The 72,089-nt window shown below is 46.8% G+C and overlaps 1 protein-coding gene across 1 annotated transcript; it reads right to left on the minus strand.

Moving 5' to 3' along the window:
• Positions 1–29,144: 29,144 nt before the first annotated feature.
• On the minus strand, positions 29,145–39,146 carry LOC144772586 (matrix metalloproteinase-18-like). The gene is made up of 10 exons (XM_078657013.1): positions 38,939–39,146; positions 36,211–36,452; positions 35,968–36,116; positions 34,585–34,710; positions 33,507–33,668; positions 32,257–32,374; positions 32,000–32,133; positions 31,397–31,556; positions 30,443–30,546; positions 29,145–29,769 (listed from the first exon to the last, which is right to left on the minus strand). The coding sequence occupies exons 1-10, from the start codon at positions 39,050–39,052 to the stop codon at positions 29,660–29,662; spliced, it is 1,419 nt and encodes a 472-aa protein (XP_078513139.1). The 5' UTR covers positions 39,053–39,146; the 3' UTR covers positions 29,145–29,659.
• Between the last annotated feature and the right edge of the window lie 32,943 nt (positions 39,147–72,089).

Below are 72,089 nucleotides of genomic sequence, written 5' to 3' on the forward strand. Positions count from 1 at the left end.
TGCTCTGTCTGTCTTTGTAAAAGGTTCTGTCACCCATTGAGCCTTCCTCACACTTAATAAGACTGCTAAAAAGTAAACAAAATATAAACCATGGTGAATGCAATCCCACTTCCGATCTCTTGAAAACGGCTTTTTGGAGCAAAGAAAGATGAGGATGAGGTGATAGAGACAATGCAAGGAGGGGATGTTGGGTTTATTTGTTGTGATTTCCGGGACTTTTGTGCAGAATGATTCTAGGAGGAGCTTGAAATGCCGCTAGGATGCAAAGGCCAGTTTTAGGAGCCTTGTCAATAATAGAGCTGTGCTTATGACTATGAAAACTAAACTTAGACGACCAACCAAGTCTTAAAGCTGCAAATGGGGCAAGATCTAAGGTTGTCTCCATGAACCTATAGCCCTCCTGCCGATCCTGTTGCCAGTGTTTAGTTGCATAGTGAAATGTCAAGCCGTAGCCTCTGGGCATCTTGCATCGTGCAAACAAGTGATGAAGAACTACGGTAATGCTGCACAGCGCACGAACAAAAGGATACACGTCTGTTCAGATATTACATATCACTTTCAGGAAACCCCCAGGATTAAACCCATACATGGCTGACCTGCGTCACTCTGTCGCATTCCACACACTGTACTAATTGCAGTGTTGCCAGAGCCCCCGGTATATGGGAACTCCGTCGAGGCTTGTCACTGGCATCCGGGACACACATCTGCTTTATGATCAGTTTTCTGTCACTCAAGATTTGAAGGCATGGCTCTCCATGAAGCAATCCTGCTTTTGTTCAACTGGTTTAACGTTTCTGTGTATTTAATCCTTTACAAATGCACTATTTGGCTTTTAAACCATGGTGGGTTGAATACCAAACGACTGTCAGTGTCAGATTAGTTAAGTTTTCCGACCGCTACTGCATTACGGGCGGGACCTTCGAAAGGGATGGCTGGTTTCACACTGAGGCTACCGGGTCAGGCAATTAGGGCCTTATTTATGAAGTACTTGCGCTGCCGGTGCGTCACTTTTAAATGGGAAAAAGTGCCGTACCGGCGGCGCAAGGCCTTCCTAAATAAGACCTATAGGGGGCAGATGTACAATAACTGGCGCATCCCTGCATATCAGTAGGGATGCGCAAGTTATTGTGCGCCGCAGCTCCGCCACCCAATGAGGCGCACCATGGGGCAAAAACGGCACAGATGCGTCACGCATCTTTGCCGTAAAAGCGGCGCATTGCTGGAGTTGCGCCGCAAGCGCAACGCAGCTCCAGCAATGCTCTGGGGGGCTCTATCTCCACAATGCTGCGTCAATCCTTACGCCTGCTTCAAGCAGACGCAGGGTTTTGACGCAGCATGGGCCCAAAAGTGACTGAGTGAAATCTTGTAGATTTCACTCAGCCACATTTGGGAGGCGTTCCTGCATCGGAACGCTCCCCCTGTGATGGAACGCCTACTTCTGGCACAGGGCTTTACAACGTGACACATCTGGGAGATGCGTCACATTGTAAATACCTCGCACCATGGCGCATCTTTTGCGCCGTCGCTGCGTCACAAAAGTGACGCAACAGTGGCGTCAAAGAGGCACAAGGGGCTCGTAAATCTGCCCATTAGAGTTTAGTTGAACAGGACAACTGCGGTAAACGCACCCTGTCAACTTCCGCCAAACTCAGCCTTCTGTCATTTAGAGGCGGAGGAACACCCGGGTTTCCTAGTAGGAGTCTCAGCTTGTCATTGTTTTTTTGCAGTTTTATATAGCGCGAACTAGACCGGAAGGCATCGGAGCGCTTTACCGTTTGCCATCCATCCATCCATATGCCACAGGACTGCCAGAGTCACAATGTCGTTAGTCTCCTTTCTATTGAAGGCAAATCTTTTAATGCATGTTTTTCATGGCTGAGCCCGCTGTCCATGGCATAGCAGATCCAGCAGGAAAACCATCAATTGCCGCTTCCTGTAGACAGAAAAGTCTGTTGGACTTGGCCCTTTTTGGCTAATGTTCCCTAAACTTTTTGCTTTCCCCCAGACCTTTTTTATGATAGGGTGTTGCCAACTTAGATGTTTGGGCACTTTGCCACTACTGATCAGTGTCAAAGTGCAAGTGCTCCCTGTATAAAGTGTTATGGTAATTGCTTGTCCATAATTGGTATATTTGTTTTACTAGTAAAGTCCCCAGTAAAGTGCACTATGTGTGCCAGGGTTGGTAATGCAAATGCTACTAGTGGGCCTGCAGCACTAATTGTGCCACCCACACCAGTAGCTTTAAAGAGAGAACTCAGGCCTGCCACTGCAGTGCCTGCGCAGAGTTTGTTAAACTGCTTTGTTGTCCTGACAAGGGCACCCACTTGCCAGGCCTTACCCTTCCCTTTTTATGCACATCAGACACCCCTGTGGTAGGTCCAGGGTACCCCCCCCCTGGGCAGGGTGCGGTGCATGTGAAAGGTAGGACATGTACTGAGGTGTGTACCATGTCCTGGCAGTGAAATACACTCCATTTCGTTTTTCACTGTTGAAAGGCCATCTTGCCAATAGGACAGAATGGGGCTGCTGTGTAATGTTTCCAGTCTGTCTTCCAATAGGCTTAAGATAGAGAGGTGAAGTTTAGTATGCCTGAACTCACAATTTAATAACACATCTGTTTATGAAGGTGGTTTTTGCATTGTGTGTTTAGAAACCACTCTTTTAGAAGTGGCTGTTTTTTGTGTTCTAACATTTCTGTGTGTCTATGCATGGTTGTGGATTGACTGGAGTTAAATGTGATAGGATCTGGGGAATGTCTTGACCCAGGGGAGGAGGTCAGACAGCAACAGGCTGACCCGCATCTGGAGTGTAGGGGGGAGGAGTAGCCCTTAGTGGTGAAGAGGCCTGGGCTGGCGCCATGAAACAATGGTTCCATCTCCTGCTGAGTGATTGAGAGTCCAGACCCCCACTAGTCAAAGTAAGAAGGTTTTACTGGCAGGGAGACACCCAGAACTGGTTTGTCATTGCCCCCCTGAACACAAAGACTTCAAATACTTTTAGGGGTATAACTATGAGAGCTGAAGCCCCTGAAGATTAGAATGGACTGCTCATGACTGAAAAGGATTGAAACTACTTCGTGGTCAAGAGAAACCTCTGCCAAGGAAGAAACAGCTGAAGAGACTGAAGGAAAGGACTGACCCTTGCTGGGTGTTCTGGGGCTGGCCTGCAGTTTGCTGCTTTAACCAAGGAGAGGCTAAAGGGACTTTGCTGTGTGCTGTGTCCCCCTGCTTGAAAAGACTTTGCTGTGTGCTGTGTCCTGAAGTAACTTATCCCCAAGGGCCCGAGGAGAGCTGGCTCCCTGTTGTGGAACCTCAAGAACACAAAGGTTTCCAGGTGTGTCTCAGTGACGCTGTGTGTGTGTGCTTTTTGCAGCCTGAGACCCACTTAAGAATTGGCCTGTGATTGTGGGCACCTGGAGTCCAAGTGAGTCTCAGCGACGCTGTGTGTGTGTGCTTTGTGCAGCCTGAGACCATCGTGAGGATTGCCCCGTGATCGTGTGCACCCGGAACTCAACGAAGTCTCAGCGACGCTGGGTGCATGTGCTTTGTGCAGCCTGAGACTTTGTGAGGATTGCCCTGTGATGGTGCAACCCTGGAGCTCAAGTTAGTCCCAGGGACGCTGTGTGCGTGTGCCCGGTTGCAGCCTGAGATCTTCGTCATTGCCATCGGCCCAGACCCGCAGCCCCAGAGGAGCTGTGCCACTGGTCCGAGCCTGCCTTTTGCAAAGGAGGGACCTCGAACTATCTCTGTCATCGGGGGGCCCTAGTTCCACTGCCCAAATCAAAAAAGTCGCATCGGAAGCCCAAGTCGCAAGGAGAGGCAAGGAGAGAAATATCGCACCCCCCAGGTAACGCTCAGCGAGCATGCATGTGTCGCCGCCTAGGGCAGGGTGCGGGCTTGGAGAGAAACTGTGGGACTTGGCCCTTTTTGGCTCAAGTTTCCTAAACTTGTTGATTTTCCCCTAGACCTTTTTTTCTGACATGTGTTGCCAACTTAGATGTTTTGTACACTTTGCCACTGCTAAACAGTGTCAAAGTGCAAGTGCTTCCTGTGTACAGGGTAATGGTAATTGGTTGTCCATAATTTGTATGTTGCATTACCAGTGAAGTCCCTAGTAAAAACCACTAGGGGTGCCAGGACTAGTAATGCAAAGGCTACGTGTGGGCCTGCAGCACTTATTGTGCTACCCATTTAAGTAGCCTTGAAAAGGGAACTCAGGCCTGCCATTGCGGGTCCCGTGTGCAGTTTGTGAAACTGCCATGTTGTTCTGTCAAGTGCACTCACTTGCCAGACCTTACCCTTCCATTTCTGTGCACCCAAGACACCCCTATGGTAGGTCTAGGGTCCTCCCGGACAGGGTGTAGTGCCTGTGAAAGGTAGGACATGTACTAGGTGTGTGTCATGTCCTGACAGTGAAATAATCACCCTCTCGTTTTTCGTGTTGAAAGGCCATCTTCCCCAATATGTTTTCCAGCCTATCTTCCCAAAGATGGAAAGGTGAACTTTAGTATGCCTGAACTCACAATGCAATAACACATCTTTTTATGAAGATGTTTTTGGAATTATGTGTTTGTAAGCCACTCTCTTAGAAGTGGCTGGGTTTTTGTGCTTTAAACATTTCTGTGTGTCTCTGCCTGGTTGTGGATTGACTGGCTGGATTTGAAAGCGATAGAAACTGGGGAATGTCTTGACCCAGGGGAGGAGGTGAGACAGCACAGGCTGACCTGCATCTGGAGTGTATGGGGAGGAGAAGCCCCTACAGGTGAAGAGGCCTGGGCTAGTGCTATAAAACAATTGTCCCATCTTCTGCTGAGTGATTGAGAATCCAGACCCCACTAATCAAAGGAAGAAGGTGTCACTGGTAGGGAGGAACCCAGAACGAATTGAGCATGGGTCAATACCCACTGTAATACGAAGACTTCAAAGCCATTGAGGGGTTTAACTAGGCGAGCTGAAGCCCCTGAACTTTGGAGAATGGATTGATCAAGTGTGAACAAGACTGGAGCTACTTTGTGGTCAAGAGGACCTTTGCCAAGGAAGAAACAACTGAAGAGACTGATGGATAGGACTGCTCTGGCTGTGTGATCCGGGGCTACCCTGCAGTTTGCTGTTTCAACCACGCAAAGGCTAGAGGGATTTTGCTGTGTGCTGTGTCCCCCTGCTTGAAGTACTTTGTGGTATGCTGTATCCTGAACTAACTGTCTGCAAGGGCCTGAGGTTAGCTGGCTCCCTGTTCGGAAACACAGGAACACAAAAGTTTCCAGAGAAGACTCTCAGAGATGCTGTGTGCATGTGCTCTGTCTAGCCTGAGACCTTTGTAAGTTGTGCCCTGTGATCTTGGGCACGTGTAGTTCCAAACAAGACTCAGCAACACAGTGTGCGTGTGCTTGGTGCAGCATGAGTCCTTCGAGAGGATTGGCCGTGATTGTGCACACCAGAAGGGCAAGTGTGTCTCAGCGATGCTGTGTGCATGTGCTGTTTGCAGCCTGAAACCCTCGGCAGAGGTGCCCTGTGATCAGGGGCACCCGAAGATCAAGTGTGTCTCGAGCGACGCTGTGTCTGTGTGCTTTCTACAGCCTGAGACCTGCGCAAGTTGTGCCCTGTGAATGGGGGCGCTTGAAGATAAAGTGTGTCTCTGCGATGCGGAGTGCGTGTGCTTTCTACCGCTAGAGACCTGCACAAGTTGTGCCCTGTGATCGTGGGCACCAGAAGATCAAGTGTGTCTCAGCGACGTTGCATGCGTGTGTTGTGTGCAGCCTAAGACCCTCATGAGGAGTTGTCTGGTTATCGTGCACCCGGAGTCCAGTGAGTCTCATTGGCTCTGAGTGCAGGTGTAGTGTGCAGCCTGGGATCTTCCCATTGCCCGGAAATTCAGAGAGATTGCATCGGAGGCCCAAGTTGCTGGATGAGGAGAGGAGAGTGGGTTCGCGCCGCCCAGGTAACGTGTGTCAACTCCTGTGGTTTGCATAACGAACTGTTTGATAGATGTGTTACGTCTTGTCTTAGTCCTGCATCACGAACTGTACAAATCGCCAGTTAGCCGTATTACGATGTGCACTATTCTTATGTTGTGAAATACCTTATTGTTGCATAACAAACTGCATGTTATGACATTAAGATTATGTAGGACTGTTTAGTTTAGCTCAATAGTAATAGGCCAGTGGGAGCTTTACCCCGACGCATATATTGGTTTAGTATTTTGTGGTCCCATCGTATATCTTTTTATAAACATATACTTGTTTTTCTATGAAACTTGTGTGGAGTCTATTTGTGGCTTCGTCATTGGGTTGCTGTGTACCTAATTGCAAATACTTTACACATTGGCCTTGAAGATAAGCCTGGCTGCTCGTGCCAAGCTACACAGGGGGTGGAGCTAGGGCTATCCCTAGAGGCGACCTGTCTTTCCCTAACGGGGGCTCGTGGGTCCCTGTTTGGCCTACGGTACCAACCTCAGCCAACCAGGGATCTGGGGATTCTAATAGAAACGCTCTCGGCCTTTTCCATTCTTGCAGCATGAGCCTCCGCTCAAGCTCATATCGGGACACGTACTTGCCGAGTAGTGGCAGTACCGGGGCCGGAGAGTGGAGCTACACTTTGTGTTACACCATACCCGTGTAGGGGGCATATTTTGGCAGTAGCTGACCGCGAGTCAGCACGAGTGGTTTGGAGACCGTCCTGAGCACCGTGATAGGGCCGGAGTACATTATTTTGGTATTACAACTTCCTGAGTGTTGCATTAGGCATTAAATCATTTTGGTATTACGAACTGCCTGATTTGTGCAACACGCATTGCAATATTTCTGCATAATGAACTACCTGATTGTTGTATTACGCATTGCATTATTTCTGCATAACGAACTACCTGATTGTTGTATTACGCATTGCATTATTTCTGCATACGAACTACCTGATTGTTGCATTATGCTAGGCATTACTTTGCATAACGAACTGCCTGATTGTTGCATTACGCATTGCATTATTTTACATAACGACCTACTTGATTGTTGCTCAACAAATTGCATTATTTTGGCATTACGAACTGCCTGATTGTTGCATAACGAACTGCCTTAGGTTTACATTGCAAAGTGCCTGATTCTTGCATTATGAACTGCATAGCATTGCATTTGGACTGCATTGGATTATCTAGAATTGCTCATTAATACTACAAGAACCTGGAAGGGCTGGCTGGCCTAATAACTGGCCAGGTGAAATATTACAAATATGCATATGTTGGATTTGTATCGTGTGTAACCCTGGGCGTAGTGGGCGTAGTGGGGCTTCGAGAACCTACGCGAAGTGGGCAAAAAACTACGCCCACCCACGCACTTCGCGTAGCCCCACTACGCGCCACCCGCCTCCCTCCCGCCCCCCTCCCGCCCTCCCTAAATGCTTAAATTAGCTTTAAAATGAATTATATAAAACCACTTACCTCGTCCGCTGCTTCCCCGGGGCTGCCTCTCGTCATCGCTCCGCCGGCACCGCCGTCTTGGATACTAATGACATGCGCGGCCGCCCACGCATGCGCATTTCTCGCGAGAGTCAAAGATCTGCTGCCTCACAGGGAACCAGTGGCATGCATTGCGGATATGGGTTTGTGGGGTGGGGGTAAGGAGGTATAATTGTAAAAAAAATGAAAAATTCACTTTCTCACTGCTCCACAGGAAGCAGCTAGGCTCCCTTGAGCCAGTCACAAAGCTGCAATACAGCTTTGTGATTGGCGCCACTAAACCAATCACAATGCTGCAATGCAGCATTGTGATTGGTTTGAGGTCTGTGGTTTGAGCTCAGACGGGGACTAGGGGCCTGGGCTTGCTCTCCATGCAGGCAGTGGCAGCTCCTACGCTAAGGCGGAGAAGCGTCACCCCACTGCTGCTGTGCGGCAATAAAAGAAAGGAAAAATAAAATTATAACGCAATGTTATCATCTTTTTCTTCCCTGCTGCGGCAGCATGAGCGCGGGGCAGGGCTGCTCTGCTGACAGAGCAGCGGAGAAGTGGTGGGCACACTAAAGTGCGCATGATGCTGAATATTTGGTTGTTCAGAAGCCATCAAAATTCCCAAGTGCATAATAGAGGCCCCGGCAACAAGTTTGATAATGGTTACAGACAATTTTCTTTTGCACCATTCTAAGCTGGGGAATTGTTGGAGATATACTTATGTTACAAGCAGGATTAAGTAAATTTTCAATTTAGGACACTCCAAAATTTGGTGGAATATAGGGGAAGTGATTTATCCCTGTGTAAAATGCGTTTTCTAAACTGGAGAGAAAAAGAAACCTAGACCTGACTTCCTTGGCATTGTATTCCCCCACACGTCTTGCCTTCACTCCCTTGTTTTGATGAGCTCATTTGTGTTGGCACTATGACTCTGTGCACTTTGCCCCTGCTAAACAGTGGTAAAGTGCTTGTGGTCTCTCCCTTAAACCTAGTAAAATTGGCATACACAGATTTAGTTTACCTATTATTCCCTAGTAAATGGTACCACATGTCTCCAGGACTTGCAAAATAAATGCTACAGTGGCATGCATTGCGGATATGGGTTTGTGGGGTGGGGGTAAGGAGGTATAATTGTAAAAAAAATGAAAAATTCACTTTCTCACTGCTCCACAGGAAGCAGCTAGGCTCCCTTGAGCCAGTCACAAAGCTGCAATACAGCTTTGTGATTGGCTCCACTAAACCAATCACAATGCTGCAATGCAGCATTGTGATTGGTTTGAGGACTGTGGTTTGAGCTCAGACGGGGACTAGGGGCCTGGGCTTGCTCTCCATGCAGGCAGTGGCAGCTCCTACGCTAAGGCGGAGAAGCGTCACCCCACTGCTGCTGTGCGGCAATAAAAGAAAGGAAAAATAAAATTATAACGCAATGTTATCATCTTTTTCTTCCCTGCTGCGGCAGCATGAGCGCGGGGCAGGGCTGCTCTGCTGACAGAGCAGCGGAGAAGTGGTGGGCACACTAAAGTGCGCATGATGCTGAATATTTGGTTGTTCAGAAGCCATCAAAATTCCCAAGTGCATAATAGAGGCCCCGGCAACAAGTTTGATAATGGTTACAGACAATTTTCTTTTGCACCATTCTAAGCTGGGGAATTGTTGGAGATATACTTATGTCGGTGGTTCCGCCCTGGCCTGGATTGCTAATTTTCTTTCTGATCGCACGTTTCAAGTTTTTTCTTCTACATCTATCTCATCAATATTCCCCTCCAATCACGGTGTCCCACAAGGGTCTATCCTCAGCCCTCTTTTTTTTAATTTATATGTAAGACCTCTTGCTTTTTTGGCGGAACAAGCAGGTCTCACTATTTATTCCTATGCCGATGACACGCAAGTCATCTATTCACTCTCCACCAACAAACATCTTCCCTCTTCCTCTCTTCAAGCTGGACTGAAACAGATATCGGCCTGGATGTTTGAGCACAAATTAAAACTGAACGGGGAGAAAACAGAACTGCTCCTGTTTGGGTTGACACCCCGCTCTGGGGCCCACAACATTGGCCGCCGGAGATGGGCCCTCTTCCTACCCCATCAACTAGTGCTCGTAATCTTGGGTTCCTCCTTGACAATCAACTGTCCTTCAGGCAACACGTCGTGAAAGTCTCCACCACCTGTACCACCATCATCAGGTGGTTGAGGAAAATCACGTGGATGCTGCCTGCTGACACCCTGAGAACTGTAGTCCAGGCTCTTGTCACCTCACGCCTGGACTATGGAAACATCTTACTCCTGGGTGCCTGCAAGGAGGTAACTAAGAAGTACCAGGTGGTACAAAACATGGCTGTTCGCCTTATTTGTAACCTACCCGCTAGAACCTCAACCACGTCTCATATGCGTAAACTACATTGGCTGCGAATTGAGAGCAGAGTCAAATTCAAGGCACTATGTCTTATGCATAAGATCATGACTGGAAAAGCTCCACACTACCTATCTGTTCTAGTGCACCAATATCTTCCACCTCGCACACTTAGGTCATCTACCCAGAATAAGTTCAGGATACCGCGTGTCAAGAGAGCTAAAATGGGAGGTCGCTCATTCTCCCTGCTAGCACCTTCTCTTTGGAACTCCCTACCCCTCCCCCTGCGTTCCGAAATGTGCTTCTTGACTTTCCGTAAAGGAATTAAGGCCTGGCTCTTCAATATGTAAACTGCTGTCCTGACGCTCCTCCCACCCTGTATACTGTTCTATTTGCCTTAGCGCCGGGAAACCTCCGGGTAGCTGCACGCTTAATAAATGTAATAATAATAATAATAATAATATGTTACAATCAGGATTAAGTAAATTTTCAATTTAGGACACTCCAAAATTTGGTGGAATATAGGGGAAGTGATTTATCCCTGTGTAAAATGCGTTTTCTAAACTGGAGAGAAAAAGAAACCTAGACCTGACTTCCTTGGCATTGTATTCCCCCACACATCTTGCCTTCACTCCCTTGTTTTGATGAGCTCATTTGTGTTGGCACTATGACTCTGTGCACTTTGCCCCTGCTAAACAGTGGTAAAGTGCTTGTGGTCTCTCCCTTAAACCTAGTAAAATTGGCATACACACATTTAGTTTACCTATTATTCCCTAGTAAATGCTACCACATGTCTCCAGGACTTGCAAAATAAATGCTACTAGTGGGCAGCAGCACGTATTGTTCTATCCACTAAGTTAGCCACTATAAAACATGTCTCTGGCCTACCACTGCAGTCTACAATCCAAGTTTAAACTGCCATTTTGACCTGCCATTTCGACCTGCCAAAGTAAACGTTTTGCCCTGCTTCTTATTTATAAGTCACCCTTAACCTCATGCGTGCGGCGCATTTTCCCGCCGTGCACTGAGTTTTTAAAAAACCCGCGGTTCATGATGAGCTCGTCATGAGCGTCGAAGGGGTTAAGGTAGGCCCAAACATCCCTAGGGCAGGGTGCATGTTATTTAAAAGGTAGGATATGTGTATTTAAGTTTGACATGTTCTGACACTGAAAAACTCCTAAAGTCGTTTTTCACTATTTCCAGGCTGTCTTTCCTGGGTTACCTTATCAAACTTAATAAGTGATACCTTCAGTTTGGGAACAGATATAGAAATGCTTATTCCACTCAAACCAATTGCAATTTAAAATCTTTAATATTAAAGTCAGATTTTAAGTTGCTATTCTAATAATGCTACCTTTAGAAAGAATTGTCTACCTAAACCTAATGTGCCTTTCTGCTAGTGTTCAGGGTCACATGACTGTGAAGGGCTCTCCTGTGATGATTGTTGTATTCATTCTAGACATAGGGACAAAAGGGTTTTGGTTGGGGAGCAGGGTGTTGCTGTCCTCAGCAGGAGGTCCTGAGGGTTTGTAGTCAGACTTCCTGAGCTTCGAAGTGTAGCCTCAGGGCTATGTCCACTCCCTTCCCGACTTCTAAGAGCTGCTTGTCCTACCACTAAAAAATGTAGCTCACACCTAGGCCTGCCTGCCCTTTATTACCCTAGACAGTTCGGAGCAAAACCCATGAAAGAGTGAAAACTGCGGCCATCACAGATTCCCAGGAGAACTCCTGTAAACCTGTGCATGTTCCAAATAAACTCAATACATAGGAGGAAATGTACAGAATTAAATGTAGCCCATGTGATGGTAATGATGTAAGTATTCACAGACTAGTAACTGACAAAGTAAACAGTAAATGTGGGTTCACGGTGTATATGATATCTATGTACATCAGTACCATGTGATACCATCGTGTTTGTTTTAAAGGACTGTGTCCTCAGGGTTATTTAGTAATTGTTATTGTGTATCTGTTGCGTGACAGAATTCTGACTGAGTTCTGTTGTCTGTATATTCAAATGCCAGCCAGTGCTGAGCTCTTGTGAATTTGCCACTGGAATGTTGGTACTGAGGTCAAAAACAATGGCCTCAGCTGGAGTGGGGAGTTGGAAAATAGACGCCTGCACAGCTAAACATGTCAGGGGTATCTTGAAAGGGAATTGAGGCCAGGATGCCATGCCACATTGCAGGAAATCCAGGTGAAATCCTTCATATAGGGAAGCCCCTACTGGACATACACTTGAAAAGTTATTCCATTCATTTCTTGGACTTGGTTTTGGAAAGCCATGTAGTCTGAGTGAGGCTCAGGTTTGCATATAAGTGTCTGTGAATCTAAACTCTCTTCTTAATTAAAGAGGCTTGCAGATGAGAGCAGGACCCTTAATTAAATAGCAAGTTGGATGAACTGGCAGATTCACACTAGTGCAGTACTGAAGAACCTGATTCAGTGAGGCCAAGAAGTTTTCATATCTACTGACTGAAAATGAGCGTAACCTAGGATATACATATAATGCCAGCCGAAGTGGGCTCGATTTTATAGATGTTGAGGTTGTGATCATAAGCAATAAAAAAGACACTAGTTTTTACGAAACAACAAGAACACTAGGTCATGATGAACTAATATAATGGAAAATATTGGATATGTATGTATGTCTTTGGTATCTCTATAGAGTGAGCTTAGCCAAAATGCAGAGGTGCATGGTACATGGTCAAAGACAAGCAAAAACGTTAACTAGTAAGAGGGGAGTAAACTATGTCATGGATGGTTAATGCATTGTTATGTAGTGTTCTTTAAAGAGGTGAGCCTTCAACTCTTTCCTAAATTAAAATAGCATTGGGGTGGTCCTGAGGTAGTGATTCAGACCGTAGTTATATCTAGACTTGATTATGGTAATGTCATATACTTAGCAACAGACCAGGCATCCATCAGGCGCCTGCAGATGGTCAAGAATTCAGTGGCCAGATGGCTGTACCAACTCCCGAAACATGCCTCAGTTTCACAACTGTTTCTTGAATTGCACTGGCTAACAATCTCTAAACTGATCCAATTTAAGGCTCTTTGCTATATGTTTACGGCCAAAGCTAGAACAGGGTCATACTACATCCAAGTTCTAGTGACATCTTACATTCAATCTCATCCCCTGAGGTCTTCCAACTTGGCTCTCTGCACTGTACCGAGATTCCATCTAACCCGGATGGAAGGACATTGTTTTGCAGTGCTTGGTCCAAAATTGTGGAATTCCCTTCCCAAATCCCTCAATGACAGTACCTCTCTTCTTGCGTTCCGCAAAGATTTGGAGACATGGCTGTTCTAAGTAGATAGTTCTTCTGTTTCGTCATGCTAAGTGCCGGAAAACCTTTATGGGTAGCTGTGCGCTTTACAAAACTATAAATAAATGGATTCTTGAATGTTTTCACAGATTTAGGGGAACATAAAAACATAAAAGGAAAAAGCCTGCAGTCTTGTTTTTTTGTTTTTTACACTATATAAACTGCAGTCTGATGGGTCATATCTGCAGGGTTGTCTACAAGCTTATCAGGGATGCTGGTGTTGATAGTTTTGTGGATGGGAGTGGTGTAGTTATATGTGGCAGTTTACATTTTGGTTGCTGAAATTTCCAACTGAGGGGCATCAGAATCATGCATATATGTTCCACTTTTAATGAGGTTTTGATGAGATTTACAAACAATGTTTTTCAAAGCAATATATGTCCAATATGACGAGTGAGCCATTCCACGATGTGATTACGCCATCCTATCCCTTTTGCAAAACTAGTCCTTTGTTTATGTTGTATATGGTTTCAGTTCATGGGAGTGACTGGAGTCTGTAAACAAGGCTTGATAGATGAAAAGCTTCAACAAGCTGACATGGTGGATTGATTTTGAATGTAATCGACCACACTGGTGCCTGGTGTTGCCATATATAAATATATTACACAGTGGGAGTAGCCACTGTGTAAATATAGTTAGGACCTGGTTGTCATAGGAACTTGAATTGCTTATAACTTTGGTGCCATTTGGCTAATCTTCAGACAACTCTCCAAAAGAATTTCATTAACAGTCCCGGACAGACCTGGTTTAGCTGAGTATTCACCCAGGCATGCAACCCTAGCCTTACACTTCTCTCTGTATTTCTACTGCCCTCTTCATTTTAAGCTGAGGACATTCACTTGGCGTTGCACATCCAGCACTCAACTTTTTAAACATGTTAATGCTCCTCAATCTTCCGCCCCAACATCTACTATATTTTTTAAAAACCACTACCTGGCAATTTCTCCTGCTTTCTCGTTTTCTCCTGGGCTCCCCGGTCCGTCACAGCAATGCCGACTGAACGGAGGGAGTCCAGGATGTTTCAGCGTAATGCAGCTACTTTGCGATGACCACCAATTACTGGACTGCACTGGTCTAGCTTAGCACATACATTTGAAATCTGGTGCCGATGTATAGCGGATTCAGAAAAGGGGGTGGTGATGAACAGAGTGTCTGAATTAAGCAGACCACTCTTACCCAGTCCAAAGATCAGGGCTTGATCCATCACCGTTATTTAGCTCACTGCCCCATCCCAGCTCAGAACCTGGCTATATGCAAATTAGTCTGTCCCCGGCCCAGTGCATCATGGGAACAGGGCAGACCAAACTACCAAGCCAATTCTTCACCAGAAAGGAGACAAGCTTCCGGGGACCGGTTTCTGGCATTTCAGCAGTCGTCGGCCCGGCTTGCTTGAATCCTGATGGAGCAGTGAGCAAGGGACTCATGTCTGAGTATACCCTGCCACACCTATAGTGGCCAAAAACGATTCAGAAAAGGGGGTGGTGATGAACAGAGTGTCTGAATTAAGCAGACCACTCTTACCCAGTCCAAAGATCAGGGCTTGATCCATCACCGTTAATTAGCTCACTGCCCCATTGTTCTGCCTGGTTTTTTTCTGATTAGATAGGACCAGCTCATCAGAGCATCACTAACTCAGCCAGAACGTTACCACCTCCCCCTCCCTAGGGCCTATTTACAAGGTTTTCAACATATATCTACCACCTAAGGACAGGGAATTCCTAAGATACATACCCAGACCTCCTATAATGTCAATCAATCGGCGGCCTCGCGGTCCCATTCGAACCCAGACCTCTCTACCCAGACGGCAGTCTCAGAATCGGCGGCCTCGCGGTCCCATTCAAACCCAGACCTCTCTACCCAGACGGCAGTCTCAGAATCGGCGGCCTCGCGGTCCCATTCGAACCCAGACCTCTCTACCCAGACGGCAGTCTCAGAATCGGCGGCCTCGCGGTCCCATTCGAACCCAGACCTCTCTACCCAGACGGCAGTCTCAGAATCGGCGGCCTCGCGGTCCCATTCGAACCCAGACCTCTCTACCCAGGCGGCAGTCTCAGAATCGGCGGCCTCGCGGTCCCATTCGAACCCAGACCTCTCTACCCAGACGGCAGTCTCAGAATCGGCGGCCTCGCGGTCCCATTCGAACCCAGACCTCTCTACCCAGACGGCAGTCTCAGAATCGGCGGCCTCGCGGTCCCATTCGAACCCAGACCTCTCTACCCAGACGGCAGTCTCAGAATCGGCGGCCTCGCGGTCCCATTCGAACCCAGACCTCTCTACCCAGACGGCAGTCTCAGAATCGGCGGCCTCGCGGTCCCATTCGAACCCAGACCTCTCTACCCAGATGGCAGTCTCAGAATCGGCGGCCTCGCGGTCCCATTCGAACCCAGACCTCTCTACCCAGACGGCAGTATCAGAATCGACGGCCTTGCGGTCCCATTCGAACCCAGACCTCTCTACCCAGACGGCAGTATATCCTATGATTACCATTACATAAAGGGATCAGTCTCACTATTCATCAGGGGTATAGTACTACAATATTCTGGATTACACAATAGTTGCCAAATTAGATGATGTACAACCTATCCTTCAATCCAAGAGCTCCTCTCTCCCTTATTCAGTTATCACTTACCTGATCAGGGGTAGCATCTGTTCACAGTAACATCTGACTAGAAGAACAGGTTACCTTTTCATACAAGAATAAGAGGTACACTGGTTCACTATGCAAAGGTTATTATCAAATACAAGTTCTCCTCCACCCCCTTGCTCAGTTACCATTCACCTGGACGGGAGATGCATCCGTTCACCTGACTGCACCTGACCAGAAGAAAGGTTAGCTTCATTAATAATAATAATCTCTGCACAATGGTTCACTAAGAACTGGGGTATCTTTATTACACAACAATAGCAACACATAATAGACACATACACAGATCTGCAGGGTCTCTGTAAAGACCACATCCACATCTTACTAACAGGGACTGTAAATAGACTGCACACCGCTGAAAGGAAAAGGATTAGCAATGCAATAAAACATTACAGTAGGGAATCTAACCTAGGAAATAAAAGCAAGGTTAATGTATATGTGTAAAGCAAACTAGTTTAGAACACCTCACCCTATTAGGAGGACTGTTTCTCTCTCTCTCTCTGGTGGAATCAGGGCTCTCTCTCTCTCCCTCCATCACCACAGCTTCACTCCTCTGGCTCAGCTGCCCCAGCTGGCAACTTCCACTCCTCCATCTGACTGGTAACTGCTTTTATGCATCCGGATACACTGGCAGCTCCAGCTGACAGTTCCAACATTGTTCTAAGATTCATCTGAGTGCTTTCTCCAACTTCAGCAATCATCTGCCTTCTCTCTCTCCATTCACAGAATCCACTGCAACTGACTTGAACGGTCCCAAACACCAACTGACACTCCTCCTCTTCTGCACTTCGCTAATATAGAATGCTCTCCTCTAGTGGAAAGTTCCAGCCAGTAACCTGCCGCCCACCAAATTCCTGTACCACTCCATGCCAAGGACGCGCCCCCAGCTGGCCAGCCTGGTGTTGCGTCTTCAACATAGAGAAAAATACATTCTTTCGATAAGGGCCAGCCTGAGCCGGTTCTCTCCAAGCGAACAACACCTCATAACTAAAACATTACCTTTACCCTGCAAGCATCTCAGTTCTGCAGGGACAGAAAGCAAAATGGAGTCTCTCTAGTTCTGGGCCTTGTAGGCCTGAGAAGGATGAAATAACACCTAGCTCTGTCAGAGTACATACACAAACCATACCAATATGTAATATAAAGGCAAGACAACAGGATCCACCCTCTACTATAGGTAGAATCATGAAAGGACACATAATTATGTCAAAGCCAATAGGCAATAGATGGATTAGAGTCAACAATAAGGGATCTATCATCATTTTAAGCAGCTATCCTCTAGTTTATGCTTCTATGTATGGCAAAAAGGCCTTAAAAGGACCAACACAAGGCAAGAATAGAGATTCAGGATGGTAGCAAGCTTAAAGTCACCATCACTCATAAATAGAGCCCAAAAATCGAGCAGAATACCCATCCCAGCTCAGAACCTGGCTATATGCAAATTAGTCTGTCCCTGGCCCAGTGCATCATGGGAACAGGGCAGACCAAACTACCAAGCCAATTCTTCACCAGAAAGGAGACAAGCTTCCGGGGACCAGTTTCTGGCATTTCAGCCGTCGTCGGCCAGGCTTGCTTGAATCCTGATGGAGCAGTGAGCAAGGGACTCATGTCTGAGTATACCCTGCCACACCTATAGTGGCCAAAAACGATTCAGAAAAGGGGGTGGTGATGAACAGAGTGTCTGAATTAAGCAGACCACTCTTACCCAGTCCAAAGATCAGGGCTTGATCCATCACCGTTATTTAGCTCACTGCCCCATCCCAGCTCAGAACCTGGCTATATGCAAATTAGTCTGTCCCTGGCCCAGTGCATCATGGGAACAGGGCAGACCAAACTACCAAGCCAATTCTTCACCAGAAAGGAGACAAGCTTCCGGGGACCGGTTTCTGGCATTTCAGCCGTCGTCGGCCCGGCTTGCTTGAATCCTGATGGAGCAGTGAGCAAGGGACTCATGTCTGAGTATACCCTGCCACACCTATAGTGGCCAAAAACGATTCAGAAAAGGGGGTGGTGATGAACAGAGTGTCTGAATTAAGCAGACCACTCTTACCCAGTCCAAAGATCAGGGCTTGATCCATCACCGTTATTTAGCTCACTGCCCCATCCCAGCTCAGAACCTGGCTATATGCAAATTAGTCTGTCCCTGGCCCAGTGCATCATGGGAACAGGGCAGACCAAACTACCAAGCCAATTCTTCACCAGAAAGGAGACAAGCTTCCAGGGACCGGTTTCTGGCATTTCAGCCGTCGTCGGCCCGGCTTGCTTGAATCCTGATGGAGCAGTGAGCAAGGGACTCATGTCTGAGTATACCCTGCCACACCTATAGTGGCCAAAAACGATTCAGAAAAGGGGGTGGTGAGAGCAGTGAGCAAGGGACTCATGTCTGAGTATAGCTTGTTTCCTTTCCAGTAAAGAATTGGCTTGGTAGTTTGGTCTGCCCTGTTCCCATGATGCACTGGGCCAGGGCCAGACTAATTTGCATGTAGCCAGGTTCTGAACTGGGATGGTGCAGTGAGCTAAAAAACGGTGATGGATCAAGCCCTGATCTTTTGACTGGGTAGGAGTGTTTTGCTTAATTCAGGTACTCTGTCCATCACCACCCCCTTTATGAATCGTTTTGGCCACCACAAGTGTGGAAGGGTATACTCAGATGTGAGTCCCTTGCTCACTGCACCATCAGGATTCAAGCAAGCCGGGCCGAAGACGGCTGCAATGCCAGAAACCGGTCCCCGGAAGCTTGTTTCCTTTCCAGTAAAGAATTGGCTTGGTAGTTTGGTCTGCCCTGTTCCCATGATGCACTGGGCCAGGGCCAGACTAATTTGCATGTAGCCAGGTTCTGAACTGGGATGGTGCAGTGAGCTAAAAAACGGTGATGGATCAAGACCTGATCTTTTGACTGGGTAGGAGTGTTCTGCTTAATTCAGATACTCTGTCCATCACCACCCCCTTTATGAATCGTTTTGGCCACCACAAGTGTGGAAGGGTATACTCAGATGTGAGTCCCTTGCTCACTGCACCATCAGGATTCAAGCAAGCCGGGCCGAAGACGGCTGCAATGCCAGAAACCGGTCCCCGGAAGCTTGTTTCCTTTCCAGTAAAGAATTGGCTTGGTAGTTTGGTCTGCCCTGTTCCCATGATGCACTGGGCCAGGGCCAGACTAATTTGCATGTAGCCAGGTTCTGAACTGGGATGGTACAGTGAGCTAAAAAACGGTGATGGATCAAGCCCTGATCTTTTGACTGGGTAGGAGTGTTCTGCTTAATTCAGATACTCTGTCCATCACCACCCCCTTTATGAATCGATGTATAGCGGATGCATGCAGCGGGCATGCTGGAGGCAAGCCCATCAGCGCCCTGCACCTCCGTGCCCAGTTGCCTCTCTGTCACCCACTTTTTACTATAGCCATAAAGAATTAACTTAGTCTGAGATTCAAGCACTCAAACTGCATCTCCCATCTCCCTATTACATGTGATTGTTATTTTTCTTTACGCAAATGCAAATTCACCTGCTCACCTGCCACTAACTTGTACAGATCACTTCTTGCTCAGCTTTTGAATCCCAACAATGACTGGTCCTGACAGACCTATGGCTGAGATCCAAACCACTGCAAGGTCAATGAGACAGGTCACTTTAGATGCACTGCAATGCAGTGTTGTGATTGGTTTGAGCGTCGTCCTCGTGGTATGGTGCTCAGATGGGGACTGGGGGCCTGGGCATGTTCTCCAAGCAGGCTGTAATGCAGCCAGGATGTAATGCAGTTCTGCAAACTGTTTGCCTGTCTGTGCCCTGACTTGGTATTTCGCTGTGCCTACTGTGCCTGGCTCCCTGTGATTGTATTTTTTGTGCCTTCTGTGCCCCATAATTGTCACCGTCCCATTATCCTTCCCGCCGCTTTCCCCGTCCCCGTTCCCCGCCGCTGCTCCCCTGCGGCCCGCCCCCTTTTTCCTTTTTTTTAACCCGCCCATTGGCCACCCCGCTCCCGCCTCCCAGCTGCTCCTCCCTCCTACTTGGCCATTTATGGAGGTCGCCGCGCGGTGGTGAGCTGTGACCTTTGCCCCTGCCTGCAGGGCCGGTCGCTCCACACACCGCGCAGCTCCCTCCGTGAGTGCCGGGACCCTTGACCCCCCCGCTGCTGCCTCGCACAGCCGTGTGATCGAATTGCCGTTCTGCAAGCTGTTTGCCTGTCTGTGCCCCTGACTTGGTATTTTGTTGTGCCTACTGTGCCTGTGCCCCTGTGATTATATTTGTTGTGCCTTCTGTGCCCCTGAATTGTCGCGTCCCATTGTCCTTCCCGCCGCTTTACCCGTCCCCGTTCCCCGCCGCTGCTCCCCTGCGGCCCCACCCCCTTTTTCCTTGCTGTAACTCGCCCATTGGCCACCCCGCTCCCGCCTCCAGGCTGCTCCTCCCTCCCACTTGGCCATTTATGGAGGTCGCCGCGCGGTGGTGAGCTGTGACCTTTCCCCCTACCTGCAGGGCCGGTCGCTCCACACAGCGCGCAGCTCCCTCCGTGAGTGCCGGGACCCTTGACCCCTCCGCTGCTGCCTCGCACAGCCGTGTGATCGAATTGCCGTTCTGCAAGCTGTTTGCCTGTCTGTGCCCCTGACTTGGTATTTCGTTGTGCCTACTGTGCCTGTGCCCCTGTGATTGTATTTTTTGTGCCTTCTGTGCCCCTGAATTGTCGCGTCCCATTGTCCTTCCCGCCGCTTTACCCGTCCCCGTTCCCCGCCGCTGCTCCCCTGCGGCCCGCCCCCTTTTCCCTTTCTGTAACCCGCCCATTTGCCACCCCGCTCCCGCCTCCCAGCTGCTCCTCCCTCCCACTTCGCCATTTATGGAGGTCGCCGCACGGGAGCGCAGCGGACGAGCGCAGCGGGAGCGCCGATTGTGCGCCGAAGGCGCGCCAAAGGCAAGCCCGTCTGCGCCCGTTCGCGCCTGGACCGCGCCTAGCACCAGGACCCCTGGCCCCCGAGAACGCCAGCCCACACGATGGACGTACGACCCCACCACCCTCAACGCACTCAACACCGGCCGGATCCCCGGTTGCTACCGAGCCACCCCGCGACGCACCCACGGACCCTTCAACTGCCGATCCTGCAACTTCTCCTGCATCCGGACCTGCACCGCACCCGCCAAGCCGAGCACCCGCAGCAACCACCTGAAGTGCATCCTGCTCAACACCCGCTCCGTCCAGAGACACGGCGTGGAACTCTGGAACCTCCTCAACACAACATCACCAGACATCGCCTTCCTCACGGAAACCTGGATGAACGTCTCCTCAGCTCCGACATCGCCATCGCCATCCCGGACGGGTACAAGATCATCAGGAGGGACCGCGCCAACCAGACCGGAGGAGGCATCGCCATCGTCCACAAGAACACCATCCGCATCACGACCGACTCCAACGACACCTTCGCCGCCGCCGAGCACCTGCACTTACAGATACACACCGACCCAAAGACGACCCTCAGAGGCACCCTCGTCTACAGACCCCCGGGACCACGCACACAATTCAGCGAAGACATCACGGACTTCATCAGCCCGCACGCCCTCCCCTCCGCCGACTACATCCTCCTAGGAGACCTCAACTTCCACCTGGAGAACAACAAGGACCGCAACACCGCCGCCCTGCTGGACAACCTCGCCAACCTCGGACTCAAGCAACTGGTCAACACCCCCACCCACTACGCCGGCCACACGCTTGATCCCGTCTTCTCATCCAGCAAGTACATCACCTTCAGCCACTCCACTGGACTCCACTGGACCGACCACAGCTGCGTCCACTTCAACTTCAGAAGAACCACGACCCACCACCACCCGCAACAGGTTCCTCACAGGAGCTGGAGCAAGATCACCGCCGACCAACTCACCACCTCCCTCAGCCAGAACCCACCCGCCAGCACAACGGACCCCAACGAAGCAGCCCGCAACTTCACGCAGTGGCTGACCGCCTGCGCCGACGACCTGGCACCACTGAAGAACCCTCCCAGCAGACCCAGAAGCAAGAAGGCCTCCTGGTTAATCGACGAACTAAAGGACTACAAGAAGACCTGCCGCACCCTCGAGAAAGCCTGGCTCCTCGACCAGACCACTGACAACATGACCGCCCTCAAACACGCCACACGCAAGCACCACCAGCTTATCCGCACCACCAAGAAGAGATCACTGAAGGAACGTCTGGACAACAACGCCCACGACAGCAAGGAACTCTTCAGCATCGTCAAGGAGTTCTCCAACCCCAGCACCGGCAACAACGACATCACTCCTTCACAAGATCTCTGCGACTCTCTCGCCTCGTTCTTCCACCGCAAGATCGCCGACATCCATAACAGCTTCGGCGCACCATCCACGCACCCAACCGTCGAACCAATGCCCCCCACCGCCACCCTCCGCACCTGGACCACGGTGACCACCGAAGACACCATCCACTCTGGATCTCCCACCGACCCCTGCCCCCACCACGTCTTCAACAAGGACGACTCCACCATCGCACCCCAACTCCGGAACATCATCAACACCTCCTTCAACACCGCCACCTTCCCGGAGAGCTGGAAGCATGCCGAGCTCAGCGCCCTACTGAAGAACCCAACAGCGGACCCCACCGACCTCAAGAACTTCCGCCCCATCTCGCTCCTCCCTTTTCCTGCTAAAGTCATCGAGAAGATCGTCAACAGACAGCTGGCCGCCTTCCTCGAGACGAACGGATCCCTCGACCCCTCGCAGTCCGGTTTCAGAGCCAACCACAGCACCGAGACCGCCCTCATCGCAGCCACCGACGACATCCGAGCCCTGCTCGACAACAGGGAAACAGCGGCACTCATCCTCCTGGACCTCTCTGCAGCGTTCGACACTGTCTGCCACCGCACCCTAGTTCAATGCCTCAGCAACATCGGCATCCAAGAGATGGCACTGGAGTGGATCATCTCGTTCCTCGCCGGAAGAACACAGAGAGTCCGCCTCCCCCCGTTTCGATCCGAGGCCACCGAAGTCATCTGCGGCGTACCACAAAGATCATCACTCAGCCCCACCCTCTTCAACGTCTACATGAGACCTATGAGCCATCGCACGCCAACACAACCTCAACATCATCTACTACGCCGACGACACCCAGCTGATCCTCTCCCTCACCAGAGACCCCGACACCGCCAGAACCAGCCTACATGAAGGGATGAAAGACGTCGCCGAGTGGATGAAGAACAGCCGCCTGAAACTGAACTCAGACAAGACGGAAGTCCTCATCCTGGGACCATCGCCCTCCGCCTGGGACGACTCCTGGTGGACCACGCACACAACCTGGGCTTCATCTTGTACTCCTCCCTCTCGATGACCAGACAAGTCAACGCCGTCTCGTCATCATGTTTCAACACCCTGCGTATGCTTTGAAAGATCTTCCTATGGATCCCGACCGAAACCAGGAAGACGGTCACCCAGGCACTCGTCACCAGCCGACTGGACTACGGATACACCCTCTACGCCGGAACCACAGCCAAGCTACAGAAAAGACTCCAACGCATCCAGAACGCCTCCGCCCGACTCATCCTGGACATCCCCAGACGAAGCCACATCTCCGGCCACCTGAGGGACCTGCACTGGCTCCCCATCAACAAGAGGATCACGTTCAGGCTCCTCACCCATGCACACAAGTCTCTCCACGACCTGGGTCCCAAGTACCTCAACGACCGCCTGACCTTCTACACGCCCACCCGCCAGCTACGATCTACTAGCCTCGCCCTCGCCACCGTACCACGCATCCGAAGAGCCACCGCCAGAGGCAGATGCTTCTCCTACCTGGCGGCCAAGACATGGAACTTCCTCCCCATCCACCTTCGGCTGACCCAGGACCATCTCGCTCCCGCCTCCAGGCTGCTCCTCCCTCCCACTTGGCCATTTATGGAGGTCGCCGCGCGGTGGTGAGCTGTGACCTTTCCCCCTACCTGCAGGGCCGGTCGCTCCACACAGCGCGCAGCTCCCTCCGTGAGTGCCGGGACCCTTGACCCCTCCGCTGCTGCCTCGCACAGCCGTGTGATCGAATTGCCGTTCTGCAAGCTGTTTGCCTGTCTGTGCCCCTGACTTGGTATTTCGTTGTGCCTACTGTGCCTGTGCCCCTGTGATTGTATTTTTTGTGCCTCTGTGCCCCTGAATTGTCGCGTCCCATTGTCCTTCCCGCCGCTTTACCCGTCCCCGTTCCCCGCCGCTGCTCCCCTGCGGCCCCGCCCCCTTTTTCCTTTCTGTAACCCGCCCATTGGCCACCCCGCTCCCGCCTCCCAGCTGCTCCTCCCTCCCACTTCGCCATTTATGGAGGTCGCCGCACGGGAGCGCAGCGGACGAGCGCAGCGGGAGCGCCGATTGTGCGCCGAAGGCGCGCCAAAGGCAAGCCCGTCTGCGCCCGTTCGCGCCTGGACCGCGCCTAGCACCAGGACCCCTGGCCCCCGAGAACGCCAGCCCACACGATGGACGTACGACCCCACCACCCTCAACGCACTCAACACCGGCCGGATCCCCGGTTGCTACCGAGCCACCCCGCGACGCACCCACGGACCCTTCAACTGCCGATCCTGCAACTTCTCCTGCATCCGGACCTGCACCGCACCCGCCAAGCCGAGCACCCGCAGCAACCACCTGAAGTGCATCCTGCTCAACACCCGCTCCGTCCAGAGACACGCCGTGGAACTCTGGAACCTCCTCGACACAACATCACCAGACATCGCCTTCCTCACGGAAACCTGGATGAACGTCTCCTCAGCTCCGACATCGCCATCGCCATCCCGGACGGGTACAAGATCATCAGGAGGGACCGCGCCAACCAGACCGGAGGAGGCATCGCCATCGTCCACAAGAACACCATCCGCATCACGACCGACTCCAACGACACCTTCGCCGCCGCCGAGCACCTGCACTTACAGATACACACCGACCCAAAGACGACCCTCAGAGGCACCCTCGTCTACAGACCCCCGGGACCACGCACACAATTCAGCGAAGACATCACGGACTTCATCAGCCCGCACGCCCTCCCCTCCGCCGACTACATCCTCCTAGGAGACCTCAACTTCCACCTGGAGAACAACAAGGACCGCAACACCGCCGCCCTGCTGGACAACCTCGCCAACCTCGGACTCAAGCAACTGGTCAACACCCCCACCCACTACGCCGGCCACACGCTTGATCCCGTCTTCTCATCCAGCAAGTACATCACCTTCAGCCACTCCACTGGACTCCACTGGACCGACCACAGCTGCGTCCACTTCAACTTCAGAAGAACCACGACCCACCACCACCCGCAACAGGTTCCTCACAGGAGCTGGAGCAAGATCACCGCCGACCAACTCACCACCTCCCTCAGCCAGAACCCACCCGCCAGCACAACGGACCCCAACGAAGCAGCCCGCAACTTCACGCAGTGGCTGACCGCCTGCGCCGACGACCTCGCACCACTGAAGAACCCTCCCAGCAGACCCAGAAGCAAGAAGGCCTCCTGGTTAACCGACGAACTAAAGGACTCCAAGAAGACCTGCCGCACCCTCGAGAAAGCCTGGCTCCTCGACCAGACCACTGACAACATGACCGCCCTCAAACACGCCACACGCAAGCACCACCAGCTTATCCGCACCACCAAGAAGAGATCACTGAAGGAACGTCTGGACAACAGCGCCCACGACAGCAAGGAACTCTTCAGCATCGTCAAGGAGTTCTCCAACCCCAGCACCGGCAACAACGACATCACTCCTTCACAAGATCTTTGCGACTCTCTCGCCTCGTTCTTCCACCGCAAGATCGCCGACATCCATAACAGCTTCGGCGCACCATCCACGCACCCAACCGTCGAACCAATGCCCCCCACCGCCACCCTCCGCACCTGGACCACGGTGACCACCGAAGACACCATCCACTCTGGATCTCCCACCGACCCCTGCCCCCACCACGTCTTCAACAAGGACGACTCCACCATCGCACCCCAACTCCGGAACATCATCAACACCTCCTTCAACACCGCCACCTTCCCGGAGAGCTGGAAGCATGCCGAGCTCAGCGCCCTACTGAAGAACCCAACAGCGGACCCCACCGACCTCAAGAACTTCCGCCCCATCTCGCTCCTCCCTTTTCCTGCTAAAGTCATCGAGAAGATCGTCAACAGACAGCTGGCCGCCTTCCTCGAGACGAACGGATCCCTCGACCCCTCGCAGTCCGGTTTCAGAGCCAACCACAGCACCGAGACCGCCCTCATCGCAGCCACCGACGACATCCGAGCCCTGCTCGACAACAGGGAAACAGCGGCACTCATCCTCCTGGACCTCTCTGCAGCGTTCGACACTGTCTGCCACCGCACCCTAGTTCAATGCCTCAGCAACATCGGCATCCAAGAGATGGCACTGGAGTGGATCATCTCCTTCCTCGCCGGAAGAACACAGAGAGTCCGCCTCCCCCCGTTTCGATCCGAGGCCACCGAAGTAATCTGCGGCGTACCACAAAGATCATCACTCAGCCCCACCCTCTTCAACGTCTACATGAGACCTATGAGCCATCGCACGCCAACACAACCTCAACATCATCTACTACGCCGACGACACCCAGCTGATCCTCTCCCTCACCAGAGACCCCGACACCGCCAGAACCAGCCTACATGAAGGGATGAAAGACGTCGCCGAGTGGATGAAGAACAGCCGCCTGAAACTGAACTCAGACAAGACGGAAGTCCTCATCCTGGGACCATCGCCCTCCGCCTGGGATGACTCCTGGTGGACCACGCACACAACCTGGGCTTTATCTTGTACTCCTCCCTCTCAATGACCAGACAAGTCAACGCCGTCTCGTCATCATGTTTCAACACCCTGCGTATGCTTTGAAAGATCTTCCTATGGATCCCGACCGAAACCAGGAAGACGGTCACCCAGGCACTCGTCACCAGCCGACTGGACTACGGATACACCCTCTACGCCGGAACCACAGCCAAGCTACAGAAAAGACTCCAACGCATCCAGAACGCCTCCGCCCGACTCATCCTGGACATCCCCAGACGAAGCCACATCTCCGGCCACCTGAGGGACCTGCACTGGCTCCCCATCAACAAGAGGATCACGTTCAGGCTCCTCACCCATGCACACAAGTCTCTCCACGACCTGGGTCCCAAGTACCTCAACGACCGCCTGACCTTCTACACGCCCACCCGCCAGCTACGATCTACTAGCCTCGCCCTCGCCACCGTACCACGCATCCGAAGAGCCACCGCCAGAGGCAGATGCTTCTCCTACCTGGCGGCCAAGACATGGAACTTCCTCCCCATCCACCTTCGGCTGACCCAGGACCATCTCGCCTTCAGGAGACAACTCAAGACCTGGCTGTTCGTGCAGTAGTGGCCCCCCTCCCCCAAGTGCCTTGAGACCCTCCCGGGTGAGTAGTGCGCTATACAAGTGTTATGATTGATTGATTGATTGATTGATTGATTAAAGTACGCATGACTTTTTGGCTGGCCAGAGATGGCCGGTCAAAGCATCTTGTGCACTTTAGTGTGTCCACCACTCCTCCTGTGCTCTGTCAGCAGAGCAGCCCCACCCTCATGCTTCTATCTGGCCCTGTTCCACTGGAACAAACTCCCTTTGTTCATTCGCACTTGCCCTAGCCCATCAGATTTTAAAACATGGCTATTTTACCTGCTGCTTTCCCAACTGCCGCGCCAGCGCCGAGATATCCCTTCGGGGATGAGGTGCGTACTATATCAAGATTTATTAACATAACATAACACCTCAGCTCTTTCCTGGAAACTTTGAGAGTGATCCGTCAAGCAGGAACTGAGAAAAAGGGGGGATCCCAAAATGTGTAGAAAATAGACATGGCTAATGAGAAACAAGCAAGTATATCTGCAGTGGCTGTGTGGGTACTGGCATCCTGAGAAACGAGCTCTGAACTTTTTGGCATTTCTTAAACACATGCAGAAATATACTCTCAGTTTACTGGGTTATGGGTAAACCAGAGTAGGTCAAAGCTACATATATTATGCCAAAAGGAAATGTCTTCCATATGCCCATTCAAGCAAAATTATGAATAGACCCGGTGTTTATAATTGTGGGTCCTGACGTTCAATATGGACATCTAAGGCGCTCATATTTTTTTTGTTACTTTGTTATATCAAGGAGAAATACTTTTACTAATTTGAAAATAATTTGCATTGGCTCTGACACCATACATGTTGTCAGTTGTCACTTTTTAACCCAACAGATTTGACTGCAGACAGATGTCTGACCCCTTCAGTAATAGGCATTATGCAGGTGTGCATTTTGAGCCTTCTCAGCGTTAAGCCGCTGTCCCCTTCTATGTATGGAAACATTTCCCCATTCAAGAGACAGAACATCTTAAAGTCTTGAATCCCTGCACCATGCTACCACCTTTGGAAGAGGGATGAAACGACCCACATGCTTTTACCAATGTAAATAGTACTTATAATACATGAAAACATTGGAAGGATACAGAGGGTGACTCATTTGCTGATCCCCTTATTATTCAAGGTTCCCTACTCTAAAGCCTGTTGCCATTTAATTATCCTCTGGAAGTTGGACGAAAATATCCTACCCACAAACTTGGGAAATTATGAATATTATAAATTGCAGTACCGGCCAACCTCCTGAAAGAGGAGCTATCCAGTGATCAAGATACGATACACACTTTATTGACCAAATACATCACGCAGGGCTCGATGATGACGGTCTTTTAGCCACAGAAAAGACTAACGGCTTAGCCCCTTTACTTTTTGCAGTAAAAAGTACTTTCATTGATTGGTTTTGCTCTTTCATTTTTCAAGATGGTTATGGTCCTATTGCAGAGGAGAAGGGGATGGGTTGAATACTTACATTAATCTCAGCCATTGGCAGTAACTCTGGGCTGCATTACAGTTCATTAATTTTGGCCACTGTGTCATTCCAGACAAAATCAGGCTTGGCTCTGATACAATAGGAACAGCACAGCCCAAACTGCAAGATATTTCCCTTTTGATTCGGAAACAAACAATAGCAGACAGTGTGTGGCATATTTGGGCCTGGTGCAGTTTTATTCCTGTAGTACAGTGGCAATGAGAGGGCAAGCCCAATCCACTACCTTGCAACCCATTCACCTTGCCATACCACGGTGTTTAATGTATACCTCTCCCCCTCCATGACACTCCACTATGTTGTGTATAAGTTGATGCTCTATAAATCTACACATGTACATACACGCATAAACAAAAATGTTCAAATAGAAGCTGGATGCTGAAAGTTAACAAAGGATTGATGAAGATAAAAAAAATTAAAGAGCTGTAGATTAACTCAATGTATTTGTTACATAAGCGTTTCCTGTATTGGTACAGTCGGGCCTTGTCTACATATGTGTTGCAGAGCAATGATTAATTGCAAGTGAGACAACGTTGTGTGATAAAATATAAATACTTTATTACATAATAACTTAGAACATTTACACATTTTACAATAAAACTGCATCAGAACTTGTATTACGTAGATGGAGTGGAACATACTTAAACTGAATGGCTATGTATATATAAATCTACAGTCAGCAGCCTTCAAGAAGTCAATACTTCATGTTAAGAGACAGTGATTGTAAGGAGTTACCTAGGTTTAAATATTGGTGGCCATATGTTATTTGAGACATTCAAATTTTCATGGAAAATAATCCTTTTTTTAACAGTTATTGGCTCTGTTTCACAGTTTCTTTTTTAAAGAGAACTTTTAAGATCATTTAAAAAATGTAAACTAGCAAAAGGCACATTTTCACATAGACGTGTATGTGTTTCTGAGTGCACATGTGTATGCATGTATGCATGCAAGTGTGCATGGTGTGTGTGTAGAGGTGGTTGAATGTGTAAGAGCATGTGTGTGGTTAGTGACCAAAGCAATTTGCTGTGACTCGACTCTTCATTTCAGTGCTTTATGCTTCTTGACATCCCAACCAGCTGTTATTCCTCAAGACCCGCATCACTCTCTTAGACTTCATGCTGAATTCAAGCTGGTACTTTCCACTGAAGAAGTAGAGGGATCCTATATTGAAAGATAAAAAATTACATTATATGAGAGACTTGAATATATTACGGACTGGCGCATCAAGCAATCTCTCAATATCATGGGAGTCGTTCAGTTAAGTTCAATTCAGTTCATAAGTTTACTTTCCCTAAGTTCAATTTAGATTAGGTTGTGTTCAAATGGAAAAGCTTAAACCTTCTGTAGGTATCCAAGTACTGACATAGTGCATTAACTACAGAGGGAACATACAGTTTAACAGTAACATTGACTTGAGGATAACAATGAGCACATAGACATGTTTGCCACTTTTCCAGCAGCGTATGTGATCGTCTTTATTTTCACATACTATAGGAAATTGCAAATTCTTGCGCCTAGCTCAGATAAGGAGGTGCCATTTCTGTTAGCCTTCCCGAAATTAAAGGGCGAGTAATTTGTTTGGTGATACACAAGTTAGTTACAGCTTAGATGCTAGTGGTTTTCGCAAACTCAATTTTTCTACTGTGCCAAATGGTTTTGTGTTATTACGGTTTTTGGATAAATTATCTTATAGCAATTCATATTTCCTTAGATCCGGAAAAGCCATATAGCACAATTTCATTTATCGCATGAAAGATTACTCTGTCTACATGATACATGATAATTTACACAAGAAGATGCATAGGGGGAAGTCACATAAGCAGTGAACACTTACCATTTGATAGAAATACAGCGTGGACCTTCTGGCCAATTCCTGGAAAGTCATTTACTGTCTGTTTTGGGAAACCTTGGTCCATGGTACGGCTACTTTCATCATAACTGAACAGAGAAGATGGAAAATCAGAATTTACTAAACAGAATCAATATATTGATACAGAACCATTTCTCGCACAGTGAAATCGCTAGCAGCTCATTATTTGACGTAGAACTCGGTTTGTTCTTTACAGAACATTTGTGGCAAAATGCAGCTCAGTTTCAGATTATTATTACCTTGGTGACCCCCCCCCCGTGGAAGCACATGGTTAACTCTTTCTTTGAAGGCAAAAGTTTGGGGACACCTTCCCCTATATTGAAAGGAGTTTAGAAGGGAAGTTGTCACTTGGAAAAATACACAAGCGAACAATACTAACTAATATGTGATGTGCATTTGCTGGACAATTCACGAGAATCTGTAGTAGAACTCCTGAAAAGCTATAATTGTTGGACATTTCCATGAGCACCAAGCAATCTTTTAATCTCATAAAAGAAGTAAATCTACTCTAAACAGAGAAATTATTGTATAAAGAGTGTATTGATGAATTTTATAGAGATGTGTGTGAGTCTGGTCCGAGAACCTATTCAGATTTGGTCTGTGCTATAAAAATGCACTATTTTTCATAATTCCCTGTTTTGTACATATGTTATTGTACTACTTTTTGGGGGAAGGAGTATATATTAGCAGTTTCGGTCTTGTTTGTGATACTCATTTTCTCACACTACTGCAAATTAGGCTGTCTTTTTGCCTATTATTACCACCCCTTTTACTCTATTCATATTCAGTACTAGAGCAAATGCGTCCTGCAAAACTTTAGAAATATGTTTATTTGTACTGTGAATTGGACAGATTCACATATGCCAGACCGATATGTCTGCCCTACATGTATATAAACACAATTTTATGGGTTCATACCTCCAGTACTTGTTTCCTACAAAGAATAGTGTTTTCCCAGTTTCTTCATTATGAACTGCAGCATCAACTTTCTTTACAGTTTTTGGGAACCCCAGAGTATGGATATTTTTTGGATAGCCCTGCACAACATCGTAGCCGTTAAGTGCCCAGTACTTCAAACCTGTAAAGAAGGGAGAATACAGATAACCATTGCAATATTGGAGATTAAATACTTTACTGCACAAATTGATTATATCAAACACATTAAAGAATTGTTAGGCCAGCCTGCAGGATAAGAGCCCTTAAACTTCCCAAGAAAGCAATAAATGTCATCATGGAATACTTTCCCTATACTGCAGGTCTTATATGGCATAACACAAATATTACATCCATTATATTGATGTAAAAACTCAATTGTAAGATGTCTTGGTAAGAAATGTGAAGTTATCAATAATATTTGTATACCTAACTTGACAATGTGGTGGTAAGCAATGTATTGAATGCAATATTTTTGTAGACCAATACTACCTACTTTCTTATAGTAACATACAATCATCATTCCATATTTTACTAAAGCTGATAACGTCACAAGAGAGAGGAACATAAACGTATATCTGGCCTTACCTTTAAAAATGAGAACTTCATCTTTTTCAGGATTTTCATAGGCAGCGTCAATATCAGAAGGTAGAGATGGCCAGAAAGATTTGATAAAATGAAGTTCAGCCTCTGGGTATTGTGCATGACGGCGCCAGAAGAACCTAATTCAAAAACAATGTCATGGTTGGATGTAAGAAATGTAAACATACATCGGTAGACCACAGACATTATTAGAACTAACAGTTGTTGCTAATTGTGGCGTCTTATCATGAGGTGTGACATACCTTTCTTTGAAGAACAACATTTCTCCACGCAGTGTAACAACAGCATCGAAGATCACTTTTGTATCACAGATTGATGGGGTAGTGGGACCTGTTGGTTGAACTGGATTTATTGATTCTCCTGAAACAGTAAGTTAAACATAAGTGTGAACTAAGTGGTGTACTGTACTTTTTTCATTGTATATTATGAAATGGTATTGTAGCAGTATTAGATCACTAAATTACCACATTAACACAGAGTGTGCATTGCTATTTGCAACCATTCTATAGGGCCATATGGGACTTTGGAAATTTCTTATGATTCTCCTGAAACAGTAAGTTAAACATAAGTGTGAACTAAGTGGTGTACTGTACTTTTTTCATTGTATATTATGAAATGGTATTGTAGCAGTATTAGATCACTAAATTACCACATTAACACAGAGTGTGCATTGCTATTTGCAACCATTCTATAGGGCCATATGGGACTTTGGAAATTTCTTATCTCTCTCTGTAGACACTGGAATGAGTAACAGTGTTATAATCATAGTTAGGAGCATCAGGGAATAAAAAAAAATTAAAAAGCATGTGTGAACTTAACTGCTGCTAATAATAACGACTTCTACACGGTTTAAGCATGAAAATTAGTGTAGCTGCTTCATTCAAATTAACTGTGTGAACCACATCAGAAGAGCATGCATGTAGACCATCTCTGTTTAGTGAACTATTTAACAGCTAACTATACATGCTTATATTTTACTACCTAATAGTCACAACATGTTTATAAATAAGCACAAACCAACATTCATTGGCAATGATAACCGTAGAGGGTAAACTACCAAAATATCATGAGAAAATTATGGTGATACAAACGTATTGGAGACTTAAAATAGAGAGCCAAACATTGTTAATGTAAGTATACATAAGTAAGGACAGGTTTACTCAATTTAACTCCAATAAGTGAACATTGACAATATCTATCTTTGAGGTATGTGATGTTGAGCTAAGAAGAGTAAATCTATACTTTTGTGTACTTATTTCCACAATATTTTGTTTCACAATATTTCCTTCCTCAATATTCTGGCATACAACTATACACCGAAATGTAATTGATAACAAGCATGAAGCATGAAACATGTATACACAATAAGTGCATGAACTGAAAACATTGAACTCTCCTAACATAAGAGAACATTGGCATTTTACAGACTTAATATTGCAAAGGGAACTTGTGAAGGAGAATTTTGAGTCAAAGGAGTCAAGCAGCGACTCACCATAGAGGGACTGGATTCCATTAATATCATCCTGGGGAAGCCTGAACTCGTCAGGGTCGGTGCTGGAGTAGGTTGGGTACATCAGAGCACCAGCGTCATTGGAATGAGAGAGACCGAGAGAGTGACCAAACTCATGAGCAGCCACGAGGAACAGGTTATATCCTAGGAAAGTAAGCCACAGGTCAGGTGATGGAGAAACGTCTTAAAATTTCATTCTCACGGTTACTATATGAGATATACAAACCATACCCCTATGTACCATCATTTTACATTATGTTGATCATGCCAGAAGGGATACAGTTCTCAGAATTATCTAGACAGTAAACTCGATTGTTGTGTAAGTGTTAATGCAGATGATATCCTGGCTTGACTATAAATAAATGTTCACCACCAAGCCTGGCCACAAAAAACAATCAAATAATGTATATAAATGAACTTCATAATTGAGTGTTAATTGAAGTAAGTATATATCCAAGAAGTTCAATATGGTACTCAGCACCTTTCCTAAGTGTGAGCAGGGGCCACTGCTTTGAAAAGGCAGAATCTTGAGTGAGTCATGACACCCCTCCCTTCCGTCAACAAGAGTACTAAACCTCAAACAAACTCTGAGCAGATCTGCAAGAATGGTTTTATGTAAAATGTATTTATACAGCGCATACTTCCCCTGACGAGGGGTTGGCTCTGTAAACGTTATAATCAATGTTATTAATCAGAACCTGAGTAAAGATAATAAAATCTGTAATAGTGAAATAAAACCTGGTAAACAGACTTATAAAAAGATCTGGATATTTTCAACGGCAAGGTGACAGTAATGTGACCATTGTGAGGTGGTTTGCAGTGAATTCTCAAAATAGTTAGGCTGAACTATGATATGAATATAGAATTTGTCTTTTGAAGTAATAAAGGTGTGAATGTAGCTTTATTTGTACAGTTGTGTGGAATGATGAGCATTACTGATCAAAATTATTTGATTTAATTTTAATTGTGGTAATGCTTCATATTGTTCTATTGCAAACAATGAAAATATAGTCTATCAGAGAACATTCTGCAGTGTAGACCATGCTTAGTTTGTACCTACTTTCTGATCCCTTTGTCCACCTTTCATCTTCATCGAAGTGTGCATCTCCACCAATGCCTCTGCCGGGTTCAAAGGCGTGAGCCAACAGTCCATCAGGTCCATCAAAGGGAGAATTATCATGATGATCTGCAGATTTTAAATGATTTTATTGAAATGTGCTAAACATTTACAGAAGTACAAAATACATTTTTATTACAAAACATATCTGATTGGACCTTTTCCAGCCACGCTATGCACTCTATACACATGTTGGGCCTTATTTGTTTTTGAGCACCATATCAAACAAATAACAATACTTTGCTGTGTGCCAGATTGTCAGAAGGCCTCTGTGAAATCAGAAATTTACTCTGATCTTCCACGATTCTAAAAGAATCCCAGAAGGACCGTTAGAAATTACACAAGTAGATTTCCAGGAGTCCAAACATGCAGAATTTCCAACAAGTGGAACAGTCTGCTTGTAGAAATAAAAGCCAAATGGCTATCCAGTCATGTAACTGTTATTTGTCTGCCTAATGAAATATGTTTCTTTATGAAGAAATCCCATCCTCAGATCTGATTTAAATAGGAAGGGGTCCCTCTACATTCTCACTCTGCAAATGCACTTAAATAATATGAATACGTGGTAAATGAGTGATTGTATCTGCTCTGTGAAAAATCCAATAACTTGTGGTCTGTAAAACAACATTCACCTAACCTCTGCTGAATTAATGACCCCCTTATGTTTCTGAGAATATTAAGTATGAATTGTGGACAAAGCCTTGTATGTTAAGCCCCGCTCAGTCCGTAACTCTAGCCCTGCGAACATGTTCTTGACTAGGAGGTAGTGAGAGGGGTCTGAGCAACTTGTGTCTGGAGAGAAGCATGAATCCTTGGGTTGGGGATTTTCCACAATTAGTTCTGTGCGGCAACAGCTGTCAATGGGGCTTACAACTGACATTTTTTAAGGGATGAGCAAAGAATAAACAACTTATTTGTTACAGTATTGTTTACTCTAAAGACCACAGAGATAGCGTGGATATTGATTCACCAAAATCCCAGGGGGTAACAGAAGTTATATCACACACTATTTAACCTCTAATGGAATCATCGCAAGGTTGTCCCTTTTTTTACCTTCCACAACTTAATTGTCTCCCATCTTTTGCTAAAGCACTAAAGGAAGGACATTGACCATGAATTACAGAAAGTAACCATAACCCAACAGCGCTGCCTACTTTTTGTTCCCTGTACTGCATTTATGATTTCTGAGACAAGGGGTATCAAGACTGAGCCATGGCTGAGACCAGTGGTACCAAGGGCAACATAGGGATAGCAGTTGTTTTCCCTGGAAAATCCTAAATGATGTCTACAAATGAGATTGCTTTGGCTCCCAATTGTTTAACCTACCTCCCGCTGCAAAAGAGATCATGATATCTGCGGTGCCCTCGTAGAGCCTGGTGAACTTGAGCGGGGTGACATCAGCCCAGACATTGAGCGCTCGATGAATGGCTGCATCCACATCAGCCTGTGCCATGTCAGGAGTGTAGTTTAGGATCCTTGGAAAGAAAGCAAAGGAGATATTAGCACAGCCAGTACTGTGGAATATGTAGCATAGTTCCTACTTCTTGAATGGCTTTATTGCAACTGTACCTGTAAGTTATGTCTGTAGTTTTCCAAACAGGGCGGCCTGGGGTGATACTGTAGCGTGCGACGTCGCTCACTCCACACCTGGGCTTCTCCATCACTTCCAAGGTCTCAGAGTCCAGCCTTCCAGTCACTTCCAGCCCAAAGAATTGCTGCATTTCACGGAGCTTTTCTGAGAAAGGACTGCCATTATTCCTGGTAATTTGCTTCTTCTCAGTGTCGAGATCATAGAATCTTTTCAGATATGCCTGGAAAAATAAATAAACCACGTGATTAAAACTCCCACCCATGACATTGTGTCCCAATTGTAAAATGACACAAACTGAGACAGTCTGTTATGGCTGCATTTTAAACCCCAGGAGTATGAGGAAGACAGAAAACTAAGTGCAAGATTGTGCTGTTTAGCACAAAATTAATATACAATTTGAATACCTGTGAGCCTGCGATTTCTATATAAAAATCTTGTTCACATAGACCTAACTACATTGTTGTGTGACCTCACTGCTAATCTGTAATAAGAACATGGTCTTACTATTCTAAAAAACCATCAAACTGACAACCCGCAAATCACTCTTCAGTCTTTGCCTTCAAACAGTTACTGTTAAATGATGAGGGACAACATGCCACGCATGCGTGAATGTAGGGTCCTATTGACCGTGTTTGGACTGGAAAAATGCTACTGGCCTCAGTGGAACGTTCATCGATAGGTTGTACTGCCACAACAATACATAATCAAGATATAATACACGGGAGCCTGTAATACCAATATAAAAAACACGTCTCTAATTCCATTACTACAGTTGAGTTGTCATACTTATAGTCACCTGTGATAATGAAATGACATAGCTGCTCAATTGTAATCACTTATTAAATTTGGTGTCATAATCAGTAGCGGCTCCTCCGCTATGGCAGAGAAGCGCCCCCCCCCAAATCTGGCAGCCATGGTTTATTATCATTTTATTGTGTGTCCCGGAGGCTTGGGGGCGGGGTCAGGAGAACAACAGGCACCCCTGCGGAGTAGTATGCACTGTTATCAGTGCACATGATGGTTTGGTCGACCGCCTCAGGCCGGACAAACCGTCATGCGCACCTCGCATGTTCTCCACGCAAGCTGCATTACACATTATTACATAGCAAGTCACATTAGAATTCTCTGACCTCATAAAAACAATTGGGCTGGTGGTGTTATATTGTCAGAGAACTCGTCTCTGACCAGCAACATACAGGTGCTTGGTACTGTTATAGGGAATTTATGCAGTGTATAGTTACTGCCTAAGGAAAAAGTAGACAGTTCAGTATACCACACTAACTTCTAAATATGGGTACACCGTACATTAAAATATAATTGATGTGCGTGTGAATAAATAACCAACAAAAAAAATCACTATTGGCTATTCATTGTGCTCTTCTCTGTAGACCCATATAATTCAAGAAGTTATATATTTTTTTTTACACAATAAAAAATTACGGAAATAAAAAAAATGCAGTTATTGTGCACTAAATAAAAATGGAACCAATGTTAAGTTTCTTGAAACTAATGGCTCATCAGGAATGGTATCCACATGCCTCAGATATATACATATTGTATTGTTAACCTCCAAGAAATGTAATCCAAACTTGCTAAAGGAGCAGTTTGAAATGTCCTGAATAAAGAAGGGGCAATGACAGCGACCCTCTCTCCTGTCAAATTTGGTGAGGGTTCATAAGATTCTAGGGGGCATATTAGCAAGGGCCATATGGCCGCTTTAGCGGCACTTTTTGCCGCTAAAGCGGCACTTTTTGCCGCCAAAGCGGCGATATTTTTATTGCCCTATTACGAAGCTGTCGCTAACAGCAGTTAGCGACAGCTTTTAGGCGAAAGCAGCCGGTTTGGGACCCGCTTTGCATGCCAGCGATATTTATCGCTAATGACATGCAAAGTGGGAGTACCCAAACTGTTAGCGACTGAAAGCAGTCACTAACACAGCTATAGCCTATTAGCAAGGCAGGCATAGAGATCAAAAAAATCACACTAAGCGTGATTATTGCTATAATCTAACGCCTGCTAAAAACATGACTTACCTGTTTCTCCAATGGGAGGTAGATCTTCAGGTTAAGTCCTCATTGGCGTTAATGCGTGAATATATCTGGATTTCCAGCGATATTCACGCATTTCGCAACTATCGCTGGTTTTTTTAGCACAATGGAGAAAAACGTTGCTAGTAGCAGGTTTTCTCCGCTAACATATCCAGTGATAGGCAGCAATAAAAAAATGCGATAAGTGCATTTAGCTATAAATATCGCTATTTCTTGCTAAGATGCCCCCAGTTTTGTTGTTTAACTGCTAGTTCTTAGGTGCTTTGCTATCAATGGTGCAGATAGTACAGTGGCGCCAAGACCCTGAGAAGCCGCCCGCCCCGCTCCCCCGCCCCCGCCTGCAGCCTTATTCTGCTTGTATTCCACCACCTTAATAGGAACATGGGGGTTACTTTCCTAGTTTGCATTAAGAACCATGGATAGCATCCTTGCTCCCCCAATGCTTGCACTGAGGCCTCGGCAGAAGGGGGGTGGGAGGGGGGCGTTGCAGGTACTTGTAGGCAGACCAGATACCTATTTTTAGAGCAGCAGGTGCAGTAGCACCAGGGCCTCGATGAATGACGCCACCGCTACGCGCCAAATAGACCTTTCGCTACCCACAGGGTAAAGGACCCCATTTCAGCCCCTTGAAACGCACTGAACGGGATAAAGCGCTCACCTCAGCACGCTGAATATCGCTCTCTTCGGACTCGGAGCCGGAGTCGGACGCTGCGGGGAAGGCGCGGGAGCCGGCTGCGCAGAGCAGCAGCAGCAGACACGGAAGGCTCTGCATGCTTGGAGTCGCTTCTGACAGGCGTCGAGCAGTCAGTCAGCTGTCTTGTGGAGCAGTCTCGCTGATCCCTACTTCTTGGAGTCTGGCCTCTCCTGTATTTATACGGATCCGCCGTACCTGCCTGACTCATCTGTCAGCGGCCCCTGACTCACAGACGGCCACTTCCGCTAATTACGCTACGGCCCAGGATAAACACAAACAGTTTTTCCCCTCATCGTTTTGGTCGGACGAGCGACACAACCTGCGCGCGTGTAGTAACATCCCCTCAGCCCATCCCCACTTTTTTTTTTATTTTTTTTTACATTTTGCAACTTTTTGTCCCTTTTATTCCAGGAAATGGCGTGTTTCGTTTCCTAACTGCAGATGCCACCGATGCAAAAAATGAAGTGGTGTAACCACTGCTCTTCCCCACAATAAAAAAACAATTCGAGTATTGTTTGGCACATAGGGAGCTCGTTATGCAGGGCATTTCCCCAATGTCTATCCGTGATAAACCTGACAGAGCAGTCTGTGTCTGATTATCGCCCTCATAAACCGCACTCCCCAGGACCAGTGCGCGAGGGACAAGTGTGATATGTTTCTGCCATGACTCCGCATTTCAATGTTTTACTGAGATCAGTGGAGAGACTTGTAGAATGTTCTGCAAAGTTAGAAACCGTTTTGAGGCGGCACACTACTAAAACAATAACATGAAATATGTTTATATGCAAAACTTGCTACAACAGTAATAGGCCATCATCATGAGGGGCCTGAAATTCACCATGGGGGAGGCTCCGGCCATATTAGGAATCACAATTGCTGCAGTGATACTGCTTAATTTGTGCAGGTGGTTTTCAAGAGCACCAGTTAAGGTCACATTCATTTATGGTCAGCATGGGGAGATGAACTAATTTGCACAAAATCACGGGATGTTGTGCCAGCAAGGAGACTGCAGCCTGGTCCTCCCCCCCCCCCCAAAAAAAAGGCAGCAGCCGTGGCCATTATGCCACATCACATCCTCTCCCCTTTTTCCTGGTTCTGTTTTAACCTGTTCTAGCGCGAGAAATGGGCTGGTGGAAGCTAGCCTGGCTGATGAGGGCTGTTAGCCCGAAACCGGTCCCAGGATGCTTGTTTCAGGTCCAGGGAAGACATGGCTTGGCAGTTCGGGCTGGACTGTTCCCATGAGGCACAGTGTCAAGACTGTTTCGGTTCAAAAGCTTTATTCGATTTGTGACACAAACCATACAAGCAGAACACATACATATGTAACAAACATTACTAAAAAGGCATCGAGGACATGACAATTAAAAACGATCAGAAGAGAACCATTGAATACATAGTAGGAGGGGGTTCTAAAAAACATGATATGACCAAAGTTGAATATATACTGTACAAAAAGCTGTTTATCCAAGAAAACTAAATTCATTTAAAAACATGGAGCATACATTATACATATGATATGTTGCACATAAATAAATGAATACATAGATATACAGACAGGAAACCAAGGTAAAAATGGAACACAATCCAAAATATCATAAAACTATGGTTATCCTGGCAGCTGTACATTTAATAAAATATACAGACAGGGAGCCATAGTAAAACAGGACACAGTCCGAAATATCATAAAACTATGGCTTTCCTGGCAGCTGTACATTTTAATATATATATGTCGCTACGAAGAAGCAAATATCCATATTCTCTAGGGAGCTGAGTAGATGAAGAGCATTCCTCGTAGAACGAACATTGTATTTTAAAAAGATGGGTTTTAAATATGTTACCCTAAAGAAATGATAAAATTTGCAGAACAATAAGAAATGGCAACAGCTCTGGCGAGAGACATTATCACAAGGGCATGCTAGATCAGATCTAGAGTTCAATATGGGAAATGCAACAAGATGGTGAACAATTCCCAGTCGTAAGCGAGTTAAAACAAACCGGTGAGAGTTACGAGTGACACCAGAAAGGTAGGGTTGGAAACCAGTAGGTAAATTGTAGTCCCGGTAGGTCATCACAGATTGCAGCTTTCCAGACACCTTTGCACGACCTTCTTTTTTATAACTTAGGAACCTTTGTTTAATGTCTTTTTTAGGGATTGATACCACGGATTTAGGGTCAAGAAAAATGTCAAACTGAAAGAGGAGATAAAACCAATGATGTATATACTTAAGCCAGAGTATACGTTTAAAGTGATCCAGCCTGAGGCAATCAAGAATAATCTCCTGGGTAAATTCGGTTTCAGGCTTGGCCCAAATTGAGCGCCAAAGCAGCAAGGGGCGTAGTGCTGCCAGATGCGAAATAAATTCTATTCCTACTTCTTCACGGATCAGTTCCACTGATGCTGAAGGTGGTACACATAACAGTTTTCTGAGGAATTTATTTTTGTCTCTCTGCGCGTTTGGACCAACACAATGACCCCAGACCCCCGCACCATAGAGGGCTGAGGACACACATTTTACGTTATAAATATTCATCATATCTTTGATACTCCTCACCCCAAGTTTACACGAGAATCTAAAAATGCTATTAGTGGATCTCTTCATTTTTAAGCTGATGTTTTCAAACTCGGGTTGCCATGACCCATTATTAGCAAAAGGGATTCCTAAATAACAAAAGGTTTTTACTAGTGACATTTTGTCCTTATCAATAAAAAAGCTGGAATTGGATTTCTTAGCTTTCAACCCACAGGACATTACAAAGGTTTTAGTTATATTTACTAGTAGCTTCCTACTGTCTATGAACATCATAAATCTATCAATGAGGCGCTGTAGACCAATCTGAGTACGGGATAATAGCACAGCGTCATCCGTGTACAATAAAATTGGCACCGGTTTACCTCCAATCAAAGGTGCATCAGCAGAGGTCTGGCACAGTATAAAATCAATTTGGTTAATAAAAAGAGAAAATAAAAGGGGGGCCAAAACACAACCCTGACGGATGCCTCTTGAAACTTTGAAGAAAGGGGTACATTCGCCTAGGAATCCATAGCGCACCTTACATGACAGTCTCTCATACAGCCTGGCCAAAAAATGTACAATCTCCTTTGGTGCTCCTGCCTCTGTCAGGACCTGCCATAATATACGGTGGTCAACCAAGTCAAACGCACTACTCAGGTCCGCAAAACATAAAAACAGGTTCCCTTCTTTAACTTTTGTGTATTTGTTGATTAAAAGATCTAAATTTACACATTGTTCTAGTGTCCCCATACCTTTTCTAAAACCATATTGGACCCTAGTTAAGATTTCCTTTTCATTTGCCCAGGTTTCCTGCCTCTTCAGCATAATTCGACTCATCACCTTTACTGAGGCATCCAATAATGAGATGGGGCGATAATTACCTGCCTCCGATTTACTGCCTTTCTTAAATATGGGGATGATGACCGACTGGCCCCAAGATGGTGGTGGACATCCCTCAGCTGCGGCCTTAAAGACCCTTACCAAGATGGGTGCCCACAGATTCATTTCAGATTTAAGAAGGTCTATAGGCACTCCATCGGGGCCAGGGGCCTTTCCTCCTTTACTATCGGACAGGTCTTCATAGACCTCCTCCAGATTAATTCCCAATGATAAGGGCAACCAGGCTGAGACCTCATGGGCCGGAGTTTCTAAGGGCTTCCCTTCCGGGTTAAAAATGTTAGAAAAATGTTCAATCCATGCGTTACATGCTACAGAAGATGTCAATTCCGGAATCCCCTCAGTGTTTAAAAAGGGGCTATTTATAGTCTCCCAATAAAGTTTACTGTTTTGGGTTTCCGCTGCTCGACAAAGATTATCCCAGACTTCTTCTTGCAGGGCCTTTTTCCTGTTAGAGAGGGCCTCCTTGTATTTGACACGCATAATTTTGATATTATTAAGGTCGCGTGGTTTAAGGCACAGTGCCTTTTTAAGTTCACGTAGGGACAGGGTACAAGGTTTATCAAACCATCCCTACCTAGCTACTCTAGTTTTAGACTGCTTCTTGGTAAAGGCAACTTCTATGGTTGTGTTAATCATGGTGTAACTTGACATTCATACATTTTTCCACGACCTCCTTAAGTTTTTTCGCAGGGTCAATTCCGGCCCATTTGATTCTTGGGCCGTTCGGTCTCGTGGGGACTATATCAGTGGAACAGGATTCTTTATTGGATGACTTAAATCCCCAGCCCAGTAGAGTTAAAAGGATACTATTATGGTCACTAAGGGATTCTTCCCTGACCCTCAGGTTGGTAAATTCACTGGTATTTGACAGCAGAATATGATCGATGTTAGTATTAGCATGCCTGCCTGTAAATGTAGGGCAAGTATGATTGAACTTATTTCTATTACAGCTAAGCAGGTCTAGGTCGAATTTGGCTATCATGTTATTTAAAAGACTACCATAGTTACAGTGTGGAAAATGAAGAGATTCCACTCTGTCTACCACCCCATTATTGCCCAACTCTCTCCTAAAACCGCATGGGTTACCTGGTGCTAAAGGGCATGGCTGGATGTTAAAATCGCCAGCCCACAGGATGACTGCCACTCTACGGGAGGATGCCAATACACTTTTGAGAACGGATTCCAGGGGAAATAAAATGTTTCCCCTAGAAGCGTCAAAGGTGTTATTATAAAAGTTAACAAGAATTAGATCTCTATATTTACTGGCCTCTAACCGTAACACCTGGCTATGTGGTTCAATAAAGGAGTAACTTTTTATATTAAAGTTAGTCAACTTATTAGAAATTAACATCAGTAGACCGCCCTTAGCTCTACCTGAAGGGGAATTAGATGCGGTAAGGCAGTAAGATGTATAGCCCTCTACGTAAATTGGTTCTTGGCACCACGTTTCCTGAAGACAAATAATGTCATAACCGGCCCCTATAAATTCCTCCCAAAAAGGGGTATTCAATTTACCTGTAATACCTGCTATATTCCAGGTAACAAAATTAAGCCCCGCCAATGCGGCTACTGTATGAGTAGCCCCATCTTGTTGTGGTGGCGGTATGTCAGGGGCAGGCTGCTTATCACCTATAGAAACTTCAGATGGCTCCTGATGAGGCACTGAGAGAGCTACATCTATGTCAAGAATTCTGCTTGGAGTATGGGTACCAGCTAAATTTATAATAGAATTAGGATCAGTGAGTAAATCTGGGTTTATACGGATTTCTTGGTGGGTAGCTAAGAAACTGCCTATCATCCCATCTGTCCCCTGACCCCCCTGGGTAAGGTTATCCCTGTCAGGAGTGGCCAATGGTCAATCGACCATTTCCAGGCAGTCAAATCTGTTACTAACGGGGATGCCCCGCCACCCCCCGCAGTAAAATGGTCACTATTAGGGCGCCATGGCCGCTGACCCCACTCTCTACTCCTATTCTTCTGTGGGTACCAGGAACCTATGTTGTTCCACATGCGCTCGGATGGTTGCGCCCAGTTTGGAACTGACGAATGTTGGCGCTCGGGAGGTTGCACCCAGTTAGGAGCTAACGGGAGCTGACGCTCAGGGGGTTGCACCCAGTTTGGCACTGTCGAGTGCTGCTGCTCGAGTGGTTGCACCCAATTAGGGACTATCGGGTGCTGGCGCTCAAGTGGTGGTTGGGCCCAGATTGGAACTATTGGGAGCGAATGCTCAGGTGGTTGCGCCCAGTTTGGTATTGTCGGGTGCTGACGCTCAGGAGGGTGTACCCAGTTAGGAGCTAACATGTTCTGGTGGCTACGTTCATAAGGGTAGAAGGAGGAGAGGTGATGTGCATCAATCCCCCCCTTCTTGGTCAAAGCAGGCCAGGAACAAATGTAATCCACCATGTCTGGATCATCACAGGTCACTATAATACAGTCTCCCTGTATATTTTTTGGTTCGTCTCCAATCCACAGGACTCGACGTACTGCTGTGATTCGACTATTATGGGGAGGGTGGAGGGACCTATTCATTGTGAGCCACTGTGAGACCTTGTTCCATAGGGACCAAGATGGCTCCTCTTTATTTGTGGATAGCTCGGGGACCCCAGTAAGAATGATGGTATAAGGGGACACTTCTGGTGATAAGTGAACTGGGCGCTTGGACCTAAGACCCCTCTTTCCCTCATCTGGTCGAGTCAATGGTGGATGCTGGGGCAAAAGTGGAGTGATGGGCCTTTTATTAGAAGGTTGAGTCAGACCCTTGTTGGGGCAGACTGGGTGGACTGAGCAACAGTGGGCTGAGAAGTAAGAGTGGACTGAGCAACGGTGGGCTGAGAAGAAAGGGTAGCCGTGGTTTCAGTCATACACAAACTCCCAAGGGGGGTTGAAGAAGAAGATGTTTCTGGCTTTTTATACTTAGTTGAATTGGGCTGTGTTTTTGATGACGTAGAACACGTAACTCCACTATCCAAGTGTGCCCCTAGAGCTCCTGATCTAGAAGAGATCGTTATACCCACCCCAGATTTTGCTTGGGCCAAGCTAAGCTGAGTCGATGGCTTCTGAGTGAGAATGGCAAGTTGTTTTTCTATCGACATAATGCTTAGTTCTACGGGTTTCAAAGCATGGTGAAGTAAATCTCTAATATTTGCTAAAAGCTGGGAATTGGAGTCACTTAAGGTACAGACACCCCCCTACATTTGCCGTAGGTGCTGAATTAGCTATAGGTTCCAATGAGTTAATAGATAGCGGGTAGGGATCGTTCGGGGCGCCCTGTGGTGGAATGATGGTTGCCCCATTCTTGTTGGTAATAACAGGTTGGTGGTTCGTAGGATTGCCTTTCTTTAGGTCTGTGACCTGTTTTGGAACCGCACCTTCCTTCGCCCCAATTGACTGAGTCTCGGGGCATTGATCTTGAGATAACAGTAACTGAAGGTCTGGGGAATTCTCAAGGTTTCCCGTAGAGTCAAAGTCAGAGGTGATGTTAGTAGCTGACAGGTCGACCGTTTTCGGGATAGAATGGACCTCAGCTATGGCGTTTGGTTGTAGTAGCACCGGGATCGATGTAGTCAACTGAAGTGGCGATTGTACTGATGCAAGCGGGCCCAGGGAGGATCTCCTAGCGATAGCCAAATCCTGTGACACCCTCCGCTCCAATAAAGAAATGCTTAAATTAATGGCCTCGTTAGTACGTGTAATGAATTGATCAAGAGGCCCAGTAAGCAGAGCAGTTTTCATGGCCGTCTTACTTCTGGATCCCCTGGTCATGATGGAAAAGAATGGTTATCTTCTAATCTAGTAGTATCGCAAAAATTGAGAACAAACAAAAGTACCTTAGGTAGAAAACGTGAAGACCAGATCGCAAGGCCAAGGGGGGTGGCCCAGCCCGGCCTCGCTCGGTCTAGAACGGGCTAAAACGGGCCCGCCCTTGGCCCGGGCTTCGCCCGGCGTCCCGCTTGCGTCCCGCAAGACGTTCCTTCCCCTGATTTTGTAGGTGGGAGGGCGGCTGTGGGCGGGGCACGCAGGGGGCGCTGACCGGATGTTGGTTGGTCACGCAGGGACTCCTGGAAGAGCGAGTCCCTGCCGCGCGACTCCCCTGCAGCCTCTCAGCGCCTCGGGTGAGCAGCAAGCACGGAGCAAACAGGCAGCGTTGGTGGGCAGTCCTCCCACGTAGCGGCTCCGCGAAGCGGGAGCGGCAAGAAGTGGCGCCGGTACAGGTACGGGGCAAAACAGGCAAGATGTCCTCACAGCGTCCAGAGATTGTACCGAGGGTCACGCAGGTGAGCTGCTCCGGGGTCCTTTTCACCTGTTTGCCGGTTGTGGGCGGGGCACGCAGGGGGCGCTGACCGGATGTTGGTTGGTCACGCAGGGACTCCTGGAAGAGCGAGTCCCTGCCGCGCAACTCCCCTGCAGCCTCTCAGCGCCTCAGGTGAGCAGCAAGCACGGAGCAAACAGGCCGCGTTGGTGGGCAGTCCTCCCACGTAGCGGCTCCCGCGAAGCGGGAGCGGCAAGAAGTGGCGCCGGTGCAGGTACGGGGCAAAACAGGCAAGATGTCCTCACAGCGTCCAGAGATTGTACCGAGGGTCACGCAGGTGGGCTGCTCCGGGGTCCTTTTCACCTTTTTGCCGGCTGTGGGCGGGGCACGCAGGGGGCGCTGACCGGATGTTGGTTGGTCACGCAGGGACTCCTGGAAGAGCGAGTCCCTGCCGCGCGACTCCCCTGCAGCCTCTCAGCGCCTCAGGTGAACAGCAAGCACGGAGCAAACAGGCAGCGTTGGTGGGCAGTCCTCCCACGTAGCGGCTCCCGTGAAGCGGGAGCGGCAAGAAGTGGCGCCAGTGCAGGTACGGGGCAAAACAGACAAGATGTCCTCACAGAGTCCAGAGATTGTACCGAGGGTCACGACTGTCAAGACTGATTTGCATATAGCTGTGTCTGAACTGGGGTGGTGAAGTGAGCTAAAGAACGATGATGGATTCTACCCAGACCAGTGACTGTGGGTTAGTGTCGGAAAAGTTTTAGTGCTCCGTCCATCATCTCCTTGTGTTTGCTCTTGACAAGTGCACTGACACTTTTATTTATTATTTTATTTTTTTACAAATTAACCTTTGTCCCTACGCGACCTTTGTTGCCAGATGCGGTAACACTGCATTTTTAACCTGGACACTTCTGAGTTCAACATCCCAGTGTTTTGTTTTCGGTTAAAAACAAAAAATGCTTCCGTTTTTTTTTTTTTCTGAAACACAAGTGATATGTCTACTGGATTGTCATGCCGCAGTGCCGCGGTGGACTAGTTCATAAAGCACATTTCAGTGAAACGTCCCAGCTGACATTTTAAGTGAACTCTAAATTCGGCAGGTGGGTTGTCGCAGAAATGGCTGAAGTGAAACCTCCACAGCTTTAGTGGGTTTGGCAACCAGCCCACCAGAACCATCGTAGCCTTCTTTGAATCCGAGACTAACAAGCAGAGGAGCTGTTCTTCAATAATCCCATGTTCTCCCAGGACATGTCTTCCCTCCAGACCTGAGGAAGCCAGCTTCCTTGTGTACCTAGTGGGGCGCTCTGCCTGCTGCTAATCCTCAAATTTGGGGATTAATTGTCGCTGAACAATGATCTCTGGACCAGATTCGTAATCATAATTTCTTTTGTAGGCTGAATCATTTTGTTGAGGCTTCCTCTTATATTGTCTTGCTGCTACTAATAAAAAGTGTTCAACTCGATAAAATCTCCAAGTATGAAGTCAACTGAAGTGCTTTTGCCCTATCCCAATGCAAACCCCATTGGAATTTCCTAAATGTTTACGGAATTTTCCAGCTTTTCCAAAAGCTATTTGTTTAGTTCTATTTACCTTCTAATAACTGTTGGCCCCTTTAATTTACATTAAAAACTATTTTTTGCTTTGCTTATTTTTTTCCCGATTATTTTTTGTGCTAATCAATGCAGTCTGACTACTTTTATAAATCTGTTTTTTTACTTTACTTTTTTGTACTCATCTAAGGATGTTACTTTTGGAATTGCTGATTCTTGCTTCAATTTAGTTCCTCGCAATAAGGATGTTCTGACATTATAAATGTTACTAAAGATTTATAACTTAAGGACATTTTGGCTTTCCTCTGTTGGGAATTCCTGACAAGTAGTCTCTTAGGAGCCTATATAAATCCTGCTTCAATGTCCCTAGGCAATCGATTAGCTTCTCCTTACTACTGGGATTTCTTACAGGGATCGATTATACAAAGCCACAGATCTGACACACCCCACTAGGCAAACAAAATGAGTCATGGAAGAAGCAGTGCTAGACAAGCAAAGGATTTTTTGTTGAAACAGGATGTCAATGACAAGAATGCAATGGTTTGATAGAAGGTAAATAAAGAGAACTGATTCTATGGAAGGTTTTTGAATTAATCAAAGGGAGCAGCACGCCCACAACCCAACTATCAGACAGAAGGAAAGGCCGGAGGGTTGCACTGGAGCAGGTGGAAGCTCAAATTAAGCCTAAATATAAAACCCAATGGGGGTTTGGGTCAAGATTGCAAAAGGTTGAAAGTCAAGAGATGGTTCATCTGGTAAGCACAAGGAAACAGCACATAGGGGCATCTTTGGACTCAGCTGAAAAGAAGCAACTGTGCTGCTGGAGTGAGTGAGAGAAGAGCAGGATGTGGGGTTGCCAGGTTGAATGCAGAACACCGTGCAGCGTTATAGAGGATTCTAATGTGTCTGTGGACGGAATGTGGTAAAAAATAGCTAAAGGAGGGAGAGAGCAGAGGAGCTGTAGGGCATTGAACAGACATTGCAGGTTCTTGTAGGTAGTGGTCTCAAGGAGAATGGTTTGCATCCTTAATGCCACTTTGCCAATAGGAAACTTTTGGTGTTATTGCATCCCCTGTTCCTTAATGGCACAGGGTTCACAGTGCCAGCACATTACAAATTCAAATGCTGAAATGGAGGCTGGCATTCCCTTCTTGAACAATGATGTGCATTGTCAATTCTGTCCCGATTCATTTTAAAGAGTTGGGCACTGTGTGCTTTGTTGATCACAGTCTTCAGCCAGGATAGCTTGACTCCAGTGGCCTAGTGAGCACGGGAACCACGTCTGGGCATACCCTTACCACATAGGGTGAACAGCAAAACAAGTCCCGTGCTCACTAGGCCACTGGAGTCAAGCTATCCTGGCTGAAGACGGCTGATAGCCAGAAACCGGTACTAGGATGCTTGATTCCGGTCCAGGGAAGACATGGCTTGGCAGTTCGGGCTGGACTGTTCCCATGAGGCACAGGGTCCAGACTGATTTGCATATGGCCATGTCTGAACTGGGGTGGCTTGGTGAGCAAAATAACAATGGATTAAACCCAGATCTGTGACTGGGGGTGAGTGTTTTGCCATTGTGCAACATTCCGTCCATCATCTTGTGTGTTTTGCTGAAACTTTCAAAAGCTACATAAGATGATGCACCAACACAACATAGGTCAATGGATGAGTTACTGCATGCAGCGCCTTGAGACCCTAGCGGGTGAGTAGCGTGCTTTATAAATACTCTTGATTGATTTATTGATTGATTCACTGTTGGCGAATTGCGAATACGATGTGGTGTCGTGTGCGAGGTCTGGTAAAATTGTGAAGCCACTAAAGTCTAATAATACTAGTAAGAGAAAACATAACATTAATAACCTCTGACAGTTAGATATGAGTCCAAAAAAGGGAGGTGATTAATCATGTATAATAGAACCAACCTACGGTCCAATGTGCAGACACAGGTCTCCCTCTACTGTTAGCGGGTGCTGTATACTCAGCCAACGTGGAGTTTCAAAGGCACAGGCGATGTGAAAGAAATTTGTCATTGAGAGATGGTGTCCTTCCGGTTAAGAAGGAACTCCCTGAAAAGGTGTTTTGATCCTACTCCTCTGCAGACGAATTTTAAATGTTATCTACGTTTTCAGGCTGTATGTTGATATGGGTCTTAGAGACACCCTTTTAATGTATTCTAGGTATGGACTCTGAGGGTGCGTTTATCCCGTTTTGTGTTAATTGGATGAATATTCCAGTTCCCACCTAGCTCGTTCAGGGTCGTATTTCTCATCTCCTATATCCCAAGAGAGGTGCAACACTTCTCTTCAAAACTGAGACATCTGGGGCTTTCCATGGCTGCTGAATGTGACTCATCCAGTCAGCCTGAAGCTAAACTACTGAAAAGCAGGCTTCCTGCTCATAAAAAAGCCTGCCAGCTGGCTTGTAAGAAAACGTTTGCTGCCTGGCAAAAAAATAATGCTCACATAGAAAAGGCACAAGAAATGCCTTTTCCTCCCAGTATTGACGTATTAGGGGTGTTGGGCTCTTATTGCCCAGCCAAATTGGGGTTCGGTTAATAGTGTAAACTAGAAAAATACCCTAGCTGTCCTCTTTCGATGGTGAGTACCTAGAAAAAAGTGGGGTGCAGGAACTTAATTTTCTAGGCCCTTGTGTTTTATTCACAATATTTTTTCTAAATAATTTCTGCATGTACTGTAACATATAACGTCATTAAAGGGCCACTTTTTGCATTTTCTGTATCCATGGACATATAAAACAGAATTATGTTGAATCATCCAAACGTAGCAAACATATAACGTGTTGTACTGAAACAAATGATACGAAAATAATAAAAAGACAAATATGTAAGAAAAAATAATAGTGTTTTGTATACAAAATTATGAAACAAAACCTGGATAAATACTCATAGTACTAGTCAGCTATTCTTGAACTGAAAAAACAGAGGGGGATATTCTCAAGAACGTGTGATAATTATCGCAACATTAGCTTAACGCAACTTCCCTCATCGCAGTCTATCGTGGGAAAATAAAGCTGTGTTAACATTGTATTCTCAACACGGTGGTACCATGCGATAGTCACACAATAACGCATCAAATGAGACCATTAAAATTAACGCGATGCCTGAAAAATGCGAAACACAAATGCGAAAAAAGCGGTGATGTCCCAAACTGTGATGCAAAAATCTGCGATAATCAGCAACAGACCTGCAATTACCTCGCGTCATGCGGGAAAATGCACCATAAAAGCAGAGAAAAAAAACTGTGAGATGACAATGTACAAGTACAACCTCACATCCGTGATGTAGTACAAATGTCCACTTTCCCTCATCAAATAGGCATCTCCTCACAAACAGTCACAATGTACATTGTCATGCAGTCTGTATGTAAACTTCGCCAATGCGTAAACATACATGGGACACACTGTGAAACTGCATCTCACCTTTACATTGCAGAGGGACAATCAACACCTGCAGAGCAGACCCTACATCACGTCTGTGATGATGGAGAAGACCCCCAGGACAACGACTACGATGAACTCCAACGGTTCATGGACAACCTCTGCATCCCACCTCCAGTAGCAGGGCAGCCCAGCACCATCGAGGGGAGCTCACCCCCTTCACAGACCACACAACAGGAAGCACCCACCACCATGTCTGGCTACCAACACTTCACCGAAGAACACAAGGTGTTCCAACGCCATGTGTTAAACCGCCAGAAGGAGCTGGCTGAACAGGTGCGGGTTGGGTTCGACCTCATGGCAGCCAAACTAGATGCCATAGGTGAGTGTCTAAGTCCCATCAGGGACCACTTACACTCCCTAGCGGACACCCACAGTCCACCCATGCCCTCCAACAATCCATGCCTGGCGTCGCTGGAGTCATGACTCGGAGACAACAACAACTGTCTAGTCAGAGTGGCTACAGCGATGTCATCAGTGAATTGGGAAACATAAGGAGGGTCATGGAGAACACGGAACGGATGCAGGTGCAAAGAATGGCTACCACGGCTGCCCATGAGAAAGCTGTAGATGGGATCTTCCATGCCCTGCAGATCCTCTTCATGGGTGTGATGCCACAAGACATTGCGCAGATGAATGCTGCTGCTACTTCTACATCCACATCTCTGGCCCCTGATGTGTCAGTGTCACACAGTGCTGTAGACCAAACAGCACCACCCACATGTGAGGCACATGAAACGTCAGAAGACGAAGATGAGGATGAATCTGCCTTAGTGGCAAGAAGGAAGCAGTAGCACTCATCTCGGCCACATGGCTTGTTTCTGCATGCTTCTGCCCTCTGCATCATGCCCTGGAAAAACGCCTTCCACTGTCCCCGATACACTCTGCGACACTAACCTTGGACCTCGACATGGACTGCCATATTTTGTTTGCTTAACAATGACACAGCACCAGCCTGCGGATTGGACTCTTCCCCTTCTGAGTAACTTGTCAATCCCTAAAGGACTCTGGCTGGCCTTCCACGGGACAACATTGTAAAGTGTTGTCTGCATGGCCCAGTACTAAGACAGCTTCAACACTCCACTGAACGTGAATAATACATACTAATACACACACACGTGTCATGTCTATGATTAATCAAGTATGAAAGCATGGACGAATGTAGGGGCAGTGATTCCCCCTTAAGTCCATGTTGCACATGTTGTGGGACTTGAGTCACAGGGTGCATCCCTGCATCATGGAGGTACATATCTGACCCCAAAAGAAGCCCTGTTGTCAATTGTAGGTCACAAAGGACAGCCTATATGTAATGATTTGGCACACATGTGAAACTCTGATGAGTGGGATTCCGTACTATCTTTGACACACAGAAATGGCATGTCGAATTTGTGACACTCCAAACAGCTTCTCTGTACAGAGGTGACACACCCACCATCTATTTTCATTTTTTGAGATTGTTAGCACTACATGTTGCACTTACACTTGTCAGAGTGATGTGCTTGTACAGAGGAGTGACATAGACTCAGGGAATGTGTGTTGGAATGAATTTATTTCCACCTGCTGTGCCTATGGTCATTTTGTACTGTCCCATGATTGCTAAGGACTGTCACAATGTGACGTGCTCATGTGAAGAAGTTGTCAATGATGGTGTTACTAAGGGCTAATCCTGCTGCAGCTGCAGTGGGGTGTGGCCCACAAGCCTCATCTTACTCATCATCATCCGGTGCATCTGGCACTTGTAACCATGGGGAATTTATGAGTACACATATGTTGGGCAACACACAACATGCAACAAATCATCTTGCACACGATGTCTGGGGTGTACAGGAGCCTTCCACCTGTGATGTCCAGGCACCTGAAACGTGACTTCAAAATGCCAAATGTGTGTTCCACAATGCCCTTGGTGCATTTGTGGGCCGCATTGTGCTGCCTCTGGGCCTGTGTGTTCGGGGCTCGGAGGGGTGTCATTATACAAGGGCAAAGTGCATATCCTTGGTCTGCCGTTTTTATTTGAGTCTGCTGCGAACTGAGGACGGAGGGCATTCCTGACCCTTAACTACCACTACCACACTACAACTTGCGGAACCCGCTCCGCGGGTCCCGCTGCGCCCTAGTGACACCTGGGAGCTGGACTGCGAGAGCGTGGACTGGACCAGGGCTGCGAGCGCGCGGTGCAGGACTTCAAGGACCAGAAGTCTCTGCATACCGCGCCCGCCCACCACCACCTGGCCGCTCTCCCTGTCCACCACGCCCCGCTTGAAACTCACCAAAAGGGCTGTGCGAGGAAACCGTCGTGGGACGCCGTTTTTATTTGAGTCTGCTGCGAACTGAGGACGGAGGGCATTCCTGACCCTTAACTACCACTACCACACTACAACTTGCGGAACCCGCTCCGCGGGTCCCTCTGCGCCCTAGTGACACCTGGGAGCTGGACTGCGAGAGCGTGGACTGGACCAGGGCTGCGAGCGCACGGTGCAGGACTTCAAGGACCAGAAGTCTCTGCATACCGCGCCCGCCCACCACCACCTGGCCGCTCTCCCTGTCCACCACGCCCCGCTTGAAACTCACCAAAAGGGCTGTGCGAGGAAACCGTCGTGGGACGCCGTTTTTATTTGAGTCTGCTGCGAACTGAGGACGGAGGGCATTCCTGACCCTTAACTACCACTACCACACTACAACTTGCGGAACCCGCTCCGCGGGTCCCGCTGCGCCCTAGTGACACCTGGGAGCTGGACTGCGAGAGCGTGGACTGGACCAGGGCTGCGAGCGCGCGGTGCAGGACTTCAAGGACCAGAAGTCTCTGCATACCGCGCCCGCCCACCACCACCTGGCCGCTCTCCCTGTCCACCACGCCCCGCTTGAAACTCATCGGCCTATGTAAAGGGAAGCCAGCACCCGCTAGCGGGAGCGTGCGGGAGCGTCCCACAAGGGCGGGACCGTCTGTGGCCGTCCGGGGCCGCTGGAGGCCGGGCTGGGCCACGGTATTGTCATTTGTATTTTAATAATGTATGTCATTTTAATTATTTATTCCTTATAGTTGCCCACCGCCTTGCCCCTGCCAGCTCTGTATCAAGGTACTAAAAAGGGGTAGTTATTATATTCTCTTTCTACTCTTGCTTATTCCACTGTTCGATATGAGTCATTCAGCACCCCCTGGTGTGGGTAGTTTTCCACTAGGCCCTCTTGATAAATTTTTTAAAAAAACAACTAAGGATGTAGATAGGGATCTCCTCCTTGCCGAAAGAAGAGCGGTGCGACGACGCTCAATAGAGCAACTGAAGAGAAGCCAATTGCCCCTCCCATCAGACTCAAATCTTACTCAGGCCACGGATGTCCGAGGGCTGAGCTCGATTGAGGATGATGGTACAGATATTAACCAAACTCCTAGCATATTTAGGTTTCCTACTATTTCGCCGCCATGTGTCAGTGCAACCTGTGGTGATCAGCTACTTTGTATTCCTATTGATCACTCGAGTTTTGTGGATGTAAATATTTTAGATAGCCAACCTAAGCATAGGGGGCCCTGTCCCACGTCCCCCAACCCTTCACTGGTCTGTATTGAACCCAGTGAGAACCCACCACTGAAGGGTGTGGGCGATGCTGCTATCGGGCCTGATGATGCTAAGAGGGTGGTATGTTCCCCACCGAGAAAAAGAAGGAGAAAGGGTGGGGTAAAAAGGAAAGGCCAAAATTGCCGAACTGTAATAACTCCCCCACCAATTGTTATCCCAGAACAACTAATCCCTCATCATGTAGAGTTACCGACACCAGAAATACAAATCCTGCCTATTCCGGACCTAGCTCTTGAAGGACTCAGTGAGGCGTCTCGTGTCTTCATAGAGAAGCTCATTAAGTCTTACATGTTACCTCTGCTGGAGCGGGTTAGGGTTGTGAGTGAAAAATTGGATCGCCTATTGGTGTTCCCTGAGCTAACACAGCCTTCCACCTCTGTTAAGGGTAAGGGTGTTCCCATCAACACCCAAACTGCTAATCCCGTGACAGGTACTATAAATACTAATACCAGTAAACCCCCTAATAGTGTAACCAATGCAGCCACTATTCCAATTAAAGTGTCGGCTGTGGCTGTTAAACCTCCAAGACCAGCCAGCACGGCTAATGCGAACCCCAGGGCAGTTGTTAGTAAACTCCCGCTACAGGGAACTGTGAAACAGATAAAGAAAGGGGTGGGTACACTGGCTCCCCTTATTGGTAATTCCCACAATCCCCCATTAAAAAGGCATAATGTGGACTTGCCGCCGGACTCTATGAACTTTGTTATTGTAATGACGGGTGTGCCACCTGTCTCGGAAGGGGATCGGGAAAACATTGAAAGTTTAAAAAATAAAGTCATCTTTTGGCTAAAGACAAATAGACCCCTTCCTGCACATCTTAATGGGGACATAGTCACGGTCAGAAGATGCCAATGGGTGGGGGTTCGCCCAAAGGATATAGAGGGTGATATAGTTATCATCAACTTTAGGGACAACAGAGTAGTATCTTACATCTCTGATTGGTTTGTAGGGAAACATGAGGGAGGGGTTTCTACCAGGAATCTTAGTTACTTTTATCCTGAGACCCTGATTAATCCAACTGAACGACCCCATGTTTCAAATACCAAAAGCCTCCTCAAATGGTCCAATTTTACTCCTAGCTATCATGGACCACAAATTAACCCTGAGGTACGGTATCGTTCCTACACCCAATCTACTTACAACTGTCCCCCACAGACACCGGGTTGGGCTAAAATTAAACTTCAACCCCCCGGCCCACCAGTTTTATCAAATAACTTTGTCACAAATAATCCTCTGTACCCCACAGTTCCTTTCAACCATGTCTTTTCGCAGGTCCAACAACCCCCCAACTACTATCCAGTTTATCCAAATCTAACTAGTTTTAACCCAAAAGATCATTGGAACATACCGTTGAGGAACCTTTATGATCCCCTATCAGGGTTATCATCAAATGATTGACCAGTATTGTCAATAGGGGATGATGTATCTCATCTGGTTTACATGGGAGGGGGGGTGGTTCCCCTTAATTCATCTAATAATTTTGGAAGTTCTGTTGCGCATCCATGTAACGTTATGAAGGGGGACATGAGTAACCAATTGGAGATGGGTACACTGGATTTGTCTCTAACCCCTTTGCCTTCAATGAATGTTATTACAGTGGGTGCATACCAACCCCCATGTCCTCAAGTTGGGTCTGCTGGGTTGACGATGTTGGGTACAAGCCTGGTTGCCCCTGGGCATGAAGAAACTCCCCCCCTGTCTAATGTTTCCCACGTGTCTGAGAATACCAACCTATGTGAACAAATGTACAATAAGGGTACTGTTATGGGTTGCTGGAATATTGCAGGGCTAGAACCTCGAACATGTATTCCTGATTGGGTAGAGTTTATCTCACTTGGGGATATTTGGTGTTTTCAGGAAACCTGGGCAATTTCTCCAGTGTATCTCCCCGGCTTTTTGAATTTCTATAAACCCGCGACTAAAGGCGTAAGAGGTCGGGCTATGGGTGGCCTAACAACTTGGGTTCGTCAAGCTGCAGGTGTAACTGTCAATGAAATTTTTATTGATTGTTTAGATTTATTGATAGTTAGCATCCGAACAGGCAGTGGGTTGGATATACTGTTGATCAATGTTTATGCTAGGGGTATGACGGGTGGCAGAGTCGCAGACACCCTTGCTTGCTTAGATGAGTTTTTAAGTTCTAATGTAAACTTAGGTCATGTAGTGCTTATGGGTGATCTTAATACCTGCTTTGAACCATTAAGTAATGATGATGGTCTGTTAACAAATGCAGAGGACGAGATCTGGGGGATTCCACAACTTGAATTACCCCCGATAAACAAATGGTCTCAAGCAGCTGTATATATTAAAGGTCTTTGTCTGAACTGGGGGCTCCGAGCACTCAATGGTCGGACTAGCTCGGATAGGATGGGTAATTATACCTTTTTTAATGGTAGACACAGTAGTCGTATTGACTACATTTTAGTTGACATATCAATGTGGCCGGTGGTTCTGGATATGTCTGTTAAACGGCGCCAAGAAAGTGACCATGATCCTTTGGTGGCAGAGTTAAAGGATTTTAGTTTCCTTGGGTTGAATGTACGACACCCTAATCCTGTTCAGGAGGCGGTTGTACTTTCAAATGATATGAGGAGGGTACGATGGCCAAAGGTTTCGGTAGACGTGGAAGCACGTACAAAGATCAGAGCTCTGGTCTCAAACTCCCTGGCAGAAACTGCAAACTGTGGTGTACAGAATTTAGACATTGCAGCTATTCATGCCAGTTTATTTTTGTCCCTAAAATCTTTTTTTGTTAAATATGTTGCAAATAAAGGGAGAGGGAAGGGTAAGAAACCACTAAATTGGTTTAATGAAGCCTGTAAGAAGTCTCACGCAGATCTGTTCAAGGCTCTAAAATCAAAGAACCCTGCCCTAATTAAAGTAAGTAGGAAAGCCTTTAATGAAGCAAAACGTCATGCCAAAGCTGATTGGGATAATGAGCGTTGGACATCGCTAACTGAGGCCTGTGGGAGTAGGAATCTACAGCAGTTCTGGCACCTTCTTAGGTGGGGTAATTCACAGGACGATCGCCCAAGCCCTGCTTCTGTTGAACCACAAAAATGGGTGTCCCATTTTGTGGAACAATTTAGATGCTGCAATACAGCGTATGTTTCCATTAGATGGCCATTATCCTTTGACACTCTTGTATTTACGGCTATGGAAGTTGAAGCAGTTTTGAGAGCTATCCCTAGGGGCAAAGCGCCTGGTCCTGACTGTATCCCTGCGGATATTTTTTGGGAGGACCATGACCTTTGGGTTCCATATCTGGTGCGTTTGGTTAATGCATTGGCAGCGGACGCCAGAGTACCCGATTCCTGGGCTGGTGCTGAAATACTGCCGATCTTTAAGAAAGGTGATCGGTCGGTTCCATCCAACTACCGGCCGATCAGCTTAATAGACGCGGTACAGAAGATTATCACCCGTCTTCTGCTCACTAGGATCCAGGCATGGATAGAGGAGTATGATATCCTCACCCCTCTTCAAGCAGGGTTTCGATCCCATGTGAGCACCTTGGATCAGGCATTCCGTTTTATGCTTTTGCATTGGAAGACAGTTACTTTGGGAAAAGGCAACCTGTACGCGGCCTTCGTGGATCTTAGGTCAGCATTTGACCTGGTCCCGAGGGCAGGTTTATGGAACTCCTTATTGGATATGGGTATGCCCCCTATATTGGTTCGCCTTATAGTGAACCTCCACGCCCAGACCTTTGCGTATGTGCGCTGGGGAAAACCGGGAGAGGTGACGGAAAATTTTCCAGTGGATAAGGGAGTCAGGCAGGGCTGTGTTATGGCCCCTACCTTGTTTTCCCTATATATCAACGGGGTTACCAAATACTTTGATAACTTCTCCACGGATGCTCCAAGCCTGGCGGGCTTGCGAATGCCCCTGCTCATGTTCGCCGACGATACTCTCTTGATTTCACGAACCAGACAGGGTCTGCAAAAGGCACTGACAAGGTTCGAGAGTTTCTGCAGCGAACATGAGCTGGAGGTGAACGTGTCCAAAACCAAATTCATGGTTTTGAGGGGGCACAAGCAAATAAACGCCAGGGTTTCCATGGGGGATATCCCCCTGGAGCAAACCAAGCATTTCACCTACCTGGGAGTTACCTTCAGTGACACGTTGAGCTGGACCCATCAGATTGAGCTCATGACTTTGAAACATCAACAGCTGGGCGGGGCACTGATTAAGGAGCACAAAGGGTCACTTACGAGGCCAATGTCCCCGCTTATAAAGATCTATGGTGGGAAGGTACTATCAGCGGTCCTCTATGGTGCGGAACTCTGGGGTGGCAGTAATCTGATCCCATTAATACATGCCCAAAATAAATTTTTAAGGTTGACTACAGGCTTGCCACAGTCGACCCCTTTAACCCCTCTTCTTTATGATCTTGGGTGCCATTCGGTGGTGGACCAAGCAAGACTTCGTCCTTTGACATTCTGGCGTCGTCTGTGGAAAACACCTGAACTCCACTATTATGCTGAAGCATGCTTGGAGGTTAAAAATAGTCCTGGTGCCACGAATATTGGTTGGTTCAGAGACCTTAAGGCTACTTTATTAGCTTTGGGTCTTGGCTCTCTGTGGTCCTCGCCTGAGTCAGCCATTTTTCCCTCTAAAAGGGATCTTAAAAAATGTTATTGGGATTGGGTGACTCTTAATATGTACCTGAAGTCGAGCCCTAGCAGCCTTACTGGTCTGTTTATTGTCCATAAGGATGCGCCCAAGCTTGAATGGTATTGGGACACTATAACTAAACCCCTGGACCGCAAACTATTCTTTCAATTCAGATGCGGTTCGCTTCCCATTGGGGAGTTCACTAAAAAGTGGGGAACAGAAAGGACGGGGTTCTGTCCTAAGTGTTATGGTTCTGGGGAGAGCCTGAATCACTTTTTGTATGTATGCCCTCTATATTCTGCCCCCAGAGCCAAATGGCTTGGACCGGTCTGCAGACATTTAGGTACCAGAATGGCTGTGGAAGCAACCAGATTGTTAAGAACTAACTTAGACTCCCTTATTGTTGTCGGGGTTGCTAAATTCCTAGGTTGGGCCTGGGTGCTTAGAAGTAGGCATATTAAAGGTACTCAAATGGTGACAGCCTAGTTTTTGGTAACAGCCCGAGCTACGGTTGCATTAGAGCTCCTATCTAAAACTTAGCATATTTGTACAAGAAATTGATTAATTTTAGATGATTTAAATACTCGTTTTAAATTGATCTATGGTTGTATTTAAGTCCTTCTATAAAACTGTTTGTTTATTTGTACAAGAAGCTGATTAGTTATAAATGATTTAATACTTGTTTTAACTGTTCACATGTATGTTTATATTGTATTTTATGTCTTTTATGATGAACTAATCGAATAAAGACTTCTTGAAATTGAATTGCATATCCTTGGTCACCTGTGACAGTGCAGAGAGACATGAGTCAATAGTTGGTTCTGTATGATGTGTTGGCAGGCTCACTGGTTCATTGGTGTGTGATATGTGTGACTTAGTGATTCCTGTTTGACATGTACTGCTTGTAGTAAATGAGCGGCATCAATGTTTATTACGTAGCCCTAGTGCTGCTCCTCCCTCCCCCTGAGCCTATTTAATAGTGTGCGCAGCGTGGTTGCATCACTTGCACTCCTACGGCACACCATTGTCATGCCTGTCTGCGCATGTTCACAAGCCTGACAACGACACTGTGATGTTGTGCATTGAAGGTGTGCGGCCACGTGTGTGTAGGCCTATGGCAAGGATAGGGCAGACACAGATGTAGAGTTCATGGCTGGCTGAACTCGAGATGCATTTGAGGGTAGACCTTTGGCTTATGCTGCGGTAATAGCGACACACCCAACAGTTGGCATGTATGATCCCGGACCGCGAACGGGCTTGCGCTCCTTCATTTATCCCTTCGGCCGAGCCTGCACTCCGGGGGCATGCTATACTACAACATTGTCCATTGCGGGACGGGTGGCGCCGACACTACAACAGAGACACGCGAATTTGTTACTTCCTTGCAAGGCAAAAACGTAACCAATTTTTTGGGCCACGGTTTAGTCTGTGCATTTTATGTGATTGCTTTAAGAGAACTGTTTCTTTTTTTGTAACTCAGTAATTGTATGGTAATGAATTTAAATGTTAACAACATACAACATATAGTTTAAAGAGATATTTTATGAATTGATTTCAATAGTGTAATAAACTATGTTTTTAACTACCTCAAATTAAAATTGCAATGTAATTTTTTTCTGTTGAATGTTACACTGAGTTCATAAATAATGTGTCTCTAATGGATGGATGTATTTAGAGATTTGTAGCATTAGTAACTCCATGATTGCCTAGGGATTTATATTCCATTGCAAATCTTAACCACGCCAAGTGCCCCGGGGTGATCATCCAAACCCCTACGCTGGACTGTCATACGTCAGTCCACTCTGCTTACGCTAAAAGGGGGGTACGACACAGCTACATTTCCCAGGTCTCCCCCACTGCCTTAGCTGACATGGTTGCGTCCGCTGTACACACCAAAATGTAATGGGCCGTCATTCATGCATAATGACCACACAAACACAATTAGATAGTTTGTGGAACTGGCTATGGGCACGTGCGCCCGCACTCTTTTATTACCAGGGTCACATGTCCAGTGACGCCTGTGCAGGATGGCTGTGGGGTTAGTGTAAGCCAGCCCTCAGGGAGTGTTTGGTGCTGGCAACAACTACAACAGTGATTAGACAATCAGAAGTTCAAAGTTCAAACAGCAAGGGTCCATGACTTGAGCTGCACAGAATTAGTAAACGTAAAATGTAAATGTGGCTCCGGTTACGCTGCTGTTGGCACAGGCACACCGCCACAGGACGGTGACTTGTAGTGCACTGAGGTAGGTTCACGTGAGCTGAGTTGATTCTCATCGATGTCGAAGCTGAATGTCGTGGGGTGTTTCGGGAGACAGGGGAAGGTGTTATTCCAGGGCATGATGCAGAGGGCAGAACCAAAAAGAAACATTCAATATGGAGGAGATGAATGCTACAGACTCATTTTTTACACCAAGTCATTATCAGCTATATGATGATGAAGACAACCCCCAGGCCATAGACTCAGACGCCACTAAAGTTCAACCAGACAGTGTCTATGAATTTCGGGGCACAGAGTTAGTGGCAACAGAGCTGAAAGGGGATGCAGTCTGCGATGAGGCCTGTCCAATGGTATAAACTCTGCCATGAATAAATCAATACTCAGTTCCAAATGTGTGACCTACTTACCACAGCGTAGGCCGAAGGCAGTAGTCGTCAAGGGACCACAGACACGTGTCGTTGGAATGGTATGCACAGAGTTGGTCGCACCTCATCGAGGGAGTACAGTGATATCAAACGTCCCATTAACATATGAACTCGGCCATCATGATATCAAGACTCAGTTCCAAATGTGTGACCTACTTGACCGCAGTGTAGGTCGGAGGCAGTGGTCAGCAGGGGCCCACAGCCATGTGTCGCCGGCTTGCGATGGACAGGGTTAGTGGCACCAGAGCAGCTGTTGGTAGTGTTCGATTACCTCCGTAACGATGATCCTTTTTTCCTCGTGACTGAATTGCGTCTTCCTCTTACTCCTCTTCTTCCATACAATGATATGAACTCAGCCTTTAAAAAATCAAGACTCAGTTCCAGATGTGTGATCTACTAGACCGCAGTATAGGCCCGAGGCAGCGGTGGAGTAAGTCAACGAGAAAGGTGTCCTGGGGACCTGTGTCAGGGATGCCAGCGATGGTCTCAGGAGGCTGCCAAGGTAGCGGGCATCAGGCTTGGAGCTTGCACCGGCACATGGTGGGCCCTCTTTGACACATGCCGGTGTCAGCAGGTGAGCAGTTATACCTGGGTGTGCAGGGGCGGACAAGATGGGTCTGGGGACCAGCGGTCTGGGGTGCAGCAGGCGCACATGATCGCAGGCACCACGACATTGGACTTGTGGCGAGGAGAGAGGCGCCTCCCTGGCAGACATGCTGGCCATTCCAGAAGAGAACCACGCCCAGAGCAACAGGCTTTTTATTCACACCCCTACGCTGGCCTTGAGTATGCCAGGCCAGCCCACTCAGCTCATGCTTACAGGGGGAGAGGTAACAAGTTACATTTCCGCGAGCTTCCCCACTGCCTGGGGTAACATGGTTGCATCCACTGTCCACTGCACTCCAAACTCCAGCAGTATATGTCAACATGGACATGTCTGTGGTCTGCATACTAAAGTCTGTCCAGCACATCCATGCCACATTTGGCATTGTGTACATTCTCATTCATGGGTCACTTGCCTCCTTCGCACATGCCTGGTTCCCACCTCTCCCCACATTCTGCTATTGTGTGGCTCAGGTGCCATACCGTTGATGGCTTGTGTACATGGCTAGCCCTGATTACCACAGTAAGTTGTGCTGTCGTGTCTGGTAGGTGGACATGTTGTTTGGCAGGTTGTATGTGAGTCTGTAACATGTGCACTCCCAGAGTTGTTAGTTGCCTGATTGTGGAGTTGAGGTGTGGGGTGTGTTCATTTGATACTTACCAACGAGCAGTGCATTTCCGTAGGTGCCAGCCTCAAAGCTCTGGTTGATGATGGACTGTTGGAAGATTTAGGGATCATGCACACTGCCTGGGTAGTTGGCGACGACATTAGTGAAGAGTCCCCGGTGGTCCACAATTGCCTGCACATTGATGGAATGCTTGTGCTTTCTGTTGCGGTAATTGTGTGCAGTGTTGGCAAGGGGCACAAATAGGACATGTGTGCAGTCAGTTGCCCCCAACACGTGCGAGAAGCCAGCTATGGCGTAGAAGCCTTGCTTGGTCTCTAGCTGTTCCTGCGCAGTGTGGGGGAAGTGAAGGTGCTGGGGTACCAAGCTGATGATGGCATCCAAGACAGGTGTGAGTAACTTTGATAGGGCTGGCTGTGAGACTCCTCCGACTCTTGCGGTTTTTGGTTGGAAGGCACCGGAGGCCAAAAGGTGCCCTGGGGACCTGTGTCTGGGAGGCCAGCGATGGCCTCAGGAGGCTGCCAAGGTCGCAGGCCTCAGGCTTGGAGCTTGCACCGGCACGTGGTGGGCCCTCTTTGACACACGCTGGTGTCGGCAGGTGAGCAGTTAGACCTGGGTGTGCAGGGGCGGACAAAATGGGTCTGGGGACCAGCAGCCTGGGGTGCAGCAGGCACACAGGTTCGCAGGCACCATGGCATTGGACTTGTGGCGGGGTGAGAGGCGCCGCCCTGGCAGACACGCTGGCCATTCCAGAAGTGAACCACACCCAGAGCAACAGGCTTTTTATTCACACCCCTATGCTGGCCTGGGGTACGCCAGGCCAGCCCACTTCGCTCGCGCTTACGGGGGGGACATAACAAGTTACATTTCCGTGATCTTCCCCACTGCCTGGGGTAAAATGGTTGCATCCACTGTCCACTGCACTCCAAACTCCAGCAGTGTATGTCAACATGGATATGTCTGTGGTCTGCATACTGAAGTCTGTCCAGCACTGTCTGGTAGGTGGGCATGTTGTTTGGCAGGTTGTATATGAGTTTGTAACATGTGCACTCCCAGAGTTGTGAGTTGCGTGATTATGGAGTTGAGGTGTTGGGGTGTGTTCATTTGATACTTACCAACGAGTAGTGCACTTCCGTAGGTGCCAGCCTCAAAGCCATGGTTGATGATGGACTGTTGGAAGATGTAGGAATCATGCAGACTCCCTGGGTAGTTGGTGATGACATTCGTGAAAATTCGCCGGTGGTGCACTATTGTCTGCACATTGATGGAATGCTTGTGCTTTCTGTTGCGATAATTGTGTGCAGTGTCGGCAGGGGGCACAAATAGGACATGTGTGCAGGCAATCGCCCACAACACGTGCGAGAAGCCAACTATGGCATAGAAACCTTGCTTGGTCTCTAGCTGTTCCTGCCCAGTGTGGGGGAAGTGAAGGTGCTGGGGTACCAAGCTGATAATGGCATCCACGACAGGTGTGAGTAACTTTGATAGGGCTGGCTGTGAGACTCCTCCAATTGTGGCGGTTGTTGGTTGGAGGGTACCATAGGCCAACAGGTGCAGCACAGCCAGGAGCTGTGTCTGCGGAGGGATGTTGGTTGTCCGCTGTTTTGTTACCGTCAGCCTGTGGGCTATGATGGTCAGGATGCAGAGGATGGTTGTCCTTTTGAGCCTGTAGTGGCCAATGACATTCTCTGGAGTTATGTCTGTGAGGCTGGTGTGTTTTCTGAAGGTCCACTGTCTTTGTCAGCGCTGCCTCTGTGGTAGTCCTGAGGGGGGGGGGGGGTGATGGGGGTCTGATGGGGGCCAGGCCTGGCGGTGGTGGGGTGGGTGTTGTGGCCCTCTTGGGTGTCCGAGCTGCATGATCTGTAGCTCCACGGTATCTGTTGTTCTTCATGTGTGGCTCTGTGCTGGGGTCCCTTTTATGGTGCAGGTTGTCGTCCGACGTTACACCAGGTAATCCATGCTGCTAACGCCCCTTATCGCATGTTTTGGGATCTTATCGCCGATCTGGCTGGTCGTTGAGAATGTTGCGAAGTGGTGTTGTCGCACCTGTGGTGATATTTTTTGCGGCTGCTATCGCAGGAAAACTGGTGATGTCAGCTGTTAGCACCAGAGGTGATTGATCACTGCTATTCTTGGGATTTGTGAACCTCTTGTTAATGATGGCTCTTGGGGGGCTGCAAAATTGACTAGATATAAAGTGGGGTGATCATAGTGTGCAAGTATTCCCACAATAATGTCATTTTCTTGCAAGGTATTTCCCAAGAGATCTCATTGATGCGTTGTGTACCCCCTTGTGGTTTACAGGGTTCGCCATGAGGAGTGATTATTATCTTTTATTCATGCTCTCCTTTCTCTACATTATGGTATTTAACTCTGTATGGTGAATACCTTAACTTTTCCGTTACTTCCCATCTTTGTTCTTGAATATCAGATGTCAAACTCCTTAGAAAACATCATTGATAATGGTGAGAGTCTCACACCAAGTTTATTAATTGAAATTCCACTGAAATGAAGATTGTTTGAGCAAACTTTGGTCTTGTCATACAGTTTAAAAAAATATATAACCCCTATACATTGTTACTCTGTGGTCCACCTCCAAGTAGCGCGACATTAGGTCATGGAGAGAAAGTGGAAAACAGTTATTATCTGAAATATTCTTCAGACTCATTTTCCTTTTTGATCTTGAATATTAGATGTCAAACTCCTTAGAAACAGGGGTGCCACATTTCAGCCAATGGCTTATGGCCTCCTCAGAACCCAAAAAGGTCAAGTACAAAAGATTCACTGATAAACAGGTTCCCTGCACCTCAGTGTAGCTAGCGCACAGTGCTGCGCAGTGAGGAACCCCAAGCAGCCTCAAAACAGACTCTATCATGTATCCCAAAAGTGCTCCTCTTAGTTGCGATGGTATACCCTGTGAAAACCGCGGTCTACCGCCGATCAGCACCGGAGATGTTGCAGCGTCCGCAACGGCCTTGTAGATTTCTGAATTTATTCTCAGCCTAGCCCGAACCATTCCCTATACCCTTAGAAACTGGCTTGTTGTCAAGGGACATTTGTTAACATTTTCTAATGCGCGTTGTAAGGAAAGTAATTGATCATTGACTCTGATGGACATCAAGGTTACCCCAGTGAAATTCCTTGCTGTTTTAATGTATTTTATTTGTTCATGGATTTATGTAGAAGCTGAACCATCAGGTATTCTGATGCTTGCCCATGGAGAAACTTAGAGGAAGAGAAATATAGAGGAATAAAATAGATAGATACATTACAAAATGTAAAATATTATCAGTAATAATCAAAAATAGGAATTATACATTTTGTTCTGAATTTCACAAGTGAAAGTTCTTCTGTCCGGGCTAGTGGGGGTTCTTTCTAGGGAGCAGGGCTACCACATACCTTTATAGTTAGGAGGTCATGTATAAGAAGAAGATGAGTAAAAGATTTTGCTCGCAAATTATGTACAAAGCCCAGTAGAGTGACCCAGCATTAATGTACACTTTTTAACTGAGTCACGATGTGTGATTTGGAGACATACCACGATCTAAAAATGTCTCTAATGTATAAATGTTAACATATGACATTAGCTGTAATATGTTAGGTGGTTGCTTATTTAAGAAGACTTTCATTCAGTGATCATCAGTTAAGTATTAGCTGTCTTTAACCTGAATCATTAATGTTTTAAGAGTCTACAAATAAGTAAATTGACTAAGTTAGGGCCAATAGAACTGTCATAATTTTCATCAGCTTTCAGAAATAACTATGGGCTCAATTCATAAACTGAGACGAATGTCTAACTTTACTACTTGTAAATGTCCTTTGTGAATACCAAAAGTAGTAAAATTTGACTTTCGTCTCAGTTTACCTTTGTGAAGAATCAGGTCCATTGTATTGTTTTTGGCACAGAATGTCATGGATAAGCACCCATTCTCCATAAAATAAATTGAAACAAATTGATGGTTCTAGGGATCGCTTTTGTAAAAATTTCCATTGTAATTAAGAATGCCTCATGGTCAATGCAACTGAAATGACGCAGCTGTTTTTATTACAATTTGGGTAATACGTGTGCCTCCTGTTGGTCAAGTAATAAAAACTAGGCAACATCATCCATCAGCACAGGAATTTCCCTTCACTGATCTGCACAAGAAGTGACTTCACTGGACTGTCCATCATCAATTTGCACAGGAAGTGACATCACTGCATTTCCCATCATCCACCTGCACAGACGGTGATATTACTTCCTGTCTTCTCCCTAAATCAAACAACTCATCAGGGCATCCCATCACATGGCATTAGCAGAAAAGGGTGTACACAGGGTTAAAGAACCACTACGCCGCGGTCAGAACACCGCAGTACCACTACAACGCGGATTTTAGAACGCAAGTCATTACCACGACTTGCGCTGGAGAGCGCTCTAGACTAAGGAATAGTGTGATTTACTATTCCAACACCTTCCCTACTTTACGTAGGCTGGAGTTGAAATAGTAAACCATACTATTCCTAAGTCCAGCACCCTACAGCGCAAGCCGTGGTAACGACTTGCGTTGTAAAAGCTGCGTTGTGATGGTACTGCGGTGTTATGTACCGCTTTCTACCATCATACATCTTGAACAGACAAGGGCATTGCGTATTTAAGCCTGGTAGGGTCAGCAAGGAACTTTGGCCAAAACCCCTTTTCCACTGAAACTTGCAAGGTAAAATGTAAGCAAGTGCCTCACAAAGCACCCAATATTGTCAGTCATCACAATCACACCAAGACCTAAACAACCCAAACACTCACTTTAAGACAGTTCACTCCTCCACTTAGAAGAGAGCATAGATCAAAGACAGGGCTGTGAGTGGAAACTGCAACTCTGTCTTTCACTAGAGGGGGAAAGGCTCTTGAACCTCCCCTGTGTGCGCATTCTGTGATTTTAATAAAAATGTGAACCTTGCAAGGCATTCTGGGTAAGAAAAAAGTGGTGGATTCCTCAAAAGCCACAAAACCGTTGACTTCTTCGGGTTTGTAGTTTTCAGAAGTGTCTGGAGTTCGTAGGTTTTCGTGTGCTTCGGCCTACTCTGGACTCAAATTCCGCAGCTACCCACATCTGGTTTCAGACAGAAATCTCAAGGATCTTGAGGTCTCCATGTTGTATTTTGAGATCTTTCCTGTCACTGGTGATTAGACCACCCACATAAGCTGCTCCATTTTTAGCTTTAAATGTGCATTTTGCATAGTGACTTGTGTATCACATACTCTTATTTATGTGAAACCGCAAATTCAGAGTTGTAGGAATATCCTCTGTTCAGAATCCTGCATACATTTAAAAATGTAGTTTTCCTTCCTCCAGATTTGTATTCATTAAATTTTACCTCATGGACAGGTGCATGGTCGGTACAATAAAAATCACTCTCAGCTGCAGCCTGTATATTGGCTCTGGGAAGCACATGTTTTTGGGCAATCGATAACCATTATATATTGCTGCAATAGGAAGAGACTCACAGACATATCGGTATTATATGTTTTTGCAAATCAGCCATTGGAGCAAAAGATTTTACCTCATGCTGATTTTTCATACATGTTGACCTTTCTGGGCTCACCTATGTTTCATACCTCTTTCTCCAACAAATTGCAAGTAGGTAGAAGATTCAAAAATAGTAAATGTTGAATACTATTCAGAAAATTGCAAAACATGTGGTGAAAGAAATTCTTTTTTTACAACTTTGCTTGTTCCTGAAAGCTGGGAAGAGGGAATCTTAGCACCGCAAACCTTTAATTGAGGCAAGTTTAGAAAAACAAAACACACTTTGTTGTACAGCACTTTTTCCATTGTCCAATCATTTTATTTGCTATATGTTGGCTATTTTCTTGGTTCCTTTCAGGGGTATCCATATACTGTGGGTAACTTTAGAATCTCCAAAATGTGTGAATAAATGGGTGCAAATATGGCTTGAATATATATGTTTTGTGGAGAAAAGGTCATGAAGACTTAACCGCAAACTGGCCCATCTATATATATATATATATATATATATATATATATATATATATATATATATATATATATATATATATATATATATATATATATATATATATATATATATATATATATATATATATAAAAGAGCTCATAACTGGGGAGAAGGGAAGACTCAGCTCTAAAGTGTTAAAGCTGGCACACATCAGTTTATAGTATACTAGTCTGAGAACTCTATCTACTTTTTTCTGATCATTCATGGAATTATTCCTTTATTGTGAGAAACCAAACTAATCCAAGCCATCTTTTGGCTACCTGACACAATTTGCATGTTCAGTCCAATCCATAAAAAATCTACGCACATTTGTAACGATGATCCACTAGACATTTTTTTAAGCCAATACTGCAACATTATTTAGTGAACAAATGTGATGTGCTAGAATTTGAGCACACATCCAAGAAAAACACATAATATGTTATTAATTATTAAATACCATAGAATTAGTCATTAACAAGAATTGAGAAATGTGTCTGATGGGCATGAATTGGATACTTATACTTAGCCAAGTTCTGCCTTGCTCTAAGTACTTGGGATCCTATTTCCTGCCTGTACATGATTCCCTGGCTCATGTGATGTGAGCTCTTACATGAGACAACATTTAATCATTTGTGTTTTCCAAATGTTGCTCACTGAGCGGACTTTCCAGAGTATTACTAACTAGCTCTTATGATTCAGACTCCTGTACAGGGGACTGACTTCTGTGACATCGAGCTTGAGTAAGGTTGCTTAGCATTCTATGTGAAAAAAGTACTAAAATACACTACTTTGTTCAGCTCTGCCAGATCTAAGAAATATTCTGCAATGCTTTGGAATCATGTGGAGTACAAGGACAGCTGCAGCATCTTATGCCTGAACACAATTTCAAAACTGGTGGGAATTTATGTCGTTTTTGGTCACTGCTGAAGAGTTTGGATGCAATTGGAATCAAGGTGTTAGTTAATGTGAGAACGGCATCCTTTTTGCCCTGATCACCCCCATTTTGTTGACTGATACTGATGGTAACTGACTCTGACTGTGGCCAGTGCTCTGCTAGCCAAGCCTAGAGCCAGTGCTCTGATTAAAAATGTATATGTTAATTAGATGTAATTACAATTGGCACAGACAACCTACTTGTAAGTCCTTAGTATAAGGTAGTGCATTCAGGTTTAGAGGCAGAGCAGCATTGAGACACTTAAGTGTGCACTGCTGTGTTGCCTACTGTCATTTTAAAAGTCAGTCCTGCTTTGCAAAATGCTTTTAAATTGAAATTACATGCAAATTCGACTTTGGATTTCAAGGCACTTCCAACGTATTAAAATACCTTATTAATACATATAGGTCACTCCTAAGGTCTACTTTGGTGACCCCAGGGTAGAGTGCATGTAAAAAAAAACAGCCAGGGACATTATAAAAGATGTTTTATATGCCCTGATGAGGGAAAAAGTACCAACTTTGTTTTTCCCCATTGTAGCACTTTTGCCTCCACATGCTAACATGGGGATATTGTAATACCGTGTAACTATTGACTGGAGTGAGCTAAAATAATATTTCAAGGACTTGAAAGATAGGTCATCATAAATCCAACAACTTGCCTCTGTTGAATATATGTCATATAACTAATACAGATAAGAAGATAGAGAACTTTCTTTCGTGCAAGACAAAATCCAACCTTCTAGCAGCCTCTCCTAATTGGCCAGCCCTTAAGAGGCTTAGCCAAACTGCTTTGATGAGGTGATAAGTGGCCTGTACAGAGACAGAGGCTATCTGATGGGGAAGCTCTGCAACTGCAAAGAACATGCCAGGATGGGGGGATGATTACATCTAATTGGCCTTCAAAGAGAGCAGCCAGGCCTACCCCCTATTCCTGAACACCCCCCTTCACCCACCAGATGGCAGCCCCATGAATGGCATTGGAAAGGGAGTGTTAAGGGAAATGAGCAACACCAGTGGGTTGGCTTAGTCAGCTCTTTCTCCGAAGAAGAGAAGTTCTCCATTTTGAATCTTAAGGTGCAGTGCTTTGTGGGACAAAAGGGGGTAGTGATGGACGGAGCATCCGAACCAATCAAACACTCACACCCAGTCAACAGATCTGGGTTTAATCCATCAACGTTCTTTAGCCCACTCTGCCACCCCAGTTCAGACATGGCCATATGCAAATCAGTCTGACCCTGTGCCTCATGGGAACAGTCCAGCCCGAACTGCCAAGCCATGCCTTCCCTGCACCGGAAACAAGCTTCCGAGGACCGGTTTCTGGCATTTCAGCCGTCTTCAGCCCGGATTGCTTGAATCCAGTGGCAAAGTGAGCAAGGGACTCACGTCTGAGCATACCCTGCCAACTTATGGCGAACAAAGTGGTACAAAAGGGGGTAGTGATGGACGGAGCATCTGAA

The sequence above is a fragment of the Lissotriton helveticus genome, chromosome 8, assembly GCF_964261635.1.
Source record: "Lissotriton helveticus chromosome 8, aLisHel1.1, whole genome shotgun sequence".
In the NCBI taxonomy this organism is placed as follows: domain Eukaryota; kingdom Metazoa; phylum Chordata; class Amphibia; order Caudata; family Salamandridae; genus Lissotriton; species Lissotriton helveticus.

What these genes read in the sequence shown, in the direction of transcription:
- LOC144772586 (XM_078657013.1), bottom strand. Translation starts at nt 39,052, where the DNA reads ATGCAGAGCCTTCCGTGTCTGCTGCTGCTGCTCTGCGCAGCCGGCTCC. An exon ending in GCGATATTCAGCGTGCTGAG is followed by an intron (nt 36,453 to 38,938) that starts GTGAGCGCTTTA and finishes TTATTTTTCCAG; the next exon opens with GCATATCTGAAAAGATTCTA. An exon ending in GTGGACAAAGGGATCAGAAA is followed by an intron (nt 33,669 to 34,584) that starts GTAGGTACAAAC and finishes TTACTTTCCTAG; the next exon opens with GATATAACCTGTTCCTCGTG.